This window comes from Mobula hypostoma, chromosome X1, assembly GCF_963921235.1.
Source record: "Mobula hypostoma chromosome X1, sMobHyp1.1, whole genome shotgun sequence".
Classification (NCBI taxonomy): domain Eukaryota; kingdom Metazoa; phylum Chordata; class Chondrichthyes; order Myliobatiformes; family Myliobatidae; genus Mobula; species Mobula hypostoma.
Window position 1 is genome coordinate 68,564,745 of NC_086128.1, and position 72,089 is coordinate 68,636,833.

Below are 72,089 nucleotides of genomic sequence, written 5' to 3' on the forward strand. Positions count from 1 at the left end.
ACAGCGGGCAGATGGTGTGAGCTCAGTGTCCGAGGCGGGACCCAGCTGCCGCTGCTGGCGGCTGAGCAGAGGCGGGCGCCCAGTCCGCCCTGTCCGGCCAGGCATTATGTCAGCGTGCCTCTCCCCCTGCCGGATTAGGCAACGCCAGCGCTTTGATGACTGGAGCCATGATTCACCCGTTTCCATAGAAACACAAGGAAACAGGAAGTCAGTGGAAAGTAGACTGTGCTCCCTGAGAGGCGGGGGGAGAGAGGGAGTGAGAGAGAGGGGGAGAGAGAGAAGAGGAGACCGCGAGAGGGAGCGGAGGAGAGAGGCAGAGGGGGAGGGGAGGGAGCGGGGAGGGAGAGAGGGCAGAGAGAGGGAGAGGGGGAGAGAGGGAAAGAGAGAGGGGGAGGGGAGAGAGGGAGCGGGGAGGGAGATAGAGGAGAGAGGGAGCGGGGAGGGAGAGAGAGCGGAGGAGAGGGAGAGAGGGAAAGAGAGAGGGGGAGGGGAGAGAGGGAGCAGGGAGGGAGAGAGAGGAGAGAGGGAGCGAGGAGGGAGAGAGCGCGGAGAGAGGGAGCGGGGGAGAGAGGGAGAGGGGAGAGAGAGGGAAAGAGAGAGGGGGAGGGAGAGAGAGGGAGCGGGGGAGAGAGAAGGGAGGGGAAAAGGGGAAAAGAGGGAGAGAGGAGGAGTGAGAGAGAGAGGAGAATGTTGAGACACCGGGGGGCGGGGGGGTGGAGAGTAAGAGGGAGAATGGGAAAGATACAGAGCGGGGGAAGGAGAAAGGAAAATGAGAGAGAGGGGAAAATGAGGGAGAGAGAGAAGAAAGAGAAAGAGAGAGAGAAGAGAGAGAGAAGGAAGCAGAGAGATGGAGAGACAAAGACAGAAATAAAGAGGGAGAGTGTTTGGAGGAAGCCAGCTCAAGGGGGCTCAATCTCCAGAATTGGACTTGATGAAGAACATCATGATTGTCAGAGAAAAAAAACTCGGAACTAACTGTGACCCTCAGCCTCGAGGGTGTAATGTGACACGGGGTCCACGGGGCAGAGGGTGGGCATCTGGTCGTCACTGCCTGGCCGCGATCTCGAACCCCGCGCCCCATCGAGATTGTTTTAGCGTCATTTCCAGGACACAAGTGCCGGCTGGTGGTGTGGCCACGGCGGGTGGTCGCGGGTTCGATTCCGCCCCCCGCCCGCCCCTTGCACGCTGCCCCGTCCGTGGGCTGCCTGATACATCACAGGGCGTGGAGAAAAACAACAGTTTACAAGTGTAAAGGAGAAGGAAATAACTGTTACCCAGATCTGATGCAGCACAAGTAAAAAAAAAAATTTTAAAAACTTTTAAACTGATTGCACATCTATAAAGTGTCGCTAGGAATCTCCGGGACGCTGGGATAGTGACAATCTTGAAATCAGAAGTTACAGGTCAAAGCACTAAGCGGTGGTACCGGTTTGAGGGGCTGAATGGCCTTACCGCACGACTTTGGTGTTGCTCTGTCTGGACCAAGGGTCTTCCTTCAGTGTGGGTGGAGGACCTCGTTCACCGGTTCGAAAGCCGTACCGTCGTCGGCCGGTACTATCCCTAACCAACCAGAAGACCCGGACACTAGGAAAGGCTAGACACTACACCCTAAAGCCCTTTTTATGCCATGGACCAGTCCAAATAAGCCAAGAGTCCCATGGACCACCGGACTGGGAACCCCTCCACTATATGAAGGACTCTTCACCTCGGGAAGTTGGGCGGGTGGCCAAGTGGTTAAGGCGTTCCTCTAGTGATCTGAAGGTCGTCAGTTCGAGCCTCAGCTGTGGCAGCGTGTTTGTGTCCTTGAGCAAGGCACTTAATGCAGGAGTGGCGCCCCACACAGACTTCCAATCCGCGCCTTGTAAGGCATGAAAATAGCCCGACGCAGGCCTCTCATGGCCTCCCCCTCATCTCAGGTTCTCAATATTTATTGATTATTTAAATAAGGGCATCCTTTAGTCTTGCGAGACCATGGATCTGCGCCTGGAAAGTCTTCACTCTCCAGGGCACACGTTGTATGGAAGACCGGCAGTTGCCCATGCTGCAAGTCTCCCCTCTCCACGACACCGACGTTGTCCAAGGGAAGGGCACTAGGACCCATACAGCTTGGCACCGGTGTCGTCACAGAGCAATGTGTGGTAAAGTGCCTTGCTCAAGGACACAACACGCTTCCTCAGCCGAGGCTCGAACTCATGACCTTCAGGTCGCCAGTCGAATCCCTTAACCACTTGGCAACGTGCCCATTAAAATTGCTTAGTTATTATTTCTTTTTCTCCTCCGCCCCCCCCCCACCTTTTTTTGTACTTTGCCCGATTGGTGGCCTTTCGTGCTCTGGTTGTCTGTCGTGTGCGGTCTTTCATTAATTCTGCTGAGTTCCCTGGACCTGCTGAGTGTCCCCGGAAGGAAACGGATCTCAGGGTCGTTCGTAGCTTGCACTGTTCTGTCAGCTTCTCTGCTAAGAATGCTGTCGCTAAGTCTGTATTCTGCCTTCTCACGCCCCTGGTGGTTTTTATAAACCCTCTCTGTGAGGTCGAATCTCGGCTCAGGGGGTCACCGAAGAGGATCAGAAAATTCCACATAAAAAAATAGACAATAGACAGTAGGTGCAGGAGTAGGCCATTCAGCCCTTCGAGCCAGCACCGCCATTCACTGTGATCATGGCTGATCATCCACAATCAGTATCCCGTTCCTGCCTTATCCCCATAACCTTTGATTCCGCTATCTTTAAGAGCTCTATCCATCTCTTTCTTGAAAGCATCCAGAGACTTGGCCTCCACAGCCTTCTGGGGCAGAGCATTCCATACATCCACCACTCTCTGGGTGAAAAAGTTTTTCCTCAACTCCGTTCTAAATGGCCTACCCTTTATTCTTAAACTGTGGCCTCTGGTTCTGGACTCACCCATCAGCGGGAACATGCTTCCTGCCTCCAGCGTGTCCAATCCCTTAATAATCTTATATGTTTCAATAAGATCCCCTCTCAGCCTTCTAAATTCCAGTGTATACAAGTACAAAAAAAAAGAAAACATGGGTGAAAACAGTCTCAGCTTGCCCAGTCTCTCCCTTGTACTTCACGTTCAGTCCTGGTAACGCCCTGGCGAATGTTTTATTCTTGTCAGCTTAATGGCATCTTTACTACCCGTGGGGGACCAGAACTGCGCACAATACACCTGGTGTGGTCTCACCAGGGACCCCCACAGCTGGTGGTACTGAGAGGCCGCTGAAACCAGTTCGGTTGGCCGTCTGATTACTACTTCAATCGGTTTAGCACAATATTGTGTGATACGCACACCAAAACGAACACAAACCACAACACACATCACAAATAAACAACATCAGGCAGTCAAAGCAACTGACAGAAACAATGACAAAAGTAAAATGTTTAGACTAGATGGCGTTGGTGTTCAGATACAGACTTCCATTCTGTGTTTATTGTTACAATTTGTAACAGTGCTGTAACTTGAAACACTGACAATGACATTGAAGCTCTAAAATGTTTTAAAGTAAAGGTAGGTTTATTATTTAGAAAATTTATGGATTATATTCATTAATATGTAATTATAGATTTAATTTTATATTATCATAATGTCAATATTATATTAGCACAATTTCAATATATTAGCATAATTTCAAAATTATATTAACATTGTATTTTTTGAAATTCCGATTGTGCAGCAACAAAGGCTACGTGCGCGGGAGCATTTTGGTTACTGTGCGGTGGTGCCCAGCTTATAGGGAACAGTGTAACTCACGGACATAACCACAAATAAATTAACAAATGATAGAGTGCATTTAGAGCACAAACAAGTTATTTTTTTTTACACAAAGTTTGCTGGGTGCCTGGAATGCAGGGTGGCGATCGAGGCAAATACATTAGGGAGTTTTACGAAACCTTTACACCGGCACGCGAATTGTGTAGGCAGAAGAGATTAATTTAGCTGGCCATCCGCTCACTAATTTAATTGGTTGGGCCTGTTCTGTTCTGTGGATTTACAACGTGAATTTGTGATTAACCTCGGTGTGTCCGCGATGACTCATCTGTAAACATATTTGGTAATTTTCCAGGCCTGCCCCTGAGTTCATATCCTTTTCAAACAAGACGCCTGCAATTCACTAGGAAGGGAGCGACACTGCAGGACACCCGGAAGCTCGGCGCTCACAGTCGGACAGGAGCCAGGGCCACTACCTGTTCCCCTACATGAAGACTATCTTATTGAACGGTATGTCCATCGGTCACGGTCGGCGCGTGTCGGATAGCCGGGCGGACTCCTTCAGCCCGTCCGGCCAGTGGGTCTGCCGGGAGATCAGCCCCGGCTGTCAGACGGAGGAGCGGTCTCATGCCGGACTCAGCAGATCGCAGACCGTCCGGGGGAAGCCGCCCCTCCACGACGGGGTCCGGCGGGCCAACAGCGCTCGGGCAGCGGCCGCCCGGGACAGGGGGAGACCCTGCGACCAAAGCTGGGGCGGCGAGACGCCGCCGCCCCCGGGGGAAAGCGAGGAAAGCGAGCCGACGTCCCCCACCCTGGACGCGACGATCGAGAACCTCAATAACCTGATCCTAGAACTGGACCCCACCTTCCAGCCCATCACCACCTACCCCAAGACCAGCTACCTGTCGAGAGGCAGCCTACGGCAGCAGGACAGAGCCGGGGACGATCCGCTCCTGGACGCGCACGGCCCAGGTAGGTCACCAATCTCACAGCGTGAACTCATTCAAAGTTCAAGGCAACTTCATTAACAGAGTACATATATGTCACCCATTATGACCCGGGGATTCACTTTCTTTTGGGAATTCACAGCAAATACAAAGAAACAAGAAATAATAAAAATAACTAATAAATAAATAAATAAGCAATAAATATCGAGAACATGCGTCAGAATTAGGACTAATATCACCGACATATGTCGTGAAATCTGTTAACTTTACGGCAGCAGTACAATGAAATACGTGATAAATAAATATAGAGAAAAAAAGAGTTACATTAAGTAAATTAAATACTTAAGTTAAAATGATTAGTGCAAAAATAACAGATTTGTTTTTAAAGTAGTGAGGTAGTGTTCAATGCCCATTCAGAAATTGGATGGCAGAGGGGAAGAAGCTGTTCCTGAGACTGGGCGTCCCTGAGATGGTAACAGTGAGAAAAGGGCATGCCCTGGGTGGTGGGGGTCCTTAATGACGGACGCCCCCTTCCTGAGTGACCGCTCCTTGAAGATGGCCTGGATGCTACGGAGGCCGGTGCCCACGATGGAGTCGGCTAAAGTTACTTCGGTCCTGTCCAGTAGCTCCCCCTCCCCCACCCGATCCCACCATGTCAGACCGTGATGCAGCTAGCCAGAATCTTTCCCAGAAGTTGACAAACTAAACCTCCTCAAACTCCTAATGAAGTGTAGCTGCTGTCTTGCCTTCTTTACAGTTGGGACCAGGTTAGGTCCTCAGAGATCTTGACACCCAGGAACTTGAAACTGCTCACTCTCTCCACTTCTGATCCCTCTATGAGGATTGGTATGTGTTCCTTCATCTTACCCTTCCTGAAGTCCACAATCAGCTCTTTCACTGAGTGCCAGGTTGTTGCTGTGACACCACTCCACTAGTTGGCATATCTCACTCCTGTACGCCCTCTCGTCACCACCTGAGATTCCACCAACAATGGTTGTATCATCAGCAAATTTATAGATGGTATTTGAGCTATGCCTAGCCACACAGTCATGGTATACAGAGAGTAGAGCAGTGGGCTAAGCACACACCCCTGAGGTGCGCCAGTGCTGATCGTCAGCGAGGAGGAGATGTTATCACCAATCCGCACAGATTGTGGTCTTCCGGTTAGGAATTCGAGGATCCAATTGCAGATGGAGATACGGAGGCCCAGCTTCTGTAGCCTTTCAGTCAGAACTGTAGGAATGATGGCACTGGATGCTGAGCTGCAGTCAACAAACAGCATCCTGACGTAGGTGTTTTCACTGAAGAGTCCTTCAAAGTTGGGCCATAAGTTCTGGGAACAGTTCAGTGTTGGGGTGAATGAAGTTATCCCCTCTGTTCAAAGTTCAATGTAAATATATCATCAAAGTATGTATATGTCACCATATATAATCCTGAGATAAGTTTTCTTGTGAGTTATAAGAAAAGATCAAATAGGTCAGGGCTTTATTCCCCGGTGTGCAGGAGATTGAGGGGAGATTTGACAGAGGTATACAAAAATTATGAGGGGTATAGATAGGGTAAATGCAAGCAGGCTTTTCCCGCTGAGGTTGGGTGGGAATACAGATAGAGCTCACGGGTTAAGGGTGAAAGGCGAGAGGTTTAAGGGGGATCAGAGGGCAGTGAGAGTGTGGAACGAACAGCCAGCACAAGTGGGGCACGGTCAGCTCAATTTCAGGGTTTGAGATAAGTTTGGATAGGTGCATGGATGGGAGAGGTGAGGAGGGCGGTGGTCTCCTGGTGCAGGCCGTTTAAATGGTTTCGGCATGGACTAGATGGGCCGAAGGGCCTGTTTCTGTGCTGTGCTCCGATTCTAAGTGACCAGAGGGCGCATTGGGTGTATTTAAAGTGTCTGATTGGCCAGGGTGTCAAAGGTTACGGGGAGAAGGCAGGAGAATGGGGTCGAGAGGGATAGTAAATCAGCTGATGATGGGATGGCGGAGCAGACTCGATGGGCCGAACGGCCTAAATTCTGCCCCCCCTACGACCTGCAGGGCTTCAGCTGTCCCTACAACTCTGAGTTGTGTGCTTTCCCCCTCTTGGCCGCAGGGATCCTTCTCTACGAGGAGTGGGATTCGACAAGAGCCGCGGGCAGTGCTAGCACCTCACTGGACCGTCAGCGTGAGGCAGGCTGGCCAGGACCGGCCGCCGCCAGCACCGACCCCTTCTGCAGGATGGTGAGTTCCCGCCCCCCACCACGCTGCCGCATCCTCAGCGACCTCGCCAGGCGGGTCACTCCCTGTGCCGACCGGGCCCCGGACCAAGCCCAGGCCGGCTGTCATGCCACTCTTGACCAAGCACCTTTGTCTCACCTGTCACCTGTCAGCTTGTTCTCCTCCCCCTCCCCCACCCACCCACCTTCCCTCTCACCTGTCACCTTCAGCTTGTCCTCCTCCCCTCCCCCACCCACCCACCTTCCCCCTCACCTGGTCTCACCTGCCACCTGTCAGCTTGTCCTCCTCCCCTTCCTCACCCACCCACCTTCCCCCTCACCTGGTCTCACCTGCCACCTGTCAGCTTGTCCTCCTCCCCCTCCCCCAGCCACCCACCTTCCCCCTCACCTGGTCTCACCTGCCACCTGTCAGCTTGTCCTCCTCCCGTTCCCCCACCCACCCACTTTCCCCCTCACCTGGTCTCACCTGCCACCTGTCAGCTTGTCCTCCTCCCCCTCCCCCAGCCACCCACCTTCCCCCTCACCTGGTCTCACCTGCCACCTGTCAGCTTGTCCTCCTCCCCCTCCCCCACCCACCCACCTTCCCCCTCACCTGGTCTCACTTGCCACCTGTCAGCTTGTCCTCCTCCCCCTCCCCCTCACCTGGTCTCACCTGCCACCTGTCAGCTTGTCCTCCTCCCGTTCCCCCACCCACCCACTTTCCCCCTCACCTGGTCTCACCTGCCACCTGTCAGCTTGTCCTCCTCCCCCTCCCCCACCCACCCACCTTCCCCCTCACCTGGTCTCACCTGCCACCTGTCAGCTTGTCCTCCTCCCCCTCCCCCAGCCACCCACCTTCCCCCTCACCTGGTCTCACCTGCCACCTGTCAGCTTGTCCTCCTCCCCCTCCCCCACCCACCCACTTTCCCCCTCACCTGGTCTCACCTGCCACCTGTCAGCTTGTCCTCCTCCCCCTCCCCCACCCACCCCCCTTCCCCCTCACCTGTCACCTGTCAGCCTGTCCCCCTTCCCCTCTTCCCCCCTTTCCTTTCGAGTCCTGATGAAGGGTCCGGTCCCCGAATCGTTTCGACCGATTATTCCCCTCCATGGATGCTGCCTGGCCTGCTGAGTCTTTGCGTGCGTTGCCATTTGTGAAGGCGCAACCTTGCGCTTCCCTCCGGCCCCAGTCCGCTCTCGGCCTTAACTGCGAACTGTGTCCTCTCTGCAGCTCGAGTCAACGGGGTACGACAGGCTCCGCATCGGGCAGACGGACTCCCCTGCCCTGCCGTACGGTCCTCCGCAGTTCAGAGCCGTGTCTCCCGGTAAGATACAGAGCACCGCGGGTTTCATGAGACGTGAGCCGGGGGGTGACCGCCGGAAACCTCGGGATCCTCACATCCAGGAGGCCTTGACAAGAAAGCAGAACTGGGTTTAGTTGAAATCAGAATCAGAATCAGGTTTCTTATCGGCCACACATGTTGTGAGATTTATTATGCTGCAGAACATTAAAATTACCATGAATTGCTCTAAGATATATATACACACAATTAAACTGTGTTCATTGCTCCAATGTCCATTCAGAAATCTGATGGCAGATGTCCCTCTATTCTGAGGCTGTGTCCTCTAGTCCTGGAATCTCTCCAATATAGGAAACATCCTCTCCACGTCCACTATATCTGTATCCTCTGGTCCCAGACTCTCCCCACTATAGGGAACATCCTCTCCACATCCACTCTATCTGTGTCCTCTGGTCCCAGACTCTCCCACTATAGGAAACATCCTCTCCACACCCACTCTATCTGTGCCCTCTGGTCCTAGACTCCCCCACTATAGGAAACATCCTCTCCACATCCACTCTATCTGTGTCATCTGGTCCTAGACTCCCCCACTATAGGAAACGTCCTCTCCACACCCACTCTATCTGTGTCCTCTGGTCCTAGACTCCCCCACTATAGGGAACATCCTCTCCACATCCACTCTATCTGTGTCCTCTGATCCGAGACTCCCCCACTATAGGAAACATCCTCTCCACATCCACTCTATCTGTGTCCTCTGGTCCTAGACTCCCCCAGTACAGGGAACATCCTCTCCACATCCACTCTATCTGTGCCCTCTGGTCCTAGACTCCCCCACTATAGGAAACATCCTCTCCACATCCACTCTACCTGTGTCCTCTGGTCCTAGACTCCCCCACTATAGGAAACATCCTCTCCACACCCACTCTATCTGTGTCCTCTGGTCCTAGACTTCCCTACGATAGGAAACATCCTCTGCACATCCACTCTATCTGTGTCCTCTGGTCCTAGACTCCCCCACTATAGGAAACATCCTCTCCACATCCACTCTACCTCTGCCCTCTGGTCCTAGACTCCCCCACTATAGGAAACATCCTGTCCACATCCACTCTATCTGTGTCCTCTGGTCCTAGACTCCCCCACTATAGGAAACATCCTCTGCACATCCACTCTATCTGTGTCCTCTGGTCCTAGACTCCCCCACTATAGGAAACATCCTCTCCACATCCACTCTATCTGTGTCCTCTGGTCCTAGACTCCCCCACTATAGGAAACATCCTCTCCACACCCACTCTATCTGTGTCCTCTGGTCCTAGACTTCCCTACGATAGGAAACATCCTCTGCACATCCACTCTATCTGTGTCCTCTGGTCCTAGACTCCCCCACTATAGGAAACATCCTCTCCACATCCACTCTATCTGTGTCCTCTGGTTCTAGTTTACTATTATGGAACAGTTACTATTCCATAGATTTGCTGAGTATGCCTGCAGGAAAAGGAATCTCAGGGTTGTAGGTACGTGCTGTGATAATAAATTTTACTTCCAACTTTTTGTCTTTACCTGGATACGGGGCCCAAACCTGCTCACGATACACCCCTGTGGGCTGAGTAATGTCTGATGACGTCTCAGCATCACATCCTGCCTTTAGCTGGCGCAGGGCGGTGAGTCGCGCCCCGGGATGAGCTTTCACCGGCTGCCTGGCACCTGGTAGCCTCACTTTCCGTCGAGTGTACTCACTTGACCTCACGGGACCCACCCTACACCTGTCTGGGCAGGGTGGCGTGCCTGGGAGGTTCGGTACGTTTCGATCTCTCCCGCCCCCCCTCCAGCCAGGGCAAGGGCGGATCTGTCTGAACACGCAGCAGCCCCAGCTGCGTTGTCTGTGGGATTGCTGCACACAGAAGCCAAGGAATCTGCCGGTTTCAGGGCTCTCTGCAGTGCAGGGGCGCGGGCAGGAAAGGGGTGCGGGCGTGCCGGGCTTCAGCGAGCTTAAGCTGTGTGTGTGTGTGTGTGTGTGTGTGTGTAAACAACCAAACAAAACAACGTCCCTCCAGACCGCAGTGCACCCACACAACCCAGCGCAAAAACAAAAATATTACTGCCAGTAAAGAAGTTAACAAATATATAATTCAAAATGCATGTAGAGCGCAACACAGGGAAGCAGCCAAAGAAATTGATGTTAAACTGCAGATGTTTCAGATCCTTAAAACCCTGGTTGGACTGACCAGAATATAAAAAAGCAAGGATGCAAAGCTGAGGCTTTCAAAGGCCCTGCTGAGGCCTCCCCTGGAGTATTGGGAACAGTTTTGGGCCCCTTATCCAAGAAAGAACACGCTGACATTGGAGGGGGTTCAAAAGCAGGTTCACGAAAATGAATCCCGGATTGAATGGCTTGTTGTGTCAGGAGCATTTGAATGCTCTGGACTGTACTCACTGGAACTCAGAACAATGAGGGACGATCTCATTGAAACCTATCAAATGTTGAAAGGTCTTGGTAGAGTGGATGTGGAGAGGATGTTTCCTATAGTCGGGGAGTCTAGGACCAGAGGGCACAGATAGAGTGGATGTGGAGAGCATGTTTCCTACAGTCGGGGAGTCTGGGACCAGAGGGTACAGATAGAGTGGATGTGGAGAGGATGTTTCCTATAGTGGGGGAGTCTAGGACCAGAGGACACAGATAGAGTGGATGTGGAGAGGATGTTTCCTATAGTCGGGGAGTCTAGGACCAGAGGGCACAGATAGAGTGGATGTGGAGAGCATGTTTCCTACAGTCGGGGAGTCTGGGACCAGAGGGTACAGATAGAGTGGATGTGGAGAGGATGTTTCCTATAGTGGGGGAGTCTAGGACCAGAGGACACAGATAGAGTGGATGTGGAGAGGATGTTTCCTATCGTGGGGGAGTCTAGGACCAGAGGGCACAGATAGAGCGGACGTGGAGAGGATGTTTCCTATAGTGGGGGAGTCTAGGACCAGAGGACACAAATAGAGTGGATGTGGAGAGGATGTTTCCTGTAGTGGGGGGAGTCTAGGACCAGAGGACACAGATAGAGCGGATGTGGAGAGGATGTTTCCGAAATTGGGGGAGTCTAGGACCAGAACACGCAGGTAGAGTGGATGTGGAGAGGATGTTTACAAAAGTGGGAGAGTCTAGGACCAGAGGACACAGATAGAGTGGATGTGGAGAGGATGTTTCCTATAGTGGGGGAGTGTAGGACCAGAGGACACAGATAGAGTGGATGTGGAGAGGATGTTTCCTGCAGTGGGGGAGTCTAGGACCAGAGGGCACAGACAGAGTGGATGTGGAGAGGATGTTTCCTATAGTGGGGAGTCTAGGACCAGAGGACACAGATAGAGTGGATGTGGAGAGGATGTTTCCTATAGTGGGGGAGTCTAGGACCAGAGGGCACAGATAGAGCGGATGTGGAGAGGATGTTTCCTATAGTGGGGGAGTCTAGGACCAGAGGGCACAGATAGAGTGGATGTGGAGAGGATGTTTCCTATATTGAGGGAGTCTAGGACCAGAGGACACAGATAGAGTGGATGTAGAGAAGATGTTTCCTATAGTGGGGGAGTCTAGGACCAGAGGACACAGATAGAGTGGATGTGGAGAGGATGTTTCCTATAGTGGGGTAGTCTAGGACCAGAGGACACAGATAGAGTGGATGTGGAGAGGATGTTTCCTATAGTGGGGGGAGTCTAGGACCAGAGGACACAGATAGAGTGGATGTGGAGAGGATGTTTCCTATAGTGGGGGAGTCTAGGACCAGAGGACACAGATAGAGTGGATGTGGAGAGGATGTTTCCTATAGTGGGGGAGTCTAGGACCAGAGGACACAGATAGAGTGGATGTGGAAAGGATGTTTCCTATAGTGGGGGAGTCTAGGACCAGAGGACACAGATAGAGTGGATGTGGAGAGGATGTTTCCTATAGTGGGGGGAGTCTAGGACCAGAGGACACAGATAGAGTGGATGTGGAGAGGATGTTTCCTATAGTGGGGGAGTCTAGGACCAGAGGACACAGATAGAGTGGATGTGGAGAGGATGTTTCCTATAGTGGGGGAGTCTAGGACCAGAGGACACAGATAGAGTGGATGTGGAAAGGATGTTTCCTATAGTGGGGGAGTCTAGGACCAGAGGACACAGATAGAGTGGATGTGGAGAGGATGTTTCCTATAGTGGGGGAGTCTAGGACCAGAGGGCAGAGCCTCAGAACAGAGGGACACCCATTTAGAACAGAGATGAGGAAGAATTTCTTTAGCCAGAAGGTGGTGAATCTGTCAAATTCATTGTCACAGGCAGCTCTGGAGGCCCAGTCATTGAGTGTATTTAAAATGGAGGTTGATCGGTTTTTGATGAGTCAGGGTGTTGAAGGTTATGGGGAGAAGGCAGGAGAATGGGGTTGAGAGGGATAGTAAACCAGCCATGATGGAATGGCGGAGCAGGCTCAATGGGCTGAATGGCCTAATTCTGCTCCTGTGTCTGATAGTCTTACAGGACTAACTGAACCGTTTCACCAATTCCCCGCTTCACCTTGTTCCGCAGACTCCCGGATCGTGGAATCTTCAACAGCAGTGGCAGTGCCGACTTCCCAGCAGATGCAGGGGGCCGCGTGGCTGGCCCTGGACTCCAGCTCATCCCAGCAGATCTACCAGCCCGTCGCAGCCCCCTACTCCAGCGGCTGCAGCGGGTCACTCGCCGGTTCCCCGCCTCACCAGCACGGCAACCTGGCCCGGACGAGGGAAGCCCTTGGGTCCTATCTGTCAACGTCCACAGGCTCCGACAACCAACTTAGCTCCTACCAGCGCCATCAACACAGGCTGGGCGACAGCGCCAGCTCTTTGCTCTCCACCTCTTCCGGGGGATGGGACACCTTGGGAAGGTAGAGTAACTCCCTGAAGTTCAACTCACTGTCATTCAACCATACACCGTCAAACGGGACAACGCTCCTCTGGACCAAGGTGCACAAAGCAGTAGATATAACTCACACACACAACACATAAAGTATTTAATTTTTTAATTGGCATCCATTTGCGCCTTGGAAGGTTTCCAGGGCGCAGGCCTGGGCAAGGTTGTATGGAAGACCGGCAGTTGCCCATGCTGCAAGTCTCCCCTCTCCACGACACCGATGTTGTCCAAGGGAAGGGCATTAGGACCCATACAGCTTGGCACCGGTGTCGTCGCAGAGCAATGTGGGGTTAAGTGCCTTGCTCAAGGACACAACACGTTCCCTCGGCTGGGGCTCGAACTCACGACCTTCAGGTCGCCAAACGAACGCCTTAACCACTTGGCCACGCACCAACACACAATATAAATTATACCGTCAAACGAAACAACGTTCCCCTGGATCAAGGTGCGCAACACAGTACATATAACTCACACACTCACATACACAACACGTAAAGGGTTTTGGCCCGAAACCTCGACTATACTTTTCTCCAGAGATGCTGCCCGGCCTGCTGAGTTCCTCTGGCATTGTGTGTGGTGTTGCTCGGAATTCCAGCATCCCCAGACCTCCTCTTGTTTGTAATAAATAACAAGGTGCATCAACGACGCAAGATTAAACAGCAAACTGTCTCAGGCTACTGTCGCTTCAGCTGTGATGAGACCTGGGTGGTGGCAGGTAGTCCAGTTGTCTCACGGCCTGGGGGGGTGGGGGGAAGCTGTTTCCCATCCTAACAGTCCTTCTCCCTAATGCTACGGTATTTCCTCCTGATGCTAGTGGGGTGATTAAAGAGATTAACAACAGACAATAGACAATAAGTGCAGGAGTAGGCCATTCAGCCCTTCGAGCCAGCATCACCATTCACTGTGATCATGGCTGATTATCCACAATCAGTGTCCCTTTTCCTGCCTTCTCCCCATATCCCTTCACTCCGCTATCTTTAACAGCTCTATCTAACTCTTTCTTGAAAGAATCCAGAGAATTGGCCTCCACTGCCTTCTGGGGCAGAGCATTCCACAGATCCACAACCCTCTGTGTGAAAAAGTTTTTCCTCAACTCCGTTCTAAATGGCCTACCCCTAATTCTTAAACTGTGGCCTCTGGTTCTGGACTCACCCAACATTGGGAACATGTTTCCTGCCTCTAGCGTGTCCAATCCCTTAATTATCTTATATGTTTCAATCAGATCCTCTCTCAGCCTTCTAAATTCCAGAGTATACAAGCCCAGTCGCTCCAATCTTTCAACATATGACAGTCCCGCCATCCCGGGAATTAACCTTGTGAACCTACGCTGCACTCCCTCAATAGCAAGAATATCCTTCCTCAAATTTGGAGACCAAAACTGCACACAATACTCCAGATGTGTCTCACCAGGGCCCTGTACAACTGCAGAAGATACAAACAATCTCCCAGATGTAATAGTGGCCAGAGGACTTAGGGTAACAGAGGAACTGAAGGAAATTTCGCATCAGGCGGAAAATGGTGTTGGGTAAACTGATGGGACTGAAGGCTGATAAATCCCCAGGGCCTGATGGTCTGCATCCCAGGTAACCACAGATTATTAGATGGGAGTGATCACTGACAAATTCAGGTTTTTAATTACCCCCCACAATTTGTCTTTCAGTTCGCACTCGCTGCTGAGCGACGACGGAGAGCCGGGGACGATGTACCGGTCGGCCGGGAGCCCGTACGGTTCGTCCGGCTCGTTCGTCAACCTGAAGAGCCCTTGCCTCGTCTCCCCGGGCCTGTGCAAGAGCTCGTACAGTGACCAGCAGCTCGACCGGGCCTCCGAGTGCCGGACGCTCCCGCTGCCCCGCAGGCCGGCGCACCCGCTCCACCCGCAGGAAGCCCCAGCGGGGCCGGTGCTGGCGCCGCCGGGGCAGCCGCCCCGGCGGGGGGTGAAGAAGCAATCCAGCAGCTGCCCGGCCTCTGCCGCCAGCTCCTGTACTGATATCCCGCTGCTTCTGGTCAACGGCTGCACACCGTGCCCCGTGCAGGGGCAGGAGACCCAGTGGCTGGCCTCCAACTCGTTCAGCGCCGCCAGCCTGCCCCGCTCTGCTTCTCCCGGCAGAGAATACGCCAAGTCTTCCAGTACGGCCTCCCTCGCAGGTAAAGCTGACTTCCCTTTCCGGATTATTCTCGTGAACCTCCTCTGAACACCCTCCCCAGTGCCCCGTTCCCTCCTTCCTTCCTGCCCCTTGGGGCTGGAAGGAATTTCATGTCACACGAACGCCCGACCTGAGAAAACGAGCCTCCTATGATGCTGGTGTTGTTGGTGAAGGCAATTCTGGTGATGAAGATAAAGGAACTCTTCATGTGGGAGATGCTGGACGCTGTGGTCCGGCAGATCTGCCGATGACACCGAGACTGGGGGTGGACTGGTCAGCGCAGGAGACTCCTAAAGCTGGCAGCGGGTTGCAGGCCAGCTGGGGAAATGGCAGATGGAATTCAATGCGGACGAGTGTGAGGTGTTGCACTTTGGGAGGACTAATCAGGGTAGGTCTTACTCGATGAGCGGTAAGATGAGGGCGCTGGGGAGTGCCGTAGGACAGCGGGATCTGGGAACGTTGAAAGTGGTGTCACAGACAGATAAGGTCGTAAAGAGAGCTTTGGGCGCATTGGCCTTCGTTAGTCAAAGTACTGACTGCAGGAGTTAGGATGTTATGTTGAAGCTGTATAAAACTTTCAGGCCAGATTTAGAGTATTGTGTGCAGTTCTGGTCACCTGTCTGCCAGGAAGACATCAGTAAGGTTGAAAGAGTGCGGGGAAACAGACTGTGGGAACAGTTCAGTGACGGGGTGAGTGAAGTTATTTCCTCTGGTTGAAGAGCCTGATGGTTGAGGGGTGATAACTGTCCCTGAACCTGGTGGTGTGGGTCCTGAGGCTCCTGTACCTCCTTCCTGATGGTTGAGGGGTAATAACTGTCCCTGAACCTGGTGGTGTGGGTCCTGAGGCTCCTATACCTCCTTCCTGATGGTTGAGGGGTAATAACTGTTCCTGAACCTGGTGGTGTGGGTCCTGAGGCTCCTGTACCTCCTTCCTGATGGTTGAGGGGTAATAACTGTCCCTGAACCTGGTGGTGTGGGACCTGAGGCTCCTGTACCTCCTTACTGATGGTTGAGGGGTAATAACTGTTTCTGAACCTGGTGGTGTGGGTCCTGGGGCTCCTGTACCTCCTTCCTGATGGTTGAGGGGGTAATAACTGTTCCTGAACCTGGTGGTGTGGGTCCTGAGGCTCCTGTACCTCCTTCCTGATGGTTGAGGGGGTAATAACTGTTCCTGAACCTAGTGGTGTGGGTCCTGAGGCTCCTGTACCTCCCTCCTCATGGCTGAGGGGTAATAACTGTCTCTGAACCTGGTGGTGTGGGTCCTGAGGCTCCTGTACCTCCTTCCTGATGGTTGAGGGGTAATAACTGTTCCTGAACCTGGTGGTGTGAGACCTGAGGCTCCTGTACCTCCTTCCTGATGGTTGAGGGGTAATAACTGTTCCTGAACCTGGTGGTGTGGGTCCTGAGGCTCCTGTACCTCCTTCCTGATGGTTGAGGGGGTAATAACTGTTCCTGAACCTGGTGGTGTGGGTCCTGAGGATCCTGTACCTACTTCCTGATGATTGAGGGGGTAATAATTGTTCCTGAACCTGGTGGTGAGGGACCCGAGGCTTCTGTACCTTCTTCCAGATGGCAGCAGTGAGAAGAGAGCCTGATCTGGGTGGTGGGGGTCCCTGATGATGGATGCTGCGATCCTGAGACGCAGCTTCGGGTAGACGTCCTCAATAGCGGGGAGGGCTTTTTCTGTGATGGACTGGGCCATAGGTTTGATTTCAACGTTTAAGGGAGGTTTGGAGAGGTACATGGACGGGAGGGTTGCAGGTCGATGGGACTAGGTTTCAATGACGTTCGGCACGGATTAGAGGGGCTGAAGGGTCTGATTCTGTGCTCTGGCGCTCTACCCCTTATCTGCTTTTGTCTCCTCTGCAGATCTCCCAACCAGTGCAGAACCAACTGTTAAATTTGTACAAGATACCTCCAAATATTGGTACAAGCCAAAAATCAGCCGGGACCAGGGTAAGTCGCCTTGGGGTGAACTGGTTGATCTGATATCATTCTCCGTCAGGATCGGAGATTCTTCAATGTCATTTCCGGTACATGAGCGTAAAGGAGAACGAAATAATTGTTACTCCAGATCCAATGTGGTGCACGAAAGAACCACATTAAGACAAAGAACACATGAATAATAAAAAAACAACAAATATAAACACATAAAATAGTTTATACACACAGATTGATTGTCCATAAAGTGACGCTGGGCACAGGAGTGTCTGTACATGAGGTGACTCTGACAGGAGATGATAAAGTGGGGTGTGTGGAGGGGTGGGTCGGTGGGTGATCAGGGGTGTGGAGGGGTGGGTCGGTGGGTGATTGGGGGTGTGGAGGGGTGGGTCAGTGGGTGATTGGGGGGGTGTGGACGGGTGGGTCAGTGGGTGATCGGGGGTGTGGAGGGGTGGGTCGGTGGGTGATCGGGGGTGTGGAGGGGTGGGTCGGTGGGTGATCGGGGGTGTGGAGGGGTGGGTCGGTGGGTGATTGGGGGTGTGGAGGGGTGGGTCGGTGGGTGATCGGGGGTGTGGAGGGGTGGGTCGGTGGGTGATCGGGGGTGTGGAGGAGTGGGTCGGTGGGTGATCGGGGGTGTGGAGGGGTGGGTCGGTGGGTGATCGGGGGTGTGGAGGGGTGGGTCGGTGGGTGATCGGGGGTGTGGAGGGGTGGGTCGGTGGGTGATCGGGGGTGTGGAGGGGTGGGTCGGTGGGTGATCGGGGGTGTGGAGGGGTGGGTCGGTGGGTGATCGGGGGTGTGGAGGGGTGGGTCGGTGGGTGATCGGGGGTGTGGAGGGGTGGGTCGGTGGGTGATCGGGGGTGTGGAGGGGTGAGTCGGTGGGTGATTGGGGGTGTGGATGGGTGGGTCGGTGGGTGATTGGGGGTGTGGAGGGGTGGGTCGGTGGGTGATTGGGGGTGTGGAGGGGTGGGTCGGTGGGTGATTGGGGGTGTGGATGGGTGGGTCAGTGGGTGATTGGGGGTGTGGAGGGGTGGATCAGTGGGTGATTGGGGGTGTGGAGGGGTGGGTCAGTGGGTGATTGGGGGTGTGGAGGGGTGGGTCAGTGGGTGATTGGGGGTGTGGATGGGTGGGTCAGTGGGTGATTGGGGGTGTGGAGGGGTGGATCAGTGGGTGATTGGGGGTGTGGAGGGGTGGGTCAGTGGGTGATTGGGGGTGTGGAGGGGTGGGTCAGTGGGTGATTGGGGGTGTGGAGGGGTGGGTCAGTGGGTGATTGGGGATGTGGAGGGGTGGGTCAGTGGGTGATTGGGGGTGTGGAGGGGTGGGTCGGTGGGTGATTGGGGGTGTGGAGGGGTGGGTCAGTGGGTGATTGGGTGTGTGGAGGGGTGGGTCAGTGGGTGGAGGTGTTGATCAGACTCACTGCTTGGGGGAAAGTCACTGTTTTTGAGTCTGGTGGTCCTGGCGTGGATGCTACGTAGCCTCCTCCCTGATGGGAGTGGGGCAAACAGTCCGTGAGCAGGGTGGGTGGGATGTTACTGGCTGTTTCTCCGGCACCTTTCTGTATACTGAGTCTGTATGTATGTGCAGAATGTTCTGTGTACGTGCTGTCAATTAGCACATAAACTCTTTACGTTGTAAGTTTCATAGGGACAATGAATTTCATTGCATTCTAGAGACGGGGGGGTAAAGAGAAAGAAAGGGGGAGAGAGAAAGAGGGGGGAGCGGGAGGGAAGAAGAGAGAGAGGAAGAGGAAAGAGGGCGAGGGGGAGGGAGAGCGGTGAGGGAGATGGAGCGGAAGGGGAGAGGGGAGAGAGAGGAGTGAAAGATAGGTTCGGTTGAGGAAGAGAGCGAGGGGGAGAGAGAGGGAGGGAGGGAGAGCGAGGGGGAGAGAGAGGAAGGTGGAATGGGGTGAGGGGGTGAGGTGGATGGGGGAGAGAGAGGGAGAAATGAAGGGGAGAGAGATGAGTTGGGGGAGACATGGGTGAGGGAGAGAGAGATGGGGTGAGGGACGGAGGGGGAGAGAGAGAAGGGAGGGGAGGAAGAGATGGGGTGAGGGAGGGAGGGGAGAGAGAGGAGGGAGAGATGGGGGTGAGGGAGGGAGAGATGGGGTGAGGGAGGTGGATAGGGGAGATGGAGGGGGAACATAGAGGTATGATGGGGAGAGAGGGGGAGATGGAGACCAAGGAGTGAGATAGAGGGGGAGAAAGGGAGGGGTAGGGAGTGAGGAAAGGACTGCGAGGGTGAGAGGGAGAGGGAGAGTAGATAATCTGATTCTGCTGGAGAGCACTGTGAGCCAGTTACTCCCTGTGGTCTCAGTTGGGTGGTTCCCGCTGATGAGTAGGCCAGGATCGGTCTCAGATGTGGCACGTTCTGCAGTCAGATCTACCGTTAATGATCACTGCCTCGGAGCAGGGAGTTGAAAGAGCTAAGGCCACAACCTGTGTATCATGTAGAAGGTAGTTGTAGCGGTGTTGACAGGATGCAGAGCTGGGCTGAGAAGGGGTAGATGGAGTTTTAGGCAGGAAAAGTGTGAACTGATTCACTTTGGAAGGTCGAACTCGAAGGCAGAGTCCGGGGTTAATGGTGAGATTCTGAGCAGTGCGGAGGGTCAGAGGGATCTGCTGGCCCATGTCCACAGACCCCTCAAAGTTGCCGCGCAAGTTGATAGGGTGGTTAAGAAGGTGTACGGTGTGTTGGCTTTCGTTAGTCAGGGGACTGAGTTCAAGAGCCTTGAGATAATGTTCCAGCTCTATAAAACCCTGGTTAGATCACACTCGGAATATTGTGTTCAGTTCTGGTCGCCTCATTGTAAGAAGGATGTGGAAACTTTAGAGAGGGTGCAGAGGAGATTCACCAGGATGCTGCCTGGATTAGAGAGGGTGCAGGGGAGATTCACCAGGATGCTGCCTGGATTAGAGAGGGTGCAGAGGAGATTCACCAGGATGCTGCCTGGATTAGAGAGGGTGCAGAGGAGATTCACCAGGATGCTGCCTGGATTAGAGAGGGTGCAGAGGAGATTCACCAGGACGCTGCCCGGATTAGAGAGGGTGCAGGGGAGATTCACCAGGGTGCTGCCTGGATTAGAGAGGATGCAGAGGAGATTCACCAGGATGCTGCCTGGATTAGAGAGGGTGCAGTGGAGATTTACCAGGATGCTACCTGGATTAGAGAGGGTGCAGAGGAGATTCACCAGGATGCTGCCTGGATTACAGAGTGTGTCTTATAGGTCAAGCGAGCTCGGGCTTTTCTCTTTGGAGTGATGGAGGATGAGAGGTGATTTGATAGAGGTGTACAAGAGGATAAGAGGCACAGATCGAGTGGACAGCCAGAGACTTTTTCCCAGGGTGCAAATGGCTAATACACGGGGCATAATTTAGGGTGACTGGAGGAAAGTAATGGGGAGGTAGGTCTTTTACACAGAGAGAGATGAGTGTGTGGAACACCCTGCCAGGGGTGGTGGGAGAGGCAGATACATTAGGGACATTTAAGAGACGCTTAGATAGGCACGTGGATGATAGAAAAATGAGGGCTCTGTGGGAGGGAAGGGTTAGATAGATCTTGGAGTAGAAATAACGGGTCGACACAACGTTGTGGGCCGAAGGGCCTGTACTGCTCTACAAAAAGTTGGCGTAATGACGCTCCTGGGAGTTTGGATCTTACGCAGAGTGGTTGGTTATTGCTGAGAACCCCAGCTGAAAGTCTTCCAGCTGCTGAAGTCGGTTCTTGCATCTCTTGCAGCCATCGAGATGTTGAAAGACAAGGAGGTCGGTTCCTTCATCATCCGGGAGAGCTCCTCCTACGTCGGGTCCTTTGGCCTCGCCGTGAAGGTCTCGTCCAGCCCCGAGAGCCCCGAGAGGAAGATGGGTACGTCTTCACGCGTTGCTTCACTCCGAGCGGGGGTGGGGGGTCAAGGTCGCCACGCACTGACCTAAACCCATCCCCCCTACATCCGCCCACAGCAGCTTGCCACAGCCCTCCGTCCTGGGCCAGACCTTCACATCTTCTTGGTGTATCCTTCCTCTCCCAGGGACGAGGTCTTTGGATTTTCTGTTGGGGTTTCATTAGCAGTGGGCTTTTACGGGATGGGAAGGGTGGGTTTGCTAGCCCCACGGCCAACGGTCCCCCTCTGGCAGCCGGGCTTGGGGCGGTCTGTGGTGGGTGAAGATGCACAGCGTTGGTGACCCTTTGAGTTCTGGTGTCTCACCCAGTTGTTCCCTCTTTAAAGGAGACTCCCCAGCCGACTCGGTTCGGCATTTCCTCATCGAGTTCTCCCGGAAAGGAGTGTGTCTGAAAGGAGGGCCCCAGGAGCCTTACTTTGGTGAGTGGTTGGTCAAGTTTATTCAGTGCCAGCACAAAACGTTGGAGGAACTCAGCAGGCCGGGCAGCGCCCGTAGGAAAGAGTAAAAAGAGTCGAACGCCTCGGGCCGAGACCCTCCATCAGGGCAGGGTCCCAGCCCGAAACATCGACTGTTTCCTCTTTGCCGTAGACACTGCCTGGCCTGCTGAGTTCCTCCAGGATTTTGTGCGCCTGTCGCTTGGACTTCCAAGCGTCCGCGGGCTTTATTCAGTGGTGGTTCATTCCAGCCTCTGAGAGAGGGACGATGCGTTTGTGGTCTCGGGCCTCACTCCCCGCGCCGTAATCTCAGTGACAAAGTCAAAAAGGACTCAAAGTGTGTTTATGATCGGTATACAAACCCTGCAATTCGTCCTCTCCACAGACAGCTGCGAAACATGGAATCCATATCACTGTGTGCCCAAGAGTTACAGAGCTCCCCTTCGAATTTCACCTTTCACCTTTAACCTAAGGCCTCCAGTTGTAGTCTCACCCAACCTCAGTGGGGGATAAAGCATTTATCCGACCTATACCCCACGATTTTTATTTACCTCTGTCAAATCTCAACTCAATCTCCTGCAGGTGAGACGCTGATGATAATTGGGCAGGGATACCTTCAAGCCAATCTGACTGAAGCCTCCGAACGCCGATTTGAAAGGCGTTGCGGTAGGCTGCTTCCTGTTTGCTAATCAATCCTCGAGAAGCCTGCTCAGCATCAGCCTTCGGTGGGACATAAACTGTGGGCGGGATCACTAAAGAGAACTAGAACGGTTGGCTTTCAATCATGAGCTGTTCCAGGTCTGGGGGGAACAAGAGTGCGACAAGGCCACTGTGTCCGGCGCCTATGATTAAACGCAGACCTCCATCTTTTGCTTTCTCTGAATCAGCAGTCGGGTCCATTCATGTGTCGAGAAGCCCCCGAGTCTTACCAACATATCTGGTGTGTCCAGAGTGAGCCATGTCTCCATGAAACACAGGAAGTAGCAATTCCTCATTTCCCTCTGATACAGCAGCCTTGCTCTCTGGTGACTCTATATTTGCTGGCAAGATGCTGGGTATTATTTTAATTAGACGCTCGGTGTACCCCAGGTCACAGGGCCTGGGGCACTGGGCTTGGAGGGGAGGGATTGGCGAGCTGTGAACCCACCCCTAACCACAGACCTCTCCCCACAGGAAGCCTGTCAGCGTTTGTATACCAGCATTGCATCACTCCCATCAGCTTGCCGAACAAGCTTCGCCTGCCGAGGACGGGTGAGTCACTGGCGTGGGCGTAGGCGAGGTCAGGTCAGGTCAGGGCTGGATGGTGATGGGGGGGTGGGTCAGGGGTCGGGTAGGATCAGCACTGTCGCGGGATAGGACTGGCTGGGGTCTCGGTGTTGGGTGGGAGTGGGTCAGCCCGGGCTGAGGTGGGGGTCAGGTGCTTCATTCCCTTCCTTCTTCTCATTGATCATGGGGGAGGTACAGGAGCCTGAAGACACACACTCAACGATTCAGGAACAGTTTCATCCCCTCTGCCATCAGGGAGGAGGTACAGGAGTCTGAAGACACACACTCAACGATTCAGGAACAGCTCTTTCCCCTCTGCCATCAGAGAGGAGGTACAAGAGCCTGAAGACACACACTCAATGATTCAGGAACAGCTCCTTCCCCTCTGCCATCAGGGAGGAGGTACAGGAGCCTGAAGACACACACTCAACGATTCAGGAACAGCTTCTTCCCCTCTGCCATCAGAGAGGAGGTACAGGAGCCTGAAGACACACACTCAATGATTCAGGAACAGCTCCTTCCCCTCTGCCATCAGGGAGGAGGTACAGGAGCCTGAAGACACACACTCAACGATTCAGGAACAGCTCCTTCCCCTCTGCCATCAGGGAGGAGGTACAGGAGCCTGAAGACACACACTCAATGATTCAGGAACAGCTTCTTCCCCTCTGCCATCCAATGGACACCGAGCCCATGAACACTACCTCACTATTTAGTTATTTTTAAAATATATTTCTCGCAATTTATAGTATTTTTCAAAAAATTATTGCTCTGTACTATTGCTGCAAAGGAACAAATTTCACAAGGTGCGTCAGTGAAATTAACCCCACGGTTCGGACCAGATCCGGCTACCAGGATGATGGCCAAGTCAGCGTGGCCGAGCGGCCAGGCTCTGTCCTGGGACGCAGAAGCCCTGGAAGCGGGAGCCTTCCAGCGGGGAGAGCCGAGGAGTGGGAGGGCTGTGCGGAGGGTGGGTGCTCCCTGATCACGGGGGGGGGGATTTACCCCCGATGGACTGGGCCGTATCCAGTGCTTTTTGTAGGATTTTCCGATCAGGGACATTGGCGTTCCCACACCAGACCGCGATGCAGCCGGCCGGCATACTCTCCTCCACGCATCTGCTGAAGTTTGCCAAAGTTTTAGACAGGAGAGGATGGGCTTCGGAGTGAGCTTGGACCCTCTCGTTCACTCCCCATTTCTTGGCCGTCCAGTGGGGGTGGAGCGGAGGGCGATGGGAAGTGAGGGCGGGTGCTGAGGGGAGGAAGGGGTCGGCAGGCCGAGGGACGACCTTCGGGGGTGGGGGGTGGGGGAGGTGGTGAGGTTGACCCCTCCCCATTGACTCTCCGCCTCTCTGCTCTCCAGACTGTCTGCGGGGTAACGGTGAAGGCGCCGGGTCTGAGTCGGCAGGTGGCAACGTGTCCCCCCCGAGGAACCAAAGAGCAGGTCAGTCGGCAACAGGGGGCGGCTGGGGGTGCTGGGGGGTGGGGGGGGTGGGGGAGGAGGGTGAGCGACGTCCGTGCCAGACACTGCTGTGGCGGTGGCCCTTTGACACCGGCGAGGAGGCAGCCGATCGCACCCTGCCCTCACTGCCCGACGTCAAAAACGCAGACGTCTCGGTCCGCACTGTGGAGCCCACCCCATCACCCAGAAACAGAACGGCCCTCCCCACCGCCTGGGGACCATTGACAGAGGAGGAGAATTAGGCCATTCGGCCCATCAAACCTGCTCCCCCATTCCATCATGGCCGATTTATTATCCCTCTCGACCCCATTCTCCTGCCGTCTCCCCGTAACCTTTGATGCCCTGACTAATCAGGAACCTCCACAGCCATCTGCTCACAGACTGTTTGTCCCACTCCCGACAGGGAGGAGGCTACGTCAGGACCACCAGACTCAATAACAGTGACTTTCCCCAAGCAGTGAGACTGATCAACACCTCCACTCACTGACCCACCCCTCCACACCCCCAGTCACCCACTGACCCTCCCCTCCACACCCCCAATCACCCACTGACCCTCCCCTCCACACCCCCAATCACCCACTGACCCACCTCTCCACACCCCCAATCACCCACCGACCCACCCCTCCACACCCCCAATCTCCCACTGACCCACCCCTCCACACCCCCAATCACCCACTGACCCACCCCTCCACACCCCCAATCAATCACCCACTGACCCACCCCTCCACACCCCCAATCACCCACTGACCCTCCCCTCCACACCCCCAATCACCCACTGACCCACCCCTCCACACCCTCAGTCACCCACTGACCCACCCCCCCACACCCCCAATCACCCACTGACCCACCCCTCCACATCCCCTATCACCCACTGACCCACCCCTCCACACCCCCAATCACCCACTGACCCACCCCTCCACACCCCCAATCAATCACCCACTGACCCACCCCTCCACACCCCAAATCACCCACCGACCCACCCCTCCACACCCCCAATCACCCACTGACCCACCCCTCCACACCCCCAATCACCCACTGACCCACCCCTCCACACCCCCAATCAATCACCCACTGACCCAGCCCTCCACACCCCCAATCACCCACCGACCCACCCCTCCACACCCCAAATCACCCACCGACCCACCCCTCCACACCCCCAATCACCCACTGACCCACCCCTCCACACCCCCAATCACCCACTGACCCACCCCTCCACACCCCCAATCACCCACTGACCCACCCCTCCACACCCCCAATCACCCACTGACCCACCCCTCCACACCCCCAATCACCCACTGACCCACCCCTCCACACCCCCAACCACCACTAGTTTATCATTTCCTGTCAGAAGTCACCTCATGTACAGACACTCCTGTGCCCAGCGTCGCTTTACGGACACTCAATCAATCCGTGTGTATAAGCTAAATTATGTATTTATAATTACTGTGTTTTTTTAAAATTATTTTTGTGTTTTTTGTCTTACTGTGGTTTTTTCTTGCATTACATCGGATCCGGAAATCATTTCGCTCTGCTTTGCACTTTTGTGCCGGGAATGAGGTCAAACGATCCTAAATCTTGAATCTCGCTCCCACCCCCAGATCAGTGCGTCTTGTACCTGAAGTCTGTCACCATGGAATCCCTGACCGGCCCCCAGGCTGTCCTGAAGGCCGCCTCCTACGTGTTGGAACACGGGCCGTTGCCCGACGCTACCACCGTCCAGTTCAAAGTGTCGGAGCAGGGCATCACCCTCACGGATAGCAAACGGAAGTAAGCAGCCGGGGCTCGGCCTGTTTTAAGATCGCAAGAGGTAGAACTTGAAGTAGGCTATTCGGCCCGTTCCGCCATTCTAGCAGAAGGCTCTTGGGAAGTCAAGAATGAGACGCAAATCTCACTTAAATAGATATTTCTCAGTACAGAGTACTGTGCAAAAAATCTTAGGCACATACCCAAAGCTGGGGTGGCTAAGACTTTAGCACAGTACTGTGGTAATGTTATGCATTGCACTGTACTGCTGTCACCAAAACTAAACAAATTTCATGAAACATGTGAGTGATGATAAACCTGATTCTGATCTGGGTCTCTATCGTGGACTGAGAGAGGGGAAGGGGGTCAGGGAGAGGGGGAATCGTGGTTGGGAAAAGGGGAAGGGAGAGAGGAGGGAGCGGGAAGCACAAGAGAGACATTCTGTAATGATCAGTGAACTGATTGTTTGGGTTCAAATGACCGTTGCCCAGAGTCTGAGGGCTCTGGTAGTGCCTGCACCCACCCCTAACACTCCTCTGCCACCTGTTCCCACACCCCTCCCGCGGCGCCCCACCCTCTCCCATTCCCAACCTCCTCTGCTCTGGACTTACAACCTCTCTCTCCGCTCCACGGTGATAAACACAGTACAGTACAAAGGTCTGGGGCACCCTAGCGATATGTATGCGCCTCGGACTTTAGCACAGGATCGCACTGTACTGCCACCACACGCAAAGAATAAACAAATTTCATGGCTTACTGTATAGTGCTGTGAAAAGGTCTTGGGCACCCCAGCGATGGATATGTGCCTTTGTACAGGACTGTACAGGTCCGGCAGGGGTCAGCTCGTCCCAGCAAGCAGGGCAGGCAAAGACGCACCGAAGGAATTTCAGCACGTAGTTTATTTTTACACGGCTAACAGCTCAGAACCAGATTAGATAAAGAAATCAGTGAAGAGGTACGGGCTGAGTCACGCATACGTTGTGCAGACAAAGCAATTATCGTTCAAAGTTCAAAGTAAATTTACTCTCAAAATAGGCGTCTGACGCCGTGAACAGTCCTGAGATTCACCTTCGTGCAGGCAGTCACACTAGAACACAGAAATACAATAGAATCATTGAGAAACTACACATAGATGAACAAAACGTAAGACACAGGAGTGGAATGAGGACATTCAGCCCATCGAGTCTGCCCCACCATTCCATCACAGCTGATTTAATATCCCTCTCAACCCCATTCTCCTGCCTTCTCCTTGAAACCTTTGACACCCTGGCTAATCAAAAACCTATCAACCTCCGATTTAAATACACCCAATGACCTGGTCTCCAAATCCATCTGTGACAATGAATTCCACAGATTCACCACCCTCTGGCTAAAGAAATTCCTCCTCATCTCCGTTCTAAATGGACATCCCTCTATTTTGAGGCTGTGCACTCTGGTCCTAGACTCTCCCACTACAGGAAACATCCTCTCCACATCCACTCTATCTGTGTCCTCTGGTCCTAGACTCCCCCACTATAGGAAACACCCTCTCCACATCCACTCTATCTGTGGCCTCTGATCCTAGACTCCCCCACTATAGGAAACACCCTCTCCACATCCAGTCTATCTGTGTCCTCTGGTCCTAGACTCCTCCACTATAGAAAACATCCTCTCCACATCCACTCTATCTGTGTCCTCTGGTCCTAGACTCCCCCACTAAAGGAAACATCGTCTCCACATCCACTCTATCTGTGTCCTCTGATCCTAGACTCCCCCACTAAAGGAAACATCCTCTCCACATCCAATCTATCTGGGCTTTTAAATATTAGATAAGCTTCAATGAAATTCACCCGCCCCCAATTCTTCTAAACTCCAGTGAATGCAGGCTTAGAGCCATCAAATGATCCTCATACATTAACCCTTTCATGAAGCAGACCATGTTAACGTTAACCCGGACAAAGGTGGACCTACAGCCAATGTGCAGAACCAAATGTACAAGTTATTTCACAATAGAATCAAAGATCTGGACTCTAATCAAACAATGACAACCTTAACGCTATGGATTACATTAATGGCTTGAGGAAGACATCTGCTTCTCGAAGAACCAAGCCCACCTCACCTACCCCCAGTTCCTGCTGCCCCGTCTTTGGTTCCGTTGCTCTAAGCCCTGCTGCTATTTCCCCCAGGGTCCTGCCCTTTTGCTACGTAGCTCTACCCCCTCCGGATCCCCGGGCCCACTTTCTCCCGGCAGGTCCGCTAACTGGGCTCCAGGCTCCGCCAGCTTCCTCGCTGGGCCCCCTCCCCGCCACCCTGCCTTCCTGGCAGGACCCTGCCCCTGTATCTGGGCCCCGCCTCCTTTCCCCCACAGGGACACGCCCCCTCTCCTTCCAGCTGCTCCGGCCCCCACTCCCCAGCAGAGCCACGCCCACTCCACAGGGCCACGCCCCTCCTTTCCCCTGCTCGCCCCCCCCCCAACCCCAGGATGCCAGTGTCTTGCAACTGTCTTGCTGGTGTCAGGGGGCGAGTTATTGTGTTAATATTCTTCAGAGATTGTCTGCCTGGTCTCATCACCAGGACTTGTGATCTGCACTGGCTGCTCGTACGAGCGTCCACCACCTGCCCTTCACTTGACCCTGATCGGTAGACGGGGGGTCTAAGCAGGTGCTACAGCTCGCCCCGAGGGTGACCTGCGGGCTAGCGGAGGGGAGGAGCGCCTCACACCTCCTTTGGTAGGGACCTATCCTCGCCCCGCCACTCGCCAGATGGACCTTAGGACAGGTCAAAGGGGTCAGCACAGCACGACGGGCCGAAGGGCCTTGAGACTGAACCTTTCCCCCCCACCTTTCTCCGCAGGCTGTTCTTCAGACGACACTATCAAGCCAGTTCCATCAGCCACTGCGGTCTGGATCCCTTGCAGCGCCGGTAAGCGGGTGGGTGGGTGGTCCATCGGATGTTGCGGGGACGTGCGCGGGGGGTGTGGGTGGGCCGCGGCCGTACGGGAAGGCCGACCTCTGCTGCTGGGGCGCCAGCGGGCTCACCTCGCGAAGCGCCCCATCTTTCAGCCTTGCCGCGTAAACTGGGAGCAGTTTCCCTTCCTCGAGCCTTTAACGGACCCGACGCCATTAAGCAAGGGGTCCGGGGACGTGGAGCGGGGGTGGGGGAGTCGATGAAATTTCTAACGGCCCAGGACAGAGGACTGGGGCAAGTTGCAGTCGGCTACCTTTGCCCCGTTTGGGGTGACGGGCTTCAGGAGAAGAGTAATCTCCCTCCTGTCACTTAACCCCCACCCTCCCGCACTCGAGCGGGACGAGCGCCGCTATCGACTCCTCCCTCAGACCCCGGCAGGGATTGGGTGGCTTGTCGTAAACACAGGAGGGGTAGGGACTCGGCCCGGAATTCCGACTGTCTATCCCTCTCCGTAGACGCTGCCCGACCTGCTGGGTTCCTCCAGCATTGTGTGTGTGTGTGTGTGTTGCTCTGGATTTCCAGCCTCTGCAGAATCCCCTCCTCTTTAGACTCGAGAGTAGGTCTACACCCACGCACACACAATGCTGCAGGACCTCAGCGAGTCGGGCAGCATCTATGGAGAGGATTAAACAGCCGACGTTTCAAGCTGAAAACTTCCTGATGGCTAAAGTTCAGTACTCTGTTCCTGCCGCTCCCTGTAACACGTTTATAAATTCAGCCACCAGAACTGCATCTCCCACTTTCTTAGATACTTTTACTAATTTGGCCAAGACCGGTTTCTGTAAGACCAAAAGACATAGGGCCAGAATTAGGCCATTCAGCCCATCGAGTCTGCTCCACCATGCCAACATGGCTGATTTACTGTCCCACTCAACCCCCATTCTCCTGCCTTCTCCCCATAACCTTTGACACCTGACTAATCAACAACCTATTAACCTTCGCCTTAAGTACACAGGATGACCTGGCCTCTAGAGCCGTCTGTGGCAATGAATTCCACAGATTCACCACCCTCTGGCTAATGAAAATTCTCTTCATCTCGGTTTTAGATGAATGTAAGAGGACCGTTCTCTCTGGTCCTAGACTCCCCCACTACAGGAAACATCCTCTCCACATCCACTCTATCTGTGCCCTCTGGTCCTGGACTCCCCCACGATAGGAAACATCCTCTCCACATCCACTCTATCTGTGTCCTCTGGTCCTAGACTCCCCCACTATAGGAAACATCCTCTCCACATCCACTCTATCTGTGTCCTCTGGTCCTAGACTCCCCCACTATAGGAAACATCCTTTCCACATCCACTCTATCTGTGCCCTCTGGTCCTAGACTCCCCCACTATAGGAAACATCCTCTCCACATCCACTCTATCTGTGTCCTCTGGTCCTAGACTCCCCCACTATAGGAAACATCCTCTCCACATCCACTCTATCTGTGCCCTCTGGTCCTGGATTCCCCCACTATAGGAAACATCCTCTCCACATCCACTCTATCTGTGTCCTCTGGTCCTAGATTCCCCCATCACAGGAAAAGTCCTCTCCACATCCACTCTGTCTGTGTCCTCTGGTCCTAGACTCCCCCACGATAGGAAACATCCTCTCCACATCCACTCTATCTGTGCCCTCTGGTCCTAGACTCCCCCACTATAGGAAACATCCTCTCCACATCCACTCTATCTGTGTCCTCTGCTCCTAGACTCCCCCACTATAAGAAACATACTCTCCACATCCACTCTATCTGTGTCCTCTGGTCCTAGACTCCCCCATTACAGGAAAAATCCTCTCCACATCCACTCTGTCTGTGTCCTCTGGTCCTAGACTCCCCCCACTATAGGAAACATCCTCTCCACATCCACTCTATCTGTGCCCTCTGGTCCTAGACTCCCCCACGATAGGGAACACCCTCTCCACATCCACTCTATCTGTGTCCTCTGGTCCTAGACTCCCCCAATATAGGAAACATCCTCTCCACATCCACTCTATCTGTGTCCTCTGGTCCTAGACTCCCCCACTATAGGAAACATCCTTTCCACATCCACTCTATCTGTGTCCTCTGGTCCTAGACTCCCCCACTATAGGAAACATCCTCTCCACATCCACTCTGTCTGTGTCCTCTGGTCCTAGACTCCCCCCACTATAGGAAACATCCTCTCCACATCCACTCTATCTGTGCCCTCTGGTCCTAGACTCCCCCACTGTAGGAAACATCCTCTCCACATCCACTCTATCTGTGCCCTCTGGTCCTAGACTCCCCCACTATAGGCAACATCCTCTCCACATCCACTCTATCCAGGCCTTTCAATATTTGGTGTGTCCTAGACTTCCCCAATACTGGGTCTGGTTTGCTAGTCAGGCCAAGAAACAGCACCAGGGGCCACGGCTGCCGTCCCCCTGCCTGGACAGGTCTAAACAAAGAGTCATTAGACACAGCCCGGGCACTGTGTGTGGTCTTGCTCTGGCCTGGGATGGGGGACCTGGCAGTAACCTTGGGGCTGAGCCTGTGGGTGCAGGAGATGTTAACACCAGGAAATGTGACTCCTTCCTTCTCGTTACAGGTGGCGGAAGGACAACGAGCCGTCAAGGTGAGCACCCATTTGTAGTGGGAGCGATGTTCTGTAATTCTCCCATAGTACCCACACCAATTCCCACCCCCCAACTCACCCATACCCATCACCTCACCTCAACTCCCACTTCAACTATACCCCAATTCCCCTGGACCCATCCTCACCTCAACTTCCCCCCCCCCGAACCCCTGCATGCCCATCACGTCACCCAACTCCCATATTCACACATTCTCTCTCCCCCATCTCTCTCTCCCCGTCTCTCTCAACCCCATCTCTCTCCCCCCCTCCCTCTCTCCCCCTCTCCCCCTCTCTCCCCCTCCCTTTCCCCTCTCTCTCCCCCTCTCTTGCCCATCTCTCTGTCATCCCCATCTCTCTCTCCCCCCCTCTCCCCCTCTCCCCCTCTCCTCCTCTCTCCCCCTCTCCATCTCTCCTCTCTCTCCCTCTCCCTCCCTCTCCCTCCCTCTCTCTCCCCTCTCTCCCCTCTCTCTCCCCTCTCCTCCTCTCCCCCTCCTCATCTCTCCTCTCTCTCCTCTCTCTCCCCTCTCTCCCCTCTCTCTCCCCTCTCTCTCCCCTCTCTCCCCCTCTCTCCCCTCTGTCTCCCCTCTCCTCCTCTCCCCCTCCTCATCTCTCCTCTCTCTCCCTCTCTCTCCTCTCTCCCTCTCTCTCCCTCTCTCTCCCCCCTCTCTCCCCTCTCTCTCCCCTCTCCTCCTCTCTCCCCCCTCTCTCCCCTCTCTCTCCTCCTCTCTCCCTTCTCTCCCCTCTCTCCCCTCTCTCTCCCCTCTCTCCCCCCTCTCTCCCCTCTCTCTCCCCTCTCCTCCTCTCTCCTCCTCTCCCCCTCCTCATCTCTCCTCTCTCTCCCTCTCTCTCCTCTCTCCCTCTCTCTCCCCTCTCTCCCCCTCTCTCCCCCTCTCTCCCTCTCTCTCCCCTCTCCTCCTCTCTCCTCCTCTCCCCCTCCTCATCTCTCCTCTCTCTCCCTCTCTCTCCTCTCCCCCCTCTCTCTCCTCTCTCTCCCCCTCCTCATCTCTCCTCTCTCTCCCTCTCTCTCCTCTCTCCCTCTCTCTCCCTCTCTCTCCCCCCTCTCTCTCCTCTCTCTCCCCCTCCTCATCTCTCCCTCTCTCTCCCTCTCTCTCCCCCTCACCATCTCTCCTCTCTCTCCCTTCTCTCCCCCTCTCTCCCCTCTCTCTCCTCCTCTCTCCCCTCTCTCTCCTCCTCTCTCCCCTCTCTCTCCTCTCTCCCCCTCACCATCTCTCCCCTCTCTCCCCTCTCTCTCCTCCTCTCTCCCTTCTCTCCCCCTCTCTCCCTCTCTCTCCCCTCTCCTCCTCTCTCCTCCTCTCCCCCTCCTCATCTCTCCTCTCTCTCCCTCTCTCTCCTCTCTCCCTCTCTCTCCCCTCTCTCTCCCCTCTCTCTCCCCTCTCTCTCCTCCTCTCTCCCCTCTCTCTCCTCTCTCCCCCTCACCATCTCTCCTCTCTCTCCCTTCTCTCCCCCTCTCTCCCCTCTCTCTCCCCTCTCCTCCTCTCTCCTCCTCTCCCCCTCCTCATCTCTCCTCTCTCTCCCTCTCTCTCCTCTCTCCCTCTCGCTCTCCCCTCTCTCCTCCCCTCTCCTCCTCTCTCCTCCTCTCCCCCTCCTCATCTCTCCTCTCTCTCCCTCTCTCTCCTCTCTCCCTCTCTCTCCCTCTCTCTCCCCCTCCTCATCTCTCCTCTCTCTCCCTCTCTCTCCTCTCTCCCTCTCTCTCCCCTCTCTCCCCCCTCTCTCCCCTCTCTCTCCCCTCTCCTCCTCTCTCCTCCTCTCTCCCTCCTCATCTCTCCTCTCTCTCCCTCTCTCTCCTCTCTCCCTCTCTCTCTCCTCTCTCTCCCCTCTCTCTCCCCTCTCCCTCCTCTCTCCCCCTCTCCCCCTCCTCATCTCTCCTCTCTCTCCCTCTCTCTCCTCTCCCCCCTCTCTCCTCCTCTCCCCCTCCTCATCTCTCCTCTCTCTCCCTCTCTCTCCTCTCTCCCTCTCTCTCCCCTCTCTCCCCCTCTCTCCCCTCTCTCTCCCCCTCCTCATCTCTCCTCTCTCTCCCTCTCTCTCCTCTCCCCCCTCTCTCCCTCTCTCTCCCCCTCCTCATCTCTCCTCTCTCTCCCTCTCTCTCCTCTCCCCCTCTCTCCCCTCTCTCTCCCTCTCTCTCCTCTCTCCTCTCTCTCCCTCTCTCTCCTCTCTCCCTCTCTCTCCCTCTCTCTCCCCCTCTCTCCCCTCTCTCTCCCCTCTCCTCCTCTCTCCCCCTCACCATCTCTCCTCTCTCTCCCTCTCTCTCCTCTCCCCCCTCTCTCCCCTCTCTCTCCCCCTCCTCATCTCTCCTCTCTCTCCCTCTCTCTCCTCTCTCCTCTCTCTCCCTCTCTCTCCTCTCTCCTCTCTCTCCCTCTCTCTCCCCCTCTCTCCCCTCTCTCCCCCTCTCTCCCCCTCTCTCCCCTCTCTCTCCTCCTCTCTCCCTTCTCTCCCCCTCTCCCCCCTCTCTCCCCTCTCCTCCTCTCCCCCTCCTCATCTCTCCCCTCTCTCTCCCCTCTCTCCCCTCTCCTCCTCTCTCCCCTCTCTCCCCTCTCTCTCCCCTCTCTCTCCCCTCTCCTCCTCTCTCTCCTCCTCTCTCCCCTCTCTCCCCCCTCTCTCCCCTCTCCTCCTCTCCCCCTCCTCATCTCTCCCCTCTCTCCCCCCTCTCTCCCCTCTCTCTCCCCTCTCCTCCTCTCTCCCTTCTCTCCCCTCTCTCTCCTCTCTCTCCCTCTCTCCCCCTCTCTCCCCTCTCTCTCCCCCTCCTCATCTCTCCTCTCTCTCCCTCTCTCTCCTCTCTCCTCTCTCTCCCTCTCTCTCCTCTCTCCCTCTCTCTCCCTCTCTCTCCCCCCTCTCTCCCTCTCTCTCCCCTCTCCTCCTCTCTCCCCCTCACCATCTCTCCTCTCTCTCCCTCTCTCTCCTCTCCCCCTCTCTCCCCTCTCTCTCCCCCTCCTCATCTCTCCTCTCTCTCCCTCTCTCTCCTCTCTCCTCTCTCTCCCTCTCTCTCCTCTCTCCCTCTCTCTCCCCCTCTCTCCCCCTCTCTCCCCTCTCTCTCCTCCTCTCTCCCTTCTCTCCCCTCTCTCTCCTCTCTCTCCCTCTCTCCCCTCTCTCTCCCCTCTCTCTCCCCTCTCCTCCCCTCTCCTCCTCTCTCCTCCTCTCTCCCCTCTCTCCCCTCTCTCTCCCCTCTCTCCCCCCTCTCTCCCCTCTCTCTCCCCCTCCTCATCTCTCCTCTCTCTCCCTCTCTCTCCTCTCTCCTCCTCTCTCCTCCTCTCCCCCTCACCATCTCTCCTCTCTCTCCCTTCTCTCCCCCCTCTCTCCCCTCTCTCTCCCCCTCCTCATCTCTCCTCTCTCTCCCTCTCTCTCCTCTCTCCTCCTCTCTCCTCCTCTCCCCCTCACCATCTCTCCTCTCTCTCCCTCTCTCCCCCTCTCTCCCCTCTCTCTCCCCTCTCTCTCCCCTCTCCTCCCCTCTCCTCCTCTCTCCTCCTCTCTCCCCTCTCTCCCCTCTCTCTCCCCTCTCTCCCCCCTCTCTCCCCTCTCTCTCCCCTCTCTCTCCCCTCTCTCCCCCCTCTCTCCCCTCTCTCTCCCCCTCCTCATCTCTCCTCTCTCTCCCTCTCTCTCCTCTCTCCTCCTCTCTCCTCCTCTCCCCCTCACCATCTCTCCTCTCTCTCCCTTCTCTCTCCCCTCTCTCTCCCCTCTCCTCCTCTCTCCCCCTCTCCCCCTCTCTCCCCCTCCCTTTCCCCTCTCTCTCCCCCCTCTCTTGCCCATCTCTCTCTCATCCCCATCTCTCTCTCCCCCCCTCCCCCTCTCTCCCCTCTCTCCCCTCTCTCCCCCTCTCCCCCTCTCTCCCCCTCTCCCCTCTCGCCCCTCTCTCTCCCCTCTCTCCCCTCTCCTCCTCTCTCTCCCCTCTCTCCCCTCTCCTCCTCTCTCCCCTCTCTCCCCTCTCTCCCCTCTCTCCCCTCTCTCTCCTCCTCTCTCCCCTCTCCTCCTCTCTCCCCTCTCTCCCCTCTCTCCCCTCTCTCCCCTCTCCCCTCTCTCTCCCCCCTCTCCCCTCTCTCTCCTCCTCTCTCCCCTCTCTCCCCTCTCTCCCCTCTCTGCCCTCTCCCCTCTCTCTCCCCCCTCTCTCCCCTCTCTCCCCTCTCCTCCTCTCTCCCCTCTCTCCCCTCTCTCCCCTCTCTCCCCTCTCCCCTCTCTCTCCCCCTCTCCCCTCTCTCTCCTCCTCTCTCCCCTCTCTCCCCTCTCTCCCCTCTCTGCCCTCTCCCCGCTCTCTCCCCCCTCTCCCCTCTCTCCCCTCTCTCTCCTCCTCTCTCCCCTCTCTCTCCTCCTCTCTCCCCTCTCTCTCCTCCTCTCTCCCCTCTCTCCCCTCTCTCCCCTCTCTCCCCTCTCCCCTCTCTCTCCCCCCTCTCTCTCCCCTCTCCTCCTCTCTCCCCCTCACCATCTCTCCTCTCTCTCCCTTCTCTCCCCCCTCTCTCCCCTCTCTCTCCTCCTCTCTCCCTTCTCTCCCCCTCTCCCCTCTCTCTCCCCTCTCTCCCCCCTCTCTCCCCTCTCTCTCCCCTCTCCTCCTCTCTCCTCCTCTCCCCCTCCTCATCTCTCCTCTCTCCCCCTCTCTCTCCCCTCTCCTCCTCTCTCCCCCTCACCATCTCTCCTCTCTCTCCCTTCTCTCCCCCTCTCTCCCCTCTCTCTCCTCCTCTCTCCCCTCTCTCTCCTCTCTCCCCCTCACCATCTCTCCCCTCTCTCCCCTCTCTCTCCTCCTCTCTCCCTTCTCTCCCCCTCTCCCCTCTCTCTCCCCTCTCTCCCCCCTCTCTCCCCTCTCTCTCCCCTCTCCTCCTCTCTCCTCCTCTCCCCCTCCTCATCTCTCCTCCCTCTCTCTCTCTCTCCTCTCTCCCTCTCTCTCCCCTCTCTCCCCCCTCTCTCCCCTCTCTCTCCCCTCTCCTCGTCTCTCCCCCTCTCCCCCTCCTCATCTCCCCTCTCTCTCCCTCTCTCTCCTCTCTCCCTCTCTCTCCCTCTCTCTCCCCCCTCTCTCTCCCCTCTCCTCCTCTCTCCCCCTCACCATCTCTCCTCTCTCTCCCTTCTCTCCCCCCTCTCTCCCCTCTCTCTCCTCCTCTCTCCCCTCTCTCTCCTCCTCTCTCCCCTCTCTCTCCTCCTCTCTCCCCTCTCTCTCCTCCTCTCTCCCCTCTCTCCCCTCTCTCTCCTCTCTCCCCCTCACCATCTCTCCTCTCTCTCCCTTCTCTCCCCCCTCTCTCCCCTCTCTCTCCTCCTCTCTCCCCTCTCTCTCCCCTCTCTCCCTCTCTCCCCCTCTCCCCCTCTCTCCCCCTCCCTTTCCCCTCTCTCTCCCCCCTCTCTCCCCTCTCTCTCCTCCTCTCCCCCCTCTCTCTCCCCTCTCCTCCTCTCTCCTCCTCTCCCCCTCCTCTCCCCCTCCTCTCTCTCCTCTCTCTCCCTCTCTCTCCCCTCTCTCCCCCCTCTCTCCCCTCTCTCTCCCCTCTCCTCCTCTCTCCTCCTCTCCCCCTCCTCTCCCCCTCCTCATCTCTCCTCTCTCTCCCTCTCTCTCCCCTCCCTCTCTCTCCTCTCTCCCTCTCTCTCCCCCCTCTCCCCTCTCTCTCCCCCTCTCCCCCTCTCTCCCCCTCCCTTTCCCCTCTCTCTCCCCCCTCTCTCCCTCTCTCTCCTCCTCTCCCCCTCTCTCTCCCCTCTCCTCCTCTCTCCTCCTCTCCCCCTCCTCATCTCTCCTCTCTCTCCCTCTCTCTCCTCTCTCCCTCTCTCTCCCCTCTCTCCCCCTCTCTCCCCTCTCTCTCCCCCTCCTCATCTCTCCTCTCTCTCCCTCTCTCTCCTCTCCCCCCTCTCTCCCCTCTCTCTCCCCCTCCTCATCTCTCCTCTCTCTCCCTCTCTCTCCTCTCCCCCCTCTCTCCCCTCTCTCTCCTCCTCTCCCCCCTCTCTCTCCCCTCTCCTCCTCTCTCCTCCTCTCCCCCTCCTCATCTCTCCTCTCTCTCCCTCTCTCTCCTCTCTCCCTCTCTCTCCCCTCTCTCCCCCTCTCTCCCCCTCTCTCCCCTCTCTCTCCCCCTCCTCATCTCTCCTCTCTCTCCCTCTCTCTCCTCTCCCCCCTCTCTCCTCCTCTCCCCCTCCTCATCTCTCCTCTCTCTCCCTCTCTCTCCTCTCCCCCCTCTCTCTCCCTCTCTCTCCTCTCTCCCTCTCTCTCCCCTCTCCTCCTCTCTCCCCCTCACCATCTCTCCTCTCTCTCCCTCTCTCTCCTCTCCCCCTCTCTCCCCTCTCTCTCCCCCTCCTCATCTCTCCTCTCTCTCCCTCTCTCTCCTCTCTCCTCTCTCTCCCTCTCTCTCCCTCTCTCTCCCCCTCTCTCCCCTCTCTCCCCCTCTCTCCCCTCTCCTCCTCTCCCCCTCCTCATCTCTCCTCTCTCTCCCTCTCTCTCCTCTCTCCCTCTCTCTCCCCTCTCTCCCCCTCTCTCCCCCCTCTCTCCCCTCTCTCTCCCCTCTCCTCCTCTCTCCTCCTCTCCCCCTCCTCATCTCTCCTCTCTCTCCCTCTCTCTCCTCTCTCCCTCTCTCTCCCCTCTCTCCCCCCTCTCTCCCCTCTCTCTCCCCCTCCTCATCTCTCCTCTCTCTCCCTCTCTCTCCTCTCCCCCTCTCTCCCCTCTCTCTCCCCCTCCTCATCTCTCCTCTCTCTCCCTCTCTCTCCTCTCTCCCTCTCTCTCCCTCCTCTCTCTCCTCTCTCCCTCTCTCTCCCCTCTCTCCCCCTCTCTCCCCTCTCTCTCCCCTCTCCTCCTCTCTCCCCCTCTCCCCCTCCTCATCTCTCCTCTCTCTCCCTCTCTCTCCTCTCCCCCTCTCTCCTCCTCTCCCCCTCCTCATCTCTCCTCTCTCTCCCTCTCTCTCCTCTCTCCCTCTCTCTCCCCTCTCTCCCCCTCTCTCCCCTCTCTCTCCCCCTCCTCATCTCTCCTCTCTCTCCCTCTCTCTCCTCTCCCCCTCTCTCCCCTCTCTCTCCCCCTCCTCATCTCTCCTCTCTCTCCCTCTCTCTCCTCTCTCCTCTCTCTCCCTCTCTCTCCTCTCTCCCTCTCTCTCCCTCTCTCTCCCCCTCTCTCCCCTCTCTCTCCCCTCTCCTCCTCTCTCCCCCTCACCATCTCTCCTCTCTCTCCCTCTCTCTCCTCTCCCCCCTCTCTCCCCTCTCTCTCCCCCTCCTCATCTCTCCTCTCTCTCCCTCTCTCTCCTCTCTCCTCTCTCTCCCTCTCTCTCCTCTCTCCCTCTCTCTCCCCCTCTCTCCCCCCTCTCTCCCCTCTCTCTCCTCCTCTCTCCCTTCTCTCCCCCCTCTCCCCTCTCTCTCCCCTCTCTCCCCCTCTCTCCCCTCTCTCTCCCCTCTCCTCCTCTCTCCTCCTCTCCCCCTCCTCATCTCTCCTCTCTCTCCCTCTCTCTCCTCTCTCCCTCTCTCTCCCCTCTCTCCCCCTCTCTCCCCTCTCTCTCACCCTCCTCATCTCTCCTCTCTCTCCCTCTCTCTCCTCTCCCCCTCTCTCCCTCTCTCTCCCCCTCCTCATCTCTCCTCTCTCTCCCTCTCTCTCCTCTCTCCCTCTCTCTCCCTCCTCTCTCTCCTCTCTCCCTCTCTCTCCCCTCTCTCCCCCTCTCTCCCCTCTCTCTCCCCTCTCCTCCTCTCTCCCCCTCTCCCCCTCCTCATCTCTCCTCTCTCTCCCTCTCTCTCCTCTCCCCCCTCTCTCCTCCTCTCCCCCTCCTCATCTCTCCTCTCTCTCCCTCTCTCTCCTCTCTCCCTCTCTCTCCCCTCTCTCCCCCCTCTCTCCCCTCTCTCTCCCCCTCCTCATCTCTCCTCTCTCTCCCTCTCTCTCCTCTCCCCCCTCTCTCCCCTCTCTCTCCCCCTCCTCATCTCTCCTCTCTCTCCCTCTCTCTCCTCTCTCCTCTCTCTCCCTCTCTCTCCTCTCTCCCTCTCTCTCCCTCTCTCTCCCCCTCTCTCCCCTCTCTCTCCCCTCTCCTCCTCTCTCCCCCTCACCATCTCTCCTCTCTCTCCCTCTCTCTCCTCTCCCCCCTCTCTCCCCTCTCTCTCCCCCTCCTCATCTCTCCTCTCTCTCCCTCTCTCTCCTCTCTCCTCTCTCTCCCTCTCTCTCCTCTCTCCCTCTCTCTCCCCCTCTCTCCCCCCTCTCTCCCCTCTCTCTCCTCCTCTCTCCCTTCTCTCCCCCCTCTCCCCTCTCTCTCCCCTCTCTCCCCCCTCTCTCCCCTCTCTCTCCCCTCTCCTCCTCTCTCCTCCTCTCCCCCTCCTCATCTCTCCTCTCTCTCCCTCTCTCTCCTCTCTCCCTCTCTCTCCCCTCTCTCCCCCCTCTCTCCCCTCTCTCTCCCCCTCCTCATCTCTCCTCTCTCTCCCTCTCTCTCCTCTCCCCCCTCTCTCCCCTCTCTCTCCCCCTCCTCATCTCTCCTCTCTCTCCCTCTCTCTCCTCTCTCCCTCTCTCTCCCCTCTCTCCCCCCTCTCTCCCCTCTCTCTCCCCTCTCCTCCTCTCTCCTCCTCTCCCCCTCCTCATCTCTCCTCTCTCTCCCTCTCTCTCCTCTCTCCCCCTCTCTCCCCTCTCTCCCCCCTCTCTCCCCCTCTCCCCCTCTCCTCCTCTCTCCCCCTCACCATCTCTCCTCTCTCTCCCTTCTCTCCCCCCTCTCTCTCCCCTCTCCTCCTCTCTCCCCCTCTCCCCCTCTCTCCCCCTCCCTTTCCCCTCTCTCTCCCCCCTCTCTTGCCCATCTCTCTCTCATCCCCATCTCTCTCTCCCCCCCTCCCCCTCTCTCCCCCTCTCCCCCTCTCTCCCCCTCTCCCCTCTCTCCCCTCTCTCCCCTCTCCTCCTCTCTCCCCTCTCTCCCCTCTCCTCCTCTCTCCCCCTCTCTCCCTCTCTCCCCCCTCCCTTGCCCGTCTCTCTCTCTCTTATCCCCATCTCTCTCTCCCCTCTCTCCCCCCTCTCTTTCCCTCCCTTTCCCCCTCTCTCCCCTGTCTTCGCCGTCTCTCTCTCTCCCCTCCCCCCTCTCTCCCCCTCTCAACCCCTCTCTCTCCCCCTTCGCCCCTCCCCCCTCTCCCCTGCTCCCTCCCCCTCTCTCTCCACCCATCTCTCTCTCTCTTTCTCTCTCCCCATCTCTCTCTCTTCCCCCCGTCTCCCTCTCTCTTCCCCCGCCTCTCTCCCCTCCATCTCCTCCTCACTCAGCCTCCTCCCATCTTCCCCGTCCATCTCTCCCTCTGCTTCCCCCATCTCGACTTCCATCTCCCTGCTCCCTAAACCCCCCCCACTTCTCTCTTCCCTCCTCACCACACCACCCCAGCAGTCCACCACCACCTCCCACCCCACAAGTATTTGTCCGTCGCCCAAGTTTACACCTCAGGTGGTTAGGTGGTTGCTGGGCGAGTTTGCTCTGGGATACGGAATGAGATTTTTTTTTTAATTTTCAGGATCTTTGCATTCGTGGCCCAAAAGCAGGGCAGCACGTCAGAGAACGTGTGCCACGTCTTTGCGGAGTTGGAGCACGAGAACTCAGCTCACCTCATCATCGATCTGGTGGCCAAGAGCATCCTGGAAACTCGGAGGAGGTGACCGGGCCGACAGGCAACGCTGGAGTCCACCCTCACTGCCCCAGCCTTGGGGCGCAGTTCCCTCCAAGCTTCACTGCCACGCAGCGACTGAAATGCCCCCGTGCACGTAGCCTTCGTTGCCAACGCAGCTGAAATTTTCTTTTATGTAATATTTTATTCAAGTGCCCCGCGGTTTTCAGGCTGCATCTCAGAGCGCAGATGTTTGAAAAAAAAAATTAGCGGGAATATTGCCTGTGGGTCTGGATCCAATTCCCACCCCGGATTTCACCTGTCAGTGTCTGTTTCCCTGCGGACAGATTCGTTGCCCAGTGACACCTGTGAGCAAGGTGTGTTTGAGGGTCGGGGCCGGGGTGGGACATCTCCATTTCTGCTCCAGGGAGCGTGTGCGGTGTCCGAAACGGTTTCCATTCCGAAACTGGGCAACACGATGCGGGAAGGACTCCGCAGATCAGGCAGCTTTCGCGGAGAGGGGTGAAGAGTCAACGTTCTGAGCTGAGATCTTCCATCAGGACCCCTCTCCTCTTGTGGTTATGAGAAGCCTCACCATCCCTGCTGGGGTCCCGGACGGTGTAGTACTTGTCCTTCTCCCAGGGTTAAGTGCCAGGAAGAGGATTTTTTCCATTACTTCTTCTCGTGAGGCCCATCAGCCATACTGGGGCAGCTCGCCGGACTCCTCTGTGGCGGGCAGATGCCCGAGGATGGGACGCCTCTCCCTGTGGCAGAGAGGAAGGAATTTTTTTACAGGAGACAGATAGAGTGGATGTGGAGAGGATGTTTCCTATAGTGGGGGAGTCTAGGACCAGAGGACACAGATAGAGTGGATGTGGAGAGGATGTTTCCTATAGTGGGGGAGTCTAGGACCAGAGGGCACAGATAGAGTGGATGTGGAGAGGATGTTTCCTATAGTGGGGGAGTCTAGGACCAGAGGACACAGATAGAGTGGATGTGGAGAGGATGTTTCCTATAGTGGGGGAGTCTAGGACCAGAGGACACAGATAGAGTGGATGTGGAGAGGATGTTTCCTATAGTGGGGGAGTCTAGGACCAGAGGGCACAGATAGAGTGGATGTGGAGAGGATGTTTCCTGTAGTAGAGGAGTCTAGGACCAGAGGACACAGATAGAGTGGATGTGGAGAGGATGTTTCCTACATCGGAGGAGTCTAGGACCAGAGGGCACAGATAGAGCCTCAGAACAGAGATGAGGAGGAATTTCTTTAGGCAGAGGGGGAACAGCAGAGCAGACTTGATGGGGTGAATGCTGTATATCCGCTTCTCTGTCTCATAGTCAAAGTGTCACGGATGTAGGTGGGAAGGGAACAGAGAATCATTTGTGAACTTTGAAACGTTCACCCGGAGGTCCGGGTCCTTAACACATCTCACACACGGCATTGTTCCCAGCACCTGCCACAGAGAAGCTCGGCACGGAAACCGGCCCTTCGGCCCATCTAGTCCGTAGCCGAAACAGTCGAAACGGCCTGCTCCCACCGACCTGCACCGGGACCACACCCTTCCCATCCGTGTCCCCATCCAGACTTCTCTGAAACGTTGAAATCCAGCTCGCGTGTACCAATTGTGCTGGCAGCTCATTCCGCCCCTCTGAGTGAAGACATTTTCCCCCACGCCCCCCCTTAAACTTCTCACCTTTCACCCTTAACCCACGACCTCTAGTTGGCATCCCACCCAACCCCAGTGGGTCCAGCCTGCTTGCACTTGCCCTCTCTATACCCCTGTCCTTCAACTCTCTCCCACCTCCCCACCTCCCTCTCTGCGTTACCAAACACTACCTCGGAACCAGCAATCTCAAAGCATCAATCTCCCCAACGCAACTTGTTGCTTTCAACTTCACACCCGACAATCAAAGTTAAGCTCATTCACTCCACGGTTAATAAATAAGATAATTATTTAATAACTGACTTCAGTCTGGTTTAAATTTGCCATCAACCCGTATTTTTTAAATATTCTCTTCACCAGAAAGACTGAATGAACTGGGCTTGTACTCGTTGGAATTTAGAAGATTGAGGGGGGATCTGATTGAAAAGTATAAAATCCTAAAGGGATTGGACAGGCTAGATGCAGGAAGATTGTTCCCGATGTTGGGGAAGTCCAGAACGAGGGGTCACAGTTTGAGGATAGAGGGGAAGCCTTTTAGGACCAAGATGAGGAAAAACTTCTTCACACAGAGAGTGGTGAATCTGTGGAATTCTCTGCCACAGGAAACAGTTGAGGCCAGTTCATTGGCTATATTTAAGAGGGAGTTAGATATGGCCCTTGTGGCTATGGGGATCAGGGGGTATGGAGGGAAGGCTGGGGCGGGGTTCTGAGTTGGATGATCAGCCATGATCATAATAAATGGCGGTGCAGGCTCGAAGGGCCGAATGGCCTACTCCTGCACCTATTTTCTATGTTTCTATGTTTCTATTACAAGTTATAATAAATAATTATCTTATGTTTCTATATTGTTATGAATACTTCAGATAACACTATGTTGTTTTAAAAAGATTAAAGAATGTATCCAGATGAATAACACTGGTTCAACATTACTTTATAGATTGTATTTCAAAGATTTAATAAAATTGTTCAACTTGAAATTAAACATAGAGATTTAATTCACAGCTTCATTCCGGATATATGGGCATCCATAAGTCTCGTTGAGAACATGGATTTGCTCCTTGGAAGGTTTCCAGGGCGCAGGCCTGGGCAAGGTTGTATGGAAGACCGGCAGTTGCCCATGCTGCAAGTCTCCCCTCTCCACGACACCAATGTTGTCCAAGGGAAGGGCATTAGGACCCATACAGCTTGGCACCGGTGTCGTCGCAGAGCAATGTGTGGTTAAGTGACTTGCTCAAGGACACAACACGTCCCCTCGACTGGGGCTCGAACTCACAACCTTCAGATCACTAGACCGACGCCTTAACCACTTTATCCAAATAGAGTAAAGGTTCAAGGGGTCATTTTATTAAGGAAGTACGTACGCAGAATATAACTCTCAGACTCGTCTTCTCCAGATAGTCATGAAGTACAGAAAAACCACGGAGGTGGTTGAAAGAAAAAAAAAACCAACCCCCCCCGCCCCCCGCACGAAAAAGAAGAAGAAACCCCCAAACTCGCAAACCTCCAACCCCCTCCCTCGCAAAAGAACTAAGATATCGTCCACAAGGAGGGAAAAAAAATGGCGATGGGAACATCAAGACCCCTCAACCCCCTCCCGCGAACAGAAAATCAAACAGATCCCACCCCCCCAACACGGAAAAATGCCAATAAAAACATCAGCCCCCGAATCCCCAACCCCTCCCTCACACAAAAACTAAAATATCGCCCGCAAAGACATCAAATCCCCAAATCCCCAATCGGCAAGAGACAAAAACACAGCAAACTGGAGGAGAGCAACATAAACTACAGTCCACACCAATAATCCCATAAATTTCAGAAACATCCTGCCGTCAGCATCGAGGAGAGCGACGGCTCGAACTCAGTCCGTCCGTGGACAGCGACCTCCGACCCTTTTAATCGTCGTTTCTGAAAACAACGAGATTGTGGTGCTACTCCGTGCAAAACAGATATTTACAATGCATGCAGTACGGCTTCATTAAAAACTACAATTCCCGTATTGATACGCAACGAGTGACTTTGATAGTCTATAACACTCCAAGGCCACTGGCAAGTCGGGGTGTAGGATTATTCAGCTGCACAACAGCCCCCGGGAAGAAATTGTTCCTCACTCTCACTGTCTCGGCCGAGATGTTTCTGTGTCCCTGACCAGATGGCAGGAGATTGAACAGACAGTGTCCGGGATGGGATGGGTCTTTAATGAATGTTACAAGGATTGGGAGCTATAGATTGTCTCCAGGTCCGGTAGTTGAGACCCAGTGATGTGTTGGGCGGTCCTAATCACTCGTTGGGGGGCTTTGCGATCGGACTTACTGCAGGGAGAGTAACACACTGTCACCCCGTATGTTAGTATGGTCTCCAGCGCACATTGGTAAAAGTTGGCCAGCAATGTCTAACCCTGATCACCCATTGGAATCCTTTGTGATCTCTCTCGCTGCAGCAAGACTACCACACCGTCGTTCCGTGGTCTCCGTCACACATCGAGAAAAGTTGGCCAGCAAATTTTTGCGGAAGGTTACCTCTCCTCAAACACCGTGGGTGGTTTAGTCTGCATCTGCTCTGCCAGGAGTCCTCCGTCCAGTAAATCTCCCCCCTCCTCCAACAACGCCCTCGCTCCGCCGATGCCCCTCTCCCCAGTTACCACCCCTCCACCTCAGAAAGCTCCTCACACCAAGTAATGCCCAGCAATTCAGCAACCCCTCCTACCCCAGTAACCCACTCATGCCTAAGGAACCCCAATACTGAATATTAAATACTCAGAGGTGGGGGTTCATAGGGGTATTCATATTCAGTGCCCAGGGTTCCTGGGGTTCCTTGAACCTCTGCCTCTGAGTATTGCACAACCCTGGGAACCCCAGACACTAAATAGTAAATATCCCCTTGAACCCCCACCTCTGAGTATTGCACACCCCCAGGAACCCCAGACACTGAATATTGTAAGCCACCAGCAGGAACCCCAGCCTCTGTATACTGTACATCCCCATGAACCCCAGCCTCTGAATATCACACAACCCCAGGAATCCCATTCCATCCCAAATAAGCCTTTCCACCGTCCTATTAATACCCACAGTCACCTTTACCCAACCGTCCACACACAGTGACTTCAACTGACCAGACCAACGACCTTGACCGTCCACACACAGTGACCTCGACTGACCAGACCGATGACCTTGACCGTCCACACACAGTGACCTCGACTGACCAGACCGATGACCTTGACCGTCCACACACAGTGACCTCGACTGATGAGTCCAATGACCTTAACGGTCCACACACAGTAAACTCGACTGATGAGTCCAATGACCTTGACCGTCCACACACAGTGACTTCAACTGACCAGACCGATGACCTTGACCGTCCACACACAGTGACCTTGACTACCAGATCGATGACCTTGACCGTCCACACACAGTGACTTCAACTGACCAGACCGATGACCTTGACCGTCCACACACAGTGACTTCAACTGACCAGACCGATGACCTTGACCGTCCACACACAGTGACCTCGACTGACCAGACCGATGACCTTGACCGTCCACACACAGTGACTTCAACTGACCAGACCGATGACCTTGACCGTCCACACACAGTGACTTCAACTGACCAGACCGATGACCTTGACCGTCCACACACAGTGACCTCAACTGACCAGACCGATGACCTTGACCGTCCACACACAGTAACCTCGACTGACCAGACCGATGACCTTGACCGTCCACACACAGTGACTTCAACTGACCAGACCGATGACCTTGACCGTCCACACACAGTGACCTCGACTGACCAGATCGATGACCTTGACCGTCCACACACAGTGACCTCGACTGACCAGACCGATGACCTTGACCGTCCACACACAGTGACCTTGACTACCAGATCGATGACCTTGACCGTCCACACACAGTGACCTCGACTGACCAGACCGATGACCTTGACCGTCCACACACAGTGACCTCGACTGACCAGACCGACAAGCCTGGCCATCCACACACAGTTGTCTTGGCCGTACACACCCATAGCAAACATTCTCTCCACATCCACTCTATCTGTGCCCTCTGGTCCTAGACTCCCCCACTATAGGAAACATCCTCTCCACATCCACTCTATCTGTGTCCTCTGGTCCTAGACTCCTCCACTATAGGAAACATCCTCTCCACATCCACTCTATCTGTGTCCTCTGGTCCTAGACTCCTCCACTATAGGAAACATCCTCTCCACATCCACTCTATCTGTGTCCTCTGGTCCTAGACTCCCCCACTATAGGAAACATCCTCTCCACATCCACTCTATCTGTGTCCTCTGGTCCTAGACTCCCCCACTATAGGAAACATCCTCTCCACATCCACTCTATCTGTGTCCTCTGGTCCTAGACTCCTCCACTATAGGAAACATCCTCTCCACATCCACTCTATCTGTGTCCTCTGGTCCTAGACTCCTCCACTATAGGAAACATCCTCTCCACATCCACTCTATCTGTGTCCTCTGGTCCTAGACTCCCTCACTATAGGAAACATCCTCTCCACATCCACTCTATCTGTGTCCTCTGATCCTAGACTCCCCCCACTATAGGAAACATCCTCTCCACATCCACTCTATCTGTGTCCTCTGGTCCTAGACTCCCCCACTATAGGAAACATCCTCTCCACATCCACTCTATCTGTGCCCTCTGGTCCTAGACTCCCCCACTACAGGAAACATCCTCTCCGCATCCACTCTATCTGTGCCCTCTGGTCCTAGACTCCCCTACTATAGGAAATATCCTCTCCGCATTCACTCTATCTGTGTCCTCTGGTCCTAGACTCCCCCACTACAGGAGACATCCTCTCCACATCCACTCTATCTGTGTCCTCTGGTCCTAGACTCCCCCACTATAGGAAACATCCTCTCCACATTCACTCAATCTGGGCCTTTCAACTTTGGAGTGATTTCAATGAGATCCCTCCCCTCATTCTTCTAAATTCCAATGAGTACAGGCCCAAGGTCAATAAAACACTCCTCATATGATAACCCTTTCATTCCAAGAATAATTTTTGTGAAACTCCTTCGAACTCTTTCCAATGTCTGTACATCCTTTTTCAGATAAGGGGCCTAAAACTGCTCACAGTACTCGCCAGTGTCTTATAAAGCCTCAGCTTTTGCTCCTCTCAAAATGAATGCTAACATTGGAGGTTGAATTCCTCACCACCAATTCAACCTGCAAGTCAACCTTTAGTGAATCTTGGATTTTTGAATTTTCTTCCTGTTTAGAAAATAGTCTCTGATTTTATTGCTTCGATCGAAGTGCATGACCACAGGCTTCCCGACAATGTATTCCATCCACCACTTCTTTGCCCATTCTCCTAATCTGTCTAATCCTTCTGTAGCCTCTCTACTTCCTCAAAATTACCTGCCTCTCCACCCATCTTCATATCATCTGCAAACTTGGCCACAAAGCCATCATCAAAATCATTCCATAAAACGTAAAAAGGATTAGTCCTGACACCGGCCCTGATGAAAAAGCACTAGTCACCAACAGCATCTAGGAAGTGCTCCCCTTATTCCCAATCTTTCCCTCTGGCCAGTCAGTCACTGCTTTATTCATACTAGAACCTGTCTTGTAATACCACGGGCTCTTAGCGTGCTAAGCAGCCTCATGTGTGGCACCTTGTCAAAGGCCTTCTGAAAATCCAAGTACACCACATCCTTTGTCTATCCTGCTTGTTATTTCTTCAAAGAAGTCCACAGATTTGTCAGGCAAGATTTTCCCGAAAGGAAACCATGCTGATTTTGGCCTATTTTATTACGTGCTCCAAGTAACCCCAAACCTCATCCCGAACAATTAACTCCAATATCTTCCCAACCACTGTGGTCAGGCTAACTGGCCTATAATTTTCTTTTTTTCTGCGTCTCTCCCTTCTTGAAGAGTGGAGTGACATTTGCAATTTTCCAGTCCTCCAGAACCATGCCAGAATCTAGTGATTCTTGAAAGATCATGACTAATCCCTCTGTGATATCTTCATTTACCTATTTCAGAACCCTGGGGTGTAGTCTACCTGGTCCAGGTGACTTATCTATCTCAGATCCTTCAGTTTCCCAAAAGAACCTTCACTTCAGTAATATCAACTGCATTTACTTTTGCTCTAAGACAAACTCAAACTTCCACAATACTCGTGGTGTCTTCCAGAGTGAAGAGCTCACACAGTGACCTTGTCCATCTCACACACAGTGACCTTGTCCACCCTCACACACAGTGACCTTGTCCATCTCACACACAGTGACCTTGTCCACCCTCACACACAGTGACCTTGTCCACCCTCACACACAGTGACCTTGTCCATCCTCACACACAGTGACCTTGTCCATCTCACACAGAGTGACCTTGTCCACCCTCACACACAGTGACCTTGTCCACCCTCACACACAGTGACCTTGTCCATCTCACACACAGTGACCTTGTCCACCCTCACACACAGTGACCTTGTCTACCCTCACACACAGTGACCTTGTCCATCCTCACACACAGTGACCTTGTCCATCTCACACAGAGTGACCTTGTCCACCCTCACACACAGTGACCTTGTCCACCTCACACACAGTGACCTTGTCCATCTCACACAGTGACCTTGTCCACCCTCACACACAGTGACCTTGTCCATCTCACACAGTGACCTTGTCCACCCTCACACACAGTGACCTTGTCCATCACACACAGTGACCTTGTCCATCTCACACACAGTGACCTTGTCCACCCTCACACCGTGACCTTGTCCATCTCACACACAGTGACCTTGTCCACCTCACACACAGTGACCTTGTCCATCTCACACACAGTGACCTTGTCCACCTCACACACAGTGACCTTGTCCATCTCACACACAGTGAACTTGTCCATCTCACACAGTGACCTTGTCCACCCTCACACACAGTGACCTTGTCCATCTCACACACAGTGACCTTGTCCATCCTGACACAGTGACCTTGTCCACCCTCACACACAGTGACCTTGTCCATCTCACACAGTGACCTTGTCCACCCTCACACACAGTGACCTTGTCCATCTCACACAGTGACCTTGTCCACCCTCACACACAGTGACCTTCTCCATCTCACACAGTGACCTTGTCCATCTAACACAGCGACCTTGTCCATCTCACACACAGTGACCTTGTCCATCTCACACAGTGACCTTGTCCATCTCACACACAGTGACCTTGTCCATCCTGACACAGTGACCTTGTCCACCCTCACACACAGTGACCTTGTCCATCTCACACAGTGACCTTGTCCACCCTCACACACGGTGACCTTGTCCATCTCACACAGTGACCTTGTACATCTCACACACAGTGACCTTGTCCATCTCACACAGTGACCTTGTCCATCTCACACACAGTGACCTTGTCCATCTCACACACAGTGACCTTGCCCACCCTCACACACAGTGACCTTGTCCACTCTCACACACAGTGACCTTGTCCACCCTCACACACAGTGACCTTGTCCACCCTCACACACAGTGACCTTGTCCATCTCACACAGAATGACCTTGTCCACCCTCACACACAGTGACCTTGTCCACCTCACACACAGTGACCTTGTCCATCTCACACACAGTGAACTTGTCCACCTCACACACAGTGACCTTGTCCATCCTGACACAGTGATCTTGTCCATCTCACACACTGTGACCTTGTCCATCTCACACAGTGACCTTGTCCACCCTCACACACAGTGACCTTGTCCACCCTCACACACAGTGACCTTGTCCACCCTCACACACAGTGATCTTGTCCATCTCACACACTGTGACCTTGTCCATCTCACACAGTGACCTTGTCCACCCTCAGACACAGTGACCTTGTCCATCTCACACAGTGACCTTGTCCACCCTCACACACAGTGACTTTGTCCATCTCACACACAGTGAACTTGTCCATCTCACACAGTGACCTTGTCCACCCTCACACACAGTGACCTTGTCCATCTCCCACACAGTGACCTTGTCCACCCTCACACACAGTGACCTTGTCCATCTCACACAGTGACCTTGTCCACCCTCACACACAGTGACCTTGTCCATCTCACACAGTGACCTTGTCCACCCTCACACACAGTGACCTTGTCCATCTCACACAGTGACCTTGTCCATCTAACACAGCGACCTTGTCCATCTCACACACAGTGACCTTGTCCATCTCACACAGTGACCTTGTCCATCTCACACACAGTGACCTTGTCCATCCTGACACAGTGACCTTGTCCACCCTCACAAACAGTGACCTTGTCCATCTCACACAGTGACCTTGTCCACCCTCACACACAGTGACCTTGTCCATCTCACACAGTGACCTTGTCCACCCTCACACACAGTGACCTTGTCCATCTCACACAGTGACCTTGTACATCTCACACACAGTGACCTTGTCCATCTCACACAGTGACCTTGTCCATCTCACACACTGTGACCTTGTCCATCTCACACACAGTGACCTTGCCCACCCTCACACACAGTGACCTTGTCCACTCTCACACACAGTGACCTTGTTCATCTCACACAGTGACCTTGTCCACCTCACACACAGTGACCTTGTCCACCCTCACATACAGTGACCTTGTCCATCTCACACACAGTGACCTTGTCCATCCTGACACAGTGAACTTGTCCATCCTCACACACAGTGACCTTGTCCATCTCACACACAGTGACCTTGTCCATCCTGACACAGTGACCTTGTCCACCCTCACACACAGTGACCTTGTCCATCTCACACAGTGACCTTGTCCACCCTCACACACAGTGACCTTGTCCATCTCACACAGTGACCTTGTCCACCCTCACACACAGTGACCTTGTCCATCTCACACAGTGACCTTGTCCACCCTCACACACAGTGACCATGTCCATCTCACACAGTGACCTTGTCCATCTAACACAGTGACCTTGTCCATCTCACACACAGTGACCTTGTCCATCTCACACAGTGACCTTGTCCATCTCACACACAGTGACCTTGCCCACCCTCACACACAGTGACCTTGTCCACCCTCACACACAGTGACCTTGTTCATCTCAGACAGTGATCTTGTCCATCTCACACACAGTGACCTTGTCCATCTCACACACAGTGACCTTGTCCACCCTCACACACAGTGACCTTGTCCATCTCACACAGTGACCTTGTCCATCTAACACAGTGACCTTGTCCATCTCACACACAGTGACCTTGTCCATCTCACACAGTGACCTTGTCCATCTCACACACAGTGACCTTGTACATCTCACACACAGTGACCTTGTCCATCTCACACAGTGACCTTGTCCATCTCACACACAGTTACCTTGTCCACCCTCACACACAGTGACCTTGTCCATCTCACACACATGACCTTGTCCATCCTGACACAGTGACCTTGTCCACCCTCACACACAGTGACCTTGTCCATCACACACACAGTGACCTTGTCCATCTCACACACAGTGACCTTGTCCATCTCACACAGTGACCTTGTCCATCTAACACAGTGACCTTGTCCATCTCACACACAGTGACCTTGTCCATCTCACACAGTGACCTTGTCCATCTCACACACAGTGACCTTGTCCATCCTCACACACAGTGACCTTGTCCATCTCACACACAGTGACCTTGTCCATCCTCACACACAGTGACCTTGTCCACCCTCACACACAGTGACCTTGTCCATCTCACACACAGTGACCTTGTCCATCTCACACAGTGACCTTGTACATCTCACACAGTGACCTTGTCCATCTCACACACAGTGACCTTGTCCTTCTCACACACAGTGACCTTGTCCACCCTCACACACAGTGACGTTGTCCATCTCACACACAGTGACCTTGTCCACCCTCACACACAGTGACCTTGTCCATTCACACACAGTGACCTTGTCCACCCTCACACACAGTGACCTTGTCCATCTCACACACAGTGACCTTGTCCACCCTCACACACAGTGACTTTGTCCATCTCACACAGTGACCTTGTCCATCTCACACAGTGACCTTGTCCATCCTCACACAGTGACCTTGTCCATCTCACACAGTGACCTTGTCCATCCTCACACACAGTGACTTTGTCCATCCTCACACAGTGACCTTGTCCATCCTCACACACAGTGACCTTGTCCATCCTCACACAGTGACCTTGTCCATCTCACACACAGTGACCTTGTCCATCTCCCACACAGTGACCTTGTCCACCCTCACACACAGTGACCTTGTCCACCCTCACACACAGTGACCTTGTCCATCCTGACACAGTGATCTCGTCCATCCTCACACACAGTGACCTTGTCCATCCTGACACAGTGATCTTGTCCATCTCACACACAGTGACCTTGTCCATCTCACACACAGTGACCTTGTCCACCCTCACACACAGTGATCTTGTCCATCTCACACACAGTGACCTTGTCCATCCTGACACACAGTGACCTTGTCCATCTCACACACAGTGACCTTGTCCACCCTCACACACAGTGACCTTGTCCATCCTGACACACAGTGACCTTGTCCATCTAACACAGTGACCTTGTCCATCCTGACACAGTGTCCTTGTCCATCTCACACACAGTGACCTTGTCCATCTCACAGTGACCTTGTCCATCTCACACACAGTGACCTTGTCCACCCTCGCACACAGTGACCTTGTCCATCTCACAGTGACCTTGTCCATCTCACACACAGTGACCTTGTCCACCCTCGCACACAGTGACCTTGTCCATCTCACACACAGTGACCTTGTCCATCTCACACACAGTAACCTTGTCCATCTCACACACAGTGACCTTGTCCACCCTCACACACAGTGACCTTGTCCATCTCACACAGTGACCTTGTCCATCTCACACACAGTAACCTTGTCCATCTCACACACAGTGACCTTGTCCATCTCACACACAGTGACCTTGTCTATCCTGACACACAGTGACCTTGTCCATCTCACACACAGTGACCTTGTCCACCCTCACACACAGTGACCTTGTCCATCTCACACAGTGACCTTGTCCATCTCACACACAGTGACCTTGTCCATCTCACACACAATGACCTTGATTGTTCAGACCAGCAACCACACCCCATGATGACCATGGGGACCCACATGGACACTAGACAGAAGTGTTGTTAATTCTGATCATGGAGGAAGGACTTAAGGCCAACAATGAAGGACCTTCCCTGACAGTGAGAACTCCCGGACCTCCGGCTCACTTTCCGGAGGATTTCAAAGGAACGCTGCTGGAATTTTCTGTGAGATTGCATTCTGCGTCATTAAGGAATGGTTGATTGGCACCAGTTGTCTCTGGGGGTTTGGGGCATTCCTGGTAAGTGTTGACTTGTCTGAGGTGTGGGAGAGGGGATTAGAACATTGGTTCCTTGGCCTCCACCTTATGGTTAGGAACGGAAACAGTCAGCAGCTGGAGGGAGAGAAACCGGATTAGCGTGTCCTAGCTGAGAAAAAAATCAAGCTGGGAGTGCAGATCGTGTACATCTGAACTAAAAACAGAAAGTTGTAACAGGAAGATGCAAGTTGACCCTTTCTAAATTCCTTGTAGTAATTTTTTGTTCAAGTATAGAGAAGCGGAATTAACGACAAATAATCATTTTAGCCAATGTAATATGACAGCCCAAGCTTTGTTTCTTGTTTTTTAGTTTACTTTTTTTTTAGTTTTAGGGGGTTTCTTTTTTGTTTCTTTATAAAACATCTTTTTTTTATGGTCAGTTACTATGAGGTTCGGAGGTTAAACTACATTTGTTACTTGGAATCTGTGTTTGTACATGTTAACTGTTATTATTGTAATCCCGATCTCTAAATATCATTAGATTAGATTGGATTATGAGGACACGCAGTCCTCTTTTACTGTCATTTAGTAATGCATGCATTAGGAAATGATACAATATTCCTCTGGTGTGGTATCACAGAAACACAGGACAGACCAAGACTGAAAAACTGACAAAATCCACATAATTATAACATATAGTTACAACAGTGCAACAATACCTTAACTTGATGAAGAACAGCCCATGAACACAGTAAAAGTTCAAGGTCTCTCGAATTCCACATCTCACGCAGACGGGAGAAGGAAGAAAACTCTCCCTGCCATACCCGACCACAGTCCAACTCTGAGTCATCCGAAAACTTCGAGCTCTGATCAGCCCTCCGACACCAAGCACTGAGCGCCATCTCTGCCGAACGCTTTGACCCCAGCCCCGGCCGCCAGCAGCAGGCAAAGCCAGGGATTTTGGAGCCTTCCCTCCGGAGATTCTCGATCGCACAGTAGCAGTGGCAGCGAACCGGGCGTTTCAGAAATCTCTCCAGATGTTTCTCCGTGCTCTCACGGCCGTCGCTTCAAGCTGATGGGGCTCGTCAGCCATGGTTGGCAGCTCATCTAGGAGAAGGAAAACTCTGATCTCAAACCTTCGCTGTCTTGCATCTGTACCCACTCATGAAGAAGGCTTCAGGAGTAAACCACGAGGGAAAACTCTGCAGCTCGAGTCCCTAAGGCAGTCCTACGTAGAGTCCAATGCAGACTGGCAACTCCTGAATACACCAGTCATTGAAAGTGGGCATGCAGGTATAGCAGGCGGTGAAAAAGGCGAATGGTATGCTGGCATTTATAGCGAGAGGATTCGAGTACAGGAGCAGGGAGGTACCACTGCAGTTGTACAAGGCCTTGGTGAGACCACACCTGGAGTATTGTGTGCAGTTTTGGTCCCCTAATCTGAGGAAAGACATTCTTGCCATAGAGGGAGTACAAAGAAGGTTCACCAGATTGATTCCTGGGATGGCAGGACTTTCATATGATGAAAGACTGGATCGACTAGGCTTATACTCTCTGGAATTTAGAAGATTGAGGGGGAATCTTACTGAAACATATAAAATTCTAAGGGATTGGACAGGCTAGATGTAGGAAGATTGTTCCCGATGTTGGGGAAGTCCAGAACGAGGGGTCACAGTTTGAGGATAAAGGGGAAGCCTTTTAGGACTGAGATGAGGAAAAACTTCTTCACACAGAGAGTGGTGAATCTGTGGAATTCTCTGCCACAGGAAACAGTTGAGGCCAGCTCATTGGCTATATTTAAGAGGGAGTTAGATAAGGCCCTTGTGGGTAAAGGGATCAGGGGGTATGGAGGGAAGGCTGGTACAGGGTCCTGAGTTGGATGATCAGCCATGATCATACTGAATGGCGGTGCAGGCTCGAAGGGCCGAATGGCCTACTCCTGCACCTATTTTCTATGTTTCCTGGTGCCAAACTGTGGCGGTCTTCGACATGCCTTTTGGGTTCATCAGCTGCGTGGAGAGCTACACGGGCAGCAGCTCGCTCTCCATATCGTACCGCCTTGGCTTCGGTACCACGTTGACGGCTAGAACGCAGTATCGATGATTCACCCCTGACTAACAGAGGGGCTATCATAGGTACTTTAAAGAACTTTTTGTCACAGTTCACAGGGTAGCCACTAGGCGGCGCCGGGGTCCGCAACAGGAACAACCCCGGCACTCCGGACAGAAGAGATCTCACCCGCTCCGCAGTCATCACTCCTGGAAAGGGACTTGGTGAGTGCGGTTTTCCTCATTCAGAAAGCCAGCAGGCATGGGATCCCGGGAAATTTGACTGCATGGATTAGGAATGCTTTTGCGCACAGAGGGCGGCAGCAGATGGAGCCATTCTGCCTGGAGGTCGGCAGCACACGAGCAGATTTAGCAACACACATCAAAGTTGCTGGTGAACGCAGCAGGCCAGGCAGCATCTCTAGGAAGAGGTACAGTCGACGTTTCAGGCCGAGACCCTTCGTCAGGACTAACTGAAGGAAGAGCGAGTAAGGGATTTGAAAGTGGGAAGGGGGAGGGGGAGATCCAAAATGATAGGAGAAGACAGGAGGGGGAGGGATGGAGCCAAGAGCTGGACAGGTGATTGGCAAAAGGGATATGAGAGGATCATGAGACAGGAGGCCCAGGGAGAAAGAAAAGTGGGGGGGGGGGGGAACCCAGAGGATGGGCAAGGGGTATAGTCAGAGGGACAGAGGGAGAAAAAGGAGAGAGACAGAAAGAATGTGTGTATGTAAATGAGTAACAGATGGGGTACGAGGGGGAGGTGGGGCATTAGAGGAAGTTTGAGAAGTCGATGTTCATACCATCAGCTTGGAGGCTACCCAGACGGAGTATAAGGTGTTGTTTCTCCAACCTAAGTGTGGCTTCATCTTTATAGTAGACGAGGCCGTGGATAGACATGTCAGAATGGGAACCTCCCCCTCGTACCCCATCCGTTATTTATTTATATAGACACATTCTTTCTCTCTCTCTCCCTTTTCTCCCTCTGTCCCTCTCACTATACCCCTTGCCCATCCTCTGCGCTTTCCGACCCTCCCTGTTGTCTTTCTCCCTGGGCCACCTGTCCAATGATCCTCTCATATCCCTTTTGCCAATCACCTGTCCAGCTCTTGGCTCCATCCCTCCCCCTCCTGTCTTCTCCTATCATTTCAGATCTCCCCCTCCCCTTCCCACTTTCAAATCTCTTACTAGCTCTTCCTTCAGTTAGTCCTGACGAAGGGTCTCAGCCCGAAATGTCGACTGTACCTCTCCCTAGAGATGCTGCCTGGCCTGCTGCGTTCACCAGCAACTTTGGTGTGTGTTGCTTGAGTTTCCAGCAACTGCAGATTTCCAAGTGTTTGCATTAGCAGATTTGGCTATTCTGTCCATCGAGTCTACTCTGTCATTCCATCATGGCTGATTAAGAAATTCCTCCTCGTCTCCAATCTAAATGGATGTCCTTCTCTTCTGAGGCTGTGTCCTCTGGTCCAAGATTCCCCCACTATAGGAATCATCCTCTCCACATCCACTCTATCTGTGTCCTCTGGTCCTAGATTCCCAAGTTATAGGAAACATCCTCTAAACATCCACTCTATCTGTGTCCTCTGGTCCTAGACTCCCCCACTATAGGAAACATCCTCTCCACATCCACTCTATCTGTGTCCTCTGGTCCTAGACCCCCCCACTATAGGAAACATCCTCTCCATATCCACTCTATCTGTGTCCTCTGGTCCTAGACACCCCCACTATAGGAAACATCCTCTCCATATCCACTCTATCTGTGTCATCTGATCTGAATCTGAAACTGTTGTGCCTGGTTCAAGACCTCTCAATGGAGCAAGGGCACCAAGTACGGGTACAAGTAATTGACATGAAGCTCATTGTTAATGTCCACCTTCCTCTAGTGACCCCCAAGATATGGGAACTTCTCCATGATCTCCATCATTTCGCAGTGTTTCCATGCCTGTGGAAGGAGGAAAGGAAGTACTGCAGCCTCAGGACCCACACCACCAGGTTCAGGAACAGTTATTACCCCTCAACCATCAGGAAGGAGATACAGGAGCCTCAGGACCCACACCACCAGGTTCAGGAACAGTTATTACCCCTCAACCATCAGGAAGGAGGTACAGGAGCCTCAGGACCCACACCACCAGGTTCAGGAACAGTTATTACCCCTCAACCATCAGGAAGGAGGTACAGGAGCCTCAGGACCCACACCACCAGGTTCAGGAACAGTTATTACCCCTCAACCATCAGGAAGGAGGTACAGGAGCCTCAGGACCCACACCACCAGGTTCAGGAACAGTTATTACCCCTTGACCTTCAGAAAGGAGGTACAGGAGCCTCAGGACCCACACCACCAGGTTCAGGAACAGTTATTACCCCTCAATCATCAGGAAGGAGGTACAGGAGCCTCAGGACCCACACCACCAGGTTCAGGAACAGTTATTACCCCTCAACTATCAGGAAGGAGATACAGGAGCCTCAGGACCCACACTAATAGGTTCAGTAACAGTTATTACCCCTCAACCATCAGGAAGGAGGTATAGGAGTCTCAGGTCCCACACCACCAGGTTCAGGAACAGTTATTACCCCTCAACCATCAGGAAGGAGGTATAGGAGCCTCAGGACCCACACCACCAGGTTCAGGAACAGTTATTACCCCTCAACCATCAGGAAGGAGGTACAGGAGCCTCAGGACCCACACCACCAGGTTCAGGAACAGTTATTACCCCTTGACCTTCAGAAAGGAGGTACAGGAGCCTCAGGACCCACACCACCAGGTTCAGGAACAGTTATTACCCCTTGACCTTCAGAAAGGAGGTACAGGAGCCTCAGGACCCACACCACCAGGTTCAGGAACAGTTATTACCCCTTGACCTTCAGAAAGGAGGTACAGGAGCCTCAGGACCCACACCACCAGGTTCAGGAACAGTTATTACCCCTCAACCATCAGTAAGGAGGTACAGGAGCCTCAGGACCCACACCACCAGGTTCAGGAACAGTTATTACCCCTCAACCATCAGGAAGGAGGTACAGGAGCCTCAGGACCCACACCACCAGGTTCAGGAACAGTTATTACCCCTCAACCATCAGGAAGGAGGTATAGGAGCCTCAGGACCCACACCACCAGGTTCAGGAACAGTTATTACCCCTCAACCATCAGGAAGGAGGTACAGGAGCCTCAGGACCCACACCACCAGGTTCAGGAACAGTTATTACCCCTTGACCTTCAGAAAGGAGGTACAGGAGCCTCAGGACCCACACCACCAGGTTCAGGAACAGTTATTACCCCTTGACCTTCAGAAAGGAGGTACAGGAGCCTCAGGACCCACACCACCAGGTTCAGGAACAGTTATTACCCCTCAACCATCAGTAAGGAGGTACAGGAGCCTCAGGACCCACACCACCAGGTTCAGGAACAGTTATTACCCCTCAACCATCAGTAAGGAGGTACAGGAGCCTCAGGACCCACACCACCAGGTTCAGGAACAGTTATTACCCCTTGACCTTCAGAAAGGAGGTACAGGAGCCTCAGGACCCACACCACCAGGTTCAGGAACATTTATTACCCCTCAATCATCAGGAAGGAGGTACGGGAGCCTCAGGTCCCACACCACCAGGTTCAGGAACAGTTATTACCCCTCAACCATCAGGAAGGAGGTACAGGGAGCCTCAGGTCCCACACCACCAGGTTCAGGAACAGTTATTACCCCTCAACCATCAGGAAGGAGGTACAGGAGCCTCAGGTCCCACACCACCAGGTTCAGGAACAGTTATTACCCCTCAACCATCAGGAAGGAGGTACAGGAGCCTCAGGACCCACACCACCAGGTTCAGGAACAGTTATTACCCCTCAACCATCAGGAAGGAGGTATAGGAGCCTCAGGACCCACACCACCAGGTTCAGGAACAGTTATTACCCCTCAACCATCAGGAAGGAGGTACAGGAGCCTCAGGACCCACACCACCAGGTTCAGGAACAGTTATTACCCCTCAACCATCAGGAAGGAGGTACAGGAGCCTCAGGACCCACACCACCAGGTTCAGGAACAGTTATTACCCCTTAACCTTCAGAAAGGAGGTACAGGAGCCTCAGGACCCACACCACCAGGTTCAGGAACAGTTATTACCCCTCAACCATCAGTAAGGAGGTACAGGAGCCTCAGGACCTACACCACCAGGTTCAGGAACAGTTATTACCCCTCAACCATCAGTAAGGAGGTACAGGAGCCTCAGGACCCACACCACCAGGTTCAGGAACAGTTATTACCCCTTGACCTTCAGAAAGGAGGTACAGGAGCCTCAGGTCCCACACCACCAGGTTCAGGAACATTTATTACCCCTCAATCATCAGGAAGGAGGTACGGGAGCCTCAGGTCCCACACCACCAGGTTCAGGAACAGTTATTACCCCTCAACCATCAGGAAGGAGATACAGGAGCCTCAGGACCCACACCACCAGGTTCAGGAACAGTTATTACCCCTCAACCATCAGGAAGGAGGTATAGGAGCCTCAGGACCCACACCACCAGGTTCAGGAACAGTTATTACCCCTCAACCATCAGGAAGGAGGTATAGGAGCCTCAGGACCCACACCACCAGGTTCAGGAACAGTTATTACCCCTCAACCATCAGGAAGGAGGTACAGGAGCCTCAGGAACCACACCACCAGGTTCAGGAACAGTTATTACCCCTTAACCTTCAAAAAGGAGGTACAGGAGCCTCAGGACCCACACCACCAGGTTCAGGAACAGTTATTACCCCTTGACCTTCAGAAAGGAGGTACAGGAGCCTCAGGACCCACACCACCAGGTTCAGGAACAGTTATTACCCCTCAACCATCAGTAAGGAGGTACAGGAGCCTCAGGACCCACACCACCAGGTTCAGGAACAGTTATTACCCCTTGACCTTCAGAAAGGAGGTACAGGAGCCTCAGGTCCCACACCACCAGGTTCAGGAACATTTATTACCCCTCAATCATCAGGAAGGAGGTACGGGAGCCTCAGGTCCCACACCACCAGGTTCAGGAACAGTTATTACCCCTCAACCATCAGGAAGGAGGTACAGGAGCCTCAGGACCCACACCACCAGGTTCAGGAACAGTTATTACCCCTCAACCATCAGGAAGGAGGTATAGGAGCCTCAGGACCCACACCACCAGGTTCAGGAACAGTTATTACCCCTCAACCATCAGGAAGGAGGTATAGGAGCCTCAGGACCCACACCACCAGGTTCAGGAACAGTTATTACCCCTCAACCATCAGGAAGGAGGTACAGGAGCCTCAGGACCCACACCACCAGGTTCAGGAACAGTTATTACCCCTTGACCTTCAGAAAGGAGGTACAGGAGCCTCAGGACCCACACCACCAGGTTCAGGAACAGTTATTACCCCTTGACCTTCAGAAAGGAGGTACAGGAGCCTCAGGACCCACACCACCAGGTTCAGGAACAGTTATTACCCCTCAACCATCAGTAAGGAGGTACAGGAGCCTCAGGACCCACACCACCAGGTTCAGGAACAGTTATTACCCCTCAACCATCAGTAAGGAGGTACAGGAGCCTCAGGACCCACACCACCAGGTTCAGGAACAGTTATTACCCCTCAACCATCAGGAAGGAGGTACGGGAGCCTCAGGTCCCACACCACCAGGTTCAGGAACAGTTATTACCCCTCAACCATCAGGAAGGAGGTATAGGAGTCTCAGGTCCCACACGACACAAGGTTCAGGAACATTTATTACACCTCAACCATCAGGAAGGAGGTACAGGAGCCTCAGGACCCACACCACCAGGTTCAGGAACAGTTATTACCCCTTGAGCTTCAGAAAGGAGGTACAGGAGCCTCAGGACCCACACCACCAGGTTCAGGAACAGTTATTACCCCTAGAGCTTCAGAAAGGAGGTACAGGAGCCTCAGGACCCACACCACCAGGTTCAGGAACAGTTATTACCCCTCAACCATCAGTAAGGAGGTACAGGAGCCTCAGGACCCACACCACCAGGTTCAGGAACAGTTATTACCCCTCAACCATCAGTAAGGAGGTACAGGAGCCTCAGGACCCACACCACCAGGTTCAGGAACAGTTATTACCCCTTGACCTTCAGAAAGGAGGTACAGGAGCCTCAGGACCCACACCACCAGGTTCTGGAACATTTATTACCCCTCAATCATCAGGAAGGAGGTACGGGAGCCTCAGGTCCCACACCACCAGGTTCAGGAACAGTTATTACCCCTCAACCATCAGGAAGGACGTACGGGAGCCTCAGGTCCCACACCACCAGGTTCAGGAACAGTTATTACCCCTCAACCATCAGTAAGGAGGTACAGGAGCCTCAGGACCCACACCACCAGGTTCAGGAACAGTTATTACCCCTCAACCATCAGTAAGGAGGTACAGGAGCCTCAGGACCCACACCACCAGGTTCAGGAACAGTTATTACCCCTCAACCATCAGGAAGGAGGTACAGGAGCCTCAGGACCCACACCACCAGGTTCAGGAACAGTTATTACCCCTTGACCTTCAGAAAGGAGGTACAGGAGCCTCAGGACCCACACCACCAGGTTCAGGAACAGTTATTACCCCTTGACCTTCAGAAAGGAGGTACAGGAGCCTCAGGACCCACACCACCAGGTTCAGGAACAGTTATTACCCCTCAACCATCAGTAAGGAGGTACAGGAGCCTCAGGACCCACACCACCAGGTTCAGGAACAGTTATTACCCCTCAACCATCAGTAAGGAGGTACAGGAGCCTCAGGACCCACACCACCAGGTTCAGGAACAGTTATTACCCCTTGACCTTCAGAAAGGAGGTACAGGAGCCTCAGGACCCACACCACCAGGTTCAGGAACAGTTATTACCCCTCAACCATCAGGAAGGAGGTACAGGAGCCTCAGGACCCACACCACCAGGTTCAGGAACAGTTATTACCCCTCAACCATCAGTAAGGAGGTACAGGAGCCTCAGGACCCACACCACCAGGTTCAGGAACAGTTATTACCCCTTGACCTTCAGAAAGGAGGTACAGGAGCCTCAGGACCCACACCACCAGGTTCAGGAACAGTTATTACCCCTCAACCATCAGTAAGGAGGTACAGGAGCCTCAGGACCCACACCACCAGGTTCAGGAACAGTTATTACCCCTTGACCTTCAGAAAGGAGGTACAGGAGCCTCAGGTCCCACACCACCAGGTTCAGGAACATTTATTACCCCTCAATCATCAGGAAGGAGGTACGGGAGCCTCAGGTCCCACACCACCAGGTTCAGGAACAGTTATTACCCCTCAACCATCAGGAAGGAGATACAGGAGCCTCAGGACCCACACCACCAGGTTCAGGAACAGTTATTACCCCTCAACCATCAGGAAGGAGGTATAGGAGCCTCAGGACCCACACCACCAGGTTCAGGAACAGTTATTACCCCTCAACCATCAGGAAGGAGGTATAGGAGCCTCAGGACCCACACCACCAGGTTCAGGAACAGTTATTACCCCTCAACCATCAGGAAGGAGGTACAGGAGCCTCAGGACCCACACCACCAGGTTCAGGAACAGTTATTACCCCTTGACCTTCAGAAAGGAGGTACAGGAGCCTCAGGACCCACACCACCAGGTTCAGGAACAGTTATTACCCCTTGACCTTCAGAAAGGAGGTACAGGAGCCTCAGGACCCACACCACCAGGTTCAGGAACAGTTATTACCCCTCAACCATCAGTAAGGAGGTACAGGAGCCTCAGGACCCACACCACCAGGTTCAGGAACAGTTATTACCCCTCAACCATCAGTAAGGAGGTACAGGAGCCTCAGGACCCACACCACCAGGTTCAGGAACAGTTATTACCCCTCAACCATCAGGAAGGAGGTACTGGAGCCTCAGGACCCACACCACCAGGTTCAGGAACAGTTATTACCCCTCAACCATCAGGAAGGAGGTATAGGAGCCTCAGGACCCACACCACCAGGTTCAGGAACAGTTATTACCCCTCAACCATCAGGAAGGAGGTACAGGAGCCTCAGGACCCACACCACCAGGTTCAGGAACAGTTATTACCCCTTGACCTTCAGAAAGGAGGTACAGGAGCCTCAGGACCCACACCACCAGGTTCAGGAACAGTTATTACCCCTCAACCATCAGTAAGGAGGTACAGGAGCCTCAGGACCCACACCACCAGGTTCAGGAACAGTTATTACCCCTTGACCTTCAGAAAGGAGGTACAGGAGCCTCAGGTCCCACACCACCAGGTTCAGGAACATTTATTACCCCTCAATCATCAGGAAGGAGGTACGGGAGCCTCAGGTCCCACACCACCAGGTTCAGGAACAGTTATTACCCCTCAACCATCAGGAAGGACGTACAGGAGCCTCAGGTCCCACACCACCAGGTTCAGGAACAGTTATTACCCCTCAACCATCAGGAAGGAGGTACGGGAGCCTCAGGTCCCACACCACCAGGTTCAGGAACAGTTATTACCCCTCAACCATCAGGAAGGAGGTACGGGAGCCTCAGGTCCCACACCACCAGGTTCAGGAACAGTTATTACCCCTCAACCATCAGGAAGGAGGTACGGGAGCCTCAGGTCCCACACCACCAGGTTCAGGAACAGTTATTACCCCTCAACCATCAGGAAGGAGGTACGGAGCCTCAGGTCCCACACCACCAGGTTCAGGAACAGTTATTACCCCTCAACCATCAGGAAGGAGGTACAGGAGCCTCAGGACCCACACCACCAGGTTCAGGAACAGTTATTACCCCTTGACCTTCAGAAAGGAGGTACAGGAGCCTCAGGACCCACACCACCAGGTTCAGGAACAGTTATTACCCCTCAACCATCAGTAAGGAGGTACAGGAGCCTCAAGACCCACACCACCAGGTTCAGGAACAGTTATTATCCCTCAACCATCAGTAAGGAGGTACAGGAGCCTCAGGACCCACACCACCAGGTTCAGGAACAGTTATTACCCCTTGACCTTCAGAAAGGAGGTACAGGAGCCTCAGGACCCACACCACCAGGTTCAGGAACATTTATTACCCCTCAATCATCAGGAAGGAGGTACGGGAGCCTCAGGTCCCACACCACCAGGTTCAGGAACAGTTATTACCCCTCAACCATCAGGAAGGAGGTACGGGAGCCTCAGGTCCCACACCACCAGGTTCGGGAACAGTTATTACCCCTCAACCATCAGTAAGGAGGTACAGGAGCCTCAGGACCCACACCACCAGGTTCAGGAACAGTTATTACCCCTCAACCATCAGTAAGGAGGTACAGGAGCCTCAGGACCCACACCACCAGGTTCAGGAACAGTTATTACCCCTCAACCATCAGGAAGGAGGTACAGGAGCCTCAGGACCCACACCACCAGGTTCAGGAACAGTTATTACCCCTTGAGCTTCAGAAAGGAGGTACAGGAGCCTCAGGACCCACACCACCAGGTTCAGGAACAGTTATTACCCCTTGACCTTCAGAAAGGAGGTACAGGAGCCTCAGGACCCACACCACCAGGTTCAGGAACAGTTATTACCCCTCAACCATCAAGGAGAAGGTACAGGAGCCTCAGGTCCCACACCAACAGGTTCAGGAACGGGGATTACCCCTCAACCATCAGTAAGGAGGTACAGGAGCCTCAGGACCCACACCACCAGGTTCAGGAACAGTTATTACCCCTTGACCTTCAGAAAGGAGGTACAGGAGCCTCAGGACCCACACCACCAGGTTCAGGAACAGTTATTACCCCTCAACCATCAGTAAGGAGGTACAGGAGCCTCAGGACCCACACCACCAGGTTCAGGAACAGTTATTACCCCTCAACCATCAGTAAGGAGGTACAGGAGCCTCAGGACCCACACCACCAGGTTCAGGAACAGTTATTACCCCTCAACCATCAGGAAGGAGGTACAGGAGCCTCAGGACCCACACCACCAGGTTCAGGAACAGTTATTACCCCTCAACCATCAGGAAGGAGGTACAGGAGCCTCAGGACCCACACCACCAGGTTCAGGAACAGTTATTACCCCTTGACCTTCAGAAAGGAGGTACAGGAGCCTCAGGACCCACACCACCAGGTTCAGGAACAGTTATTACCCCTCAACCATCAGTAAGGAGGTACAGGAGCCTCAAGACCCACACCACCAGGTTCAGGAACAGTTATTACCCCTTGACCTTCAGAAAGGAGGTACAGGAGCCTCAGGACCCACACCACCAGGTTCAGGAACAGTTATTACCCCTCAATCATCAGGAAGGAGGTACGGGAGCCTCAGGTCCCACACCACCAGGTTCAGGAACAGTTATTACCCCTCAACCATCAGGAAGGAGGTACGGGAGCCTCAGGTCCCACACCACCAGGTTCGGGAACAGTTATTACCCCTCAACCGTCAGTAAGGACGTACAGGAGCCTCAGGACCCACACCACCAGGTTCAGGAACAGTTATTACCCCTCAACCATCAGTAAGGAGGTACAGGAGCCTCAGGACCTACACCACCAGGTTCAGGAACAGTTATTATCCCTCAACCATCAGTAAGGAGGTACAGGAGCCTCAGGACCCACACCACCAGGTTCAGGAACAGTTATTACCCCTCAACCATCAGGAAGGAGGTACAGGAGCCTCAGGACCCACACCACCAGGTTCAGGAACAGTTATTACCCCTTGAGCTTCAGAAAGGAGGTACAGGAGCCTCAGGACCCACACCACCAGGTTCAGGAACAGTTATTACCCCTTGACCTTCAGAAAGGAGGTACAGGAGCCTCAGGACCCACACCACCAGGTTCAGGAACAGTTATTACCCCTCAACCATCAGTAAGGAGGTACAGGAGCCTCAGGACCCACACCACCAGGTTCAGGAACAGTTATTACCCCTCAACCATCAGTAAGGAGGTACAGGAGCCTCAGGACCCACACCACCAGGTTCAGGAACAGTTATTACCCCTTGACCTTCAGAAAGGAGGTACAGGAGCCTCAGGACCCACACCACCAGGTTCAGGAACAGTTATTACCCCTCAACCATCAGGAAGGAGGTACAGGAGCCTCAGGACCCACACCACCAGGTTCAGGAACAGTTATTACCCCTTGAGCTTCAGAAAGGAGGTACAGGAGCCTCAGGACCCACACCACCAGGTTCAGGAACAGTTATTACCCCTTGACCTTCAGAAAGGAGGTACAGGAGCCTCAGGACCCACACCACCAGGTTCAGGAACAGTTTATTACCCCTCTATCTTCAGGAAGGAGGTACAGGAGCCTCAGGTCCCACACCACCAGGTTCAGGAACAGTTATTACCCCTCAACCATCAGTAAGGAGGTACAGGAGCCTCAGGACCCACACCACCAGGTTCAGGAACAGTTATTACCCCTTGACCTTCAGAAAGGAGGTACAGGAGCCTCAGGACCCACACCACCAGGTTCAGGAACAGTTATTACCCCTCAACCATCAGTAAGGAGGTACAGGAGCCTCAGGACCCACACCACCAGGTTCAGGAACAGTTATTACCCCTCAACCATCAGTAAGGAGGTACAGGAGCCTCAGGACCCACACCACCAGGTTCAGGAACAGTTATTACCCCTTGACCTTCAGAAAGGAGGTACAGGAGCCTCAGGTCCCACACCACCAGGTTCAGGAACATTTATTACCCCTCAATCATCAGGAAGGAGGTACGGGAGCCTCAGGTCCCACACCACCAGGTTCAGGAACAGTTATTACCCCTCAACCATCAGGAAGGACGTACGGGAGCCTCAGGTCCCACACCACCAGGTTCAGGAACAGTTATTACCCCTCAACCATCAGGAAGGAGGTACGGGAGCCTCAGGTCCCACACCACCAGGTTCAGGAACAGTTATTACCCCTCAACCATCAGGAAGGAGGTACGGGAGCCTCAGGTCCCACACCACCAGGTTCAGGAACAGTTATTACCCCTCAACCATCAGGAAGGAGGTACGGGAGCCTCAGGTCCCACACCACCAGGTTCAGGAACAGTTATTACCCCTCAACCATCAGGAAGGAGGTACGGGAGCCTCAGGCCCACCACACCACCAGGTTCAGGAACAGTTATTACCCCTCAACCATCAGGAAGGAGGTACAGGAGCCTCAGGACCCACACCACCAGGTTCAGGAACAGTTATTACCCCTCAACCATCAGGAAGGAGGTACAGGAGCCTCAGGACCCACACCACCAGGTTCAGGAACAGTTATTACCCCTTGAGCTTCAGAAAGGAGGTACAGGAGCCTCAGGACCCACACCACCAGGTTCAGGAACAGTTATTACCCCTTGACCTTCAGAAAGGAGGTACAGGAGCCTCAGGACCCACACCACCAGGTTCAGGAACATTTATTACCCCTCAATCATCAGGAAGGAGGTACGGGAGCCTCAGGTCCCACACCACCAGGTTCAGGAACAGTTATTACCCCTCAACCATCAGTAAGGAGGTACAGGAGCCTCAGGACCCACACCACCAGGTTCAGGAACAGTTATTACCCCTTGACCTTCAGAAAGGAGGTACAGGAGCCTCAGGACCCACACCACCAGGTTCAGGAACAGTTATTACCCCTCAACCATCAGTAAGGAGGTACAGGAGCCTCAGGACCCACACCACCAGGTTCAGGAACAGTTATTACCCCTCAACCATCAGTAAGGAGGTACAGGAGCCTCAGGACCCACACCACCAGGTTCAGGAACAGTTATTACCCCTTGACCTTCAGAAAGGAGGTACAGGAGCCTCAGGTCCCACACCACCAGGTTCAGGAACATTTATTACCCCTCAATCATCAGGAAGGAGGTACGGGAGCCTCAGGTCCCACACCACCAGGTTCAGGAACAGTTATTACCCCTCAACCATCAGGAAGGACGTACGGGAGCCTCAGGTCCCACACCACCAGGTTCAGGAACAGTTATTACCCCTCAACCATCAGGAAGGAGGTACAGGAGCCTCAGGTCCCACACCACCAGGTTCAGGAACAGTTATTACCCCTCAACCATCAGGAAGGAGGTACGGGAGCCTCAGGTCGCACACCACCAGGTTCAGGAACAGTTATTACCCCTCAACCATCAGGAAGGAGGTACGGGAGCCTCAGGTCCCACACCACCAGGTTCAGGAACAGTTATTACCCCTCAACCATCAGGAAGGAGGTACGGGAGCCTCAGGTCCCACACCACCAGGTTCAGGAACAGTTATTACCCCTCAACCATCAGGAAGGAGGTACAGGAGCCTCAGGACCCACACCACCAGGTTCAGGAACAGTTATTACCCCTCAACCATCAGGAAGGAGGTACAGGAGCCTCAGGACCCACACCACCAGGTTCAGGAACAGTTATTACCCCTTGACCTTCAGAAAGGAGGTACAGGAGCCTCAGGACCCACACCACCAGGTTCAGGAACAGTTATTACCCCTCAACCATCAGTAAGGAGGTACAGGAGCCTCAAGACCCACACCACCAGGTTCAGGAACAGTTATTACCCCTTGACCTTCAGAAAGGAGGTACAGGAGCCTCAGGACCCACACCACCAGGTTCAGGAACATTTATTACCCCTCAATCATCAGGAAGGAGGTACGGGAGCCTCAGGTCCCACACCACCAGGTTCAGGAACAGTTATTACCCCTCAACCATCAGGAAGGAGGTACGGGAGCCTCAGGTCCCACACCACCAGGTTCGGGAACAGTTATTACCCCTCAACCATCAGTAAGGACGTACAGGAGCCTCAGGACCCACACCACCAGGTTCAGGAACAGTTATTACCCCTCAACCATCAGTAAGGAGGTACAGGAGCCTCAGGACCCACACCACCAGGTTCAGGAACAGTTATTATCCCTCAACCATCAGTAAGGAGGTACAGGAGCCTCAGGACCCACACCACCAGGTTCAGGAACAGTTATTACCCCTCAACCATCAGGAAGGAGGTACAGGAGCCTCAGGACCCACACCACCAGGTTCAGGAACAGTTATTACCCCTTGAGCTTCAGAAAGGAGGTACAGGAGCCTCAGGACCCACACCACCAGGTTCAGGAACAGTTATTACCCCTTGACCTTCAGAAAGGAGGTACAGGAGCCTCAGGACCCACACCACCAGGTTCAGGAACAGTTATTACCCCTCAACCATCAGTAAGGAGGTACAGGAGCCTCAGGACCCACACCACCAGGTTCAGGAACAGTTATTACCCCTCAACCATCAGTAAGGAGGTACAGGAGCCTCAGGACCCACACCACCAGGTTCAGGAACAGTTATTACCCCTTGACCTTCAGAAAGGAGGTACAGGAGCCTCAGGACCCACACCACCAGGTTCAGGAACAGTTATTACCCCTCAACCATCAGTAAGGAGGTACAGGAGCCTCAGGACCCACACCACCAGGTTCAGGAACAGTTATTACCCCTCAACCATCAGTAAGGAGGTACAGGAGCCTCAGGACCCACACCACCAGGTTCAGGAACAGTTATTACCCCTTGACCTTCAGAAAGGAGGTACAGGAGCCTCAGGACCCACACCACCAGGTTCAGGAACAGTTATTACCCCTCAACCATCAGGAAGGAGGTACAGGAGCCTCAGGACCCACACCACCAGGTTCAGGAACAGTTATTACCCCTCAACCATCAGGAAGGAGGTACAGGAGCCTCAGGTCCCACACCACCAGGTTCAGGAACAGTTATTACCCCTCAACCATCAGAAAGGAGGTACAGGAGCCTCAGGACCCACACCACCAGGTTCAGGAACAGTTATTACCCCTCAACCATCAGTAAGGAGGTACAGGAGCCTCAAGACCCACACCACCAGGTTCAGGAACAGTTATTATCCCTCAACCATCAGTAAGGAGGTACAGGAGCCTCAGGACCCACACCACCAGGTTCAGGAACAGTTATTACCCCTTGACCTTCAGAAAGGAGGTACAGGAGCCTCAGGACCCACACCACCAGGTTCAGGAACAGTTATTACCCCTCAACCATCAGGAAGGAGGTACGGGAGCCTCAGGTCCCACACCACCAGGTTCAGGAACAGTTATTACCCCTCAACCATCAGGAAGGAGGTACAGGAGCCTCAGGACCCACACCACCAGGTTCAGGAACAGTTATTACCCCTTGAGCTTCAGAAAGGAGGTACAGGAGCCTCAGGACCCACACCACCAGGTTCAGGAACAGTTATTACCCCTCAACCATCAGTAAGGAGGTACAGGAGCCTCAGGACCCTCACCACCAGGTTCAGGAACATTTATTACCCCTCAATCATCAGGAAGGAGGTACGGGAGCCTCAGGTCCCACACCACCAGGTTCAGGAACAGTTATTACCCCTCAACCATCAGGAAGGAGGTACGGGAGCCTCAGGTCCCACACCACCAGGTTCAGGAACAGTTATTACCCCTCAACCATCAGGAAGGAGGTACGGGAGCCTCAGGTCCCACACCACCAGGTTCAGTAACAGTTATTACCCCTTGACCTTCAGAAAGGAGGTACAGGAGCCTCAGGACCCACACCACCAGGTTCAGGAACAGTTATTACCCCTCAACCATCAGTAAGGAGGTACAGGAGCCTCAAGACCCACACCACCAGGTTCAGGAACAGTTATTATCCCTCAACCATCAGTAAGGAGGTACAGGAGCCTCAGGACCCACACCACCAGGTTCAGGAACAGTTATTACCTCTTGACCTTCAGGAAGGAGGTACAGGAGCCTCAGGACCCACACCACCAGGTTCAGGAACATTTATTACCCCTCAATCATCAGGAAGGAGGTACGGGAGCCTCAGGTCCCACACCACCAGGTTCAGGAACAGTTATTACCCCTCAACCATCAGGAAGGAGGTACGGGAGCCTCAGGTCCCACACCACCAGGTTCAGGAACAGTTATTACCCTTCAACCATCATGAAGGAGGTACGGGAGCCTCAGGTCCCACACCACCAGGTTCAGTAACAGTTATTACCCCTTGACCTTCAGAAAGGAGGTACAGGAGCCTCAGGACCCACACCACCAGGTTCAGGAACAGTTATTACCCCATAACCATCAGTAAGGAGGTACAGGAGCCTCAAGACCCACACCACCAGGTTCAGGAACAGTTATTATCCCTCAACCATCAGTAAGGAGGTACAGGAGCCTCAGGACCCACACCACCAGGTTCAGGAACAGTTATTACCCCTTGACCTTCAGGAAGGAGGTACAGGAGCCTCAGGACCCACACCACCAGGTTCAGGAACAGTT

The 72,089-nt window shown here is 54.0% G+C and overlaps 1 protein-coding gene across 1 annotated transcript; it reads left to right on the plus strand.

The window, feature by feature from the left end:
• Positions 1-4,074: 4,074 nt before the first annotated feature.
• On the plus strand, positions 4,075-43,298 carry LOC134340188 (tensin-4-like; the record flags this gene model as incomplete). Its single annotated transcript, XM_063037157.1, is given in 15 exon segments — positions 4,075-4,116; positions 4,118-4,679; positions 6,743-6,870; positions 8,074-8,167; positions 12,683-13,019; positions 14,706-15,190; positions 17,059-17,145; positions 20,863-20,988; positions 21,350-21,442; positions 22,631-22,708; positions 24,083-24,163; positions 25,780-25,948; positions 28,757-28,825; positions 31,420-31,446; positions 40,858-43,298. Coding segments are annotated over 15 exon segments (2,520 nt in total), but the record flags the coding sequence as incomplete, so codon positions are not given.
• Between the last annotated feature and the right edge of the window lie 28,791 nt (positions 43,299-72,089).